At 42.3% G+C, this 72,089-nt stretch overlaps 3 protein-coding genes across 5 annotated transcripts in view; 2 read left to right on the forward strand and 1 right to left on the reverse strand.

The window, feature by feature from the left end:
* The first annotated feature begins 6,008 nt into the window (after positions 1-6,008).
* dnd1 (DND microRNA-mediated repression inhibitor 1) lies at positions 6,009-29,362 on the forward strand. The gene is made up of 5 exons (XM_017722544.2): positions 6,009-6,123; positions 6,497-6,602; positions 18,772-19,233; positions 25,960-26,404; positions 28,797-29,362. Exons 1-5 carry the CDS (start codon positions 6,103-6,105, stop codon positions 28,933-28,935), a joined length of 1,173 nt encoding a protein of 390 aa, XP_017578033.1. The 5' UTR covers positions 6,009-6,102; the 3' UTR covers positions 28,936-29,362.
* A 3,805-nt stretch (positions 29,363-33,167) lies between these two features.
* hars (histidyl-tRNA synthetase) lies at positions 33,168-58,877 on the reverse strand. Of its 2 annotated transcripts, XM_017722548.2 has the most exons (14): positions 58,724-58,844; positions 55,204-55,602; positions 52,700-52,789; positions 52,473-52,592; positions 52,267-52,362; positions 51,508-51,633; positions 50,243-50,350; positions 49,820-49,918; positions 46,413-46,506; positions 38,290-38,417; positions 36,870-37,151; positions 35,682-35,798; positions 34,926-35,072; positions 33,168-33,416 (listed from the first exon to the last, which is right to left on the reverse strand). In XM_017722548.2, the coding sequence occupies exons 2-14, from the start codon at positions 55,312-55,314 to the stop codon at positions 33,357-33,359; spliced, it is 1,578 nt and encodes a 525-aa protein (XP_017578037.1). In that variant the 5' UTR covers positions 55,315-55,602; positions 58,724-58,844; the 3' UTR covers positions 33,168-33,356. The 2 variants fall into 2 exon arrangements, with proteins under 2 accessions (XP_017578037.1, XP_017578038.1); XM_017722549.2 differs by lacking the exon at positions 55,204-55,602 and having other exon boundaries at positions 58,724-58,877.
* Positions 58,878-63,170: 4,293 nt separating this feature from the next.
* The window catches only part of trappc11 (trafficking protein particle complex 11), a 24,973-nt gene continuing 16,054 nt past the window's right edge, over positions 63,171-72,089 (forward strand). Inside the window, exons 1-9 of one of the 2 annotated variants that reach the window (XM_037542857.1) lie at positions 63,171-63,402; positions 65,077-65,309; positions 66,594-66,763; positions 67,488-67,558; positions 67,633-67,747; positions 68,309-68,408; positions 69,596-69,669; positions 70,381-70,477; positions 70,593-70,726. In XM_037542857.1, the coding sequence (XP_037398754.1) occupies positions 65,106-65,309; positions 66,594-66,763; positions 67,488-67,558; positions 67,633-67,747; positions 68,309-68,408; positions 69,596-69,669; positions 70,381-70,477; positions 70,593-70,726 (965 nt within the window). In that variant the 5' untranslated portion in view covers positions 63,171-63,402; positions 65,077-65,105. The remainder of the gene's footprint in view (positions 63,403-65,076; positions 65,310-66,593; positions 66,764-67,487; positions 67,559-67,632; positions 67,748-68,308; positions 68,409-69,595; positions 69,670-70,380; positions 70,478-70,592; positions 70,727-72,089) is intronic. The other variant, XM_037542856.1, reaches the window with a different exon arrangement.

The raw sequence follows: 72,089 nt of genomic DNA on the forward strand, positions 1-72,089 counted from the left end.
CCGATATGTTCAAAAGAAAGTGCTGGCACCTTCATAAACTGTATAAATTACAGCACAGAAAACGAGCCAGGATGTTTTGAACTTAAAGCTCACCAGCCAGAATGTCATTGTGTCCGAATGGCCCTATATACATACCTATGCAACCTACCCGACAGTTCTTCTTCAAATGGTTGTGCAGCAAAAATTTGACCCTGAACTTGCGAAGGAGTACACAGTTTACTATGCAGTGGCCTAGAACGTGTAGGCAACACTCTGTTCAGCACAGAGAGACACCAAGCCTGCAACTGAGAGCCACTGCTTAGTTAGTAATAGTTTACGCTGAGTTTCCTGTTAATTAGAAACAGCTGCAGTACTGAGATATTGACGGTTTTCCATTTTGGGAAAATAAGCCTTTTTACTTTCACTCCACTAGATTTCAAAGTCAAGTATCTGACTTTTTCCTCCACTATATTGCACAAAATCTGTCGTTCCTTTTGGTTTATGTGTGTATAAAAAATGTAACATCAAAACCAAAGAAGCGAGAAGCCAGAGCACCAATCAGGGCACAGCGGTCACTTTGTTCCTGTGTCTGGTGTTGGGTGTCCGTCTGTTGCTGTGTCTGGTGTTGGGTGTCCGTCTGTTCCTGTGTCTGGTGTTGGGTGTCCGTCTGTTGCTGTGTCTGGTGTTGGGTGTCCGTCTGCTGCTGTGTCTGGTGTTGGGTGTCCGTCTGTTGCTGTGTCTGGTGTTGGGTGTCCGTCTGTTGCTGTGTCTGGTGTTGGGTGTCCGTCTGTTCCTGTGTCTGGTGTTGGGTGTCCGTCTGTTGCTGTGTCTGGTGTTGGGTGTCCGTCTGTTCCTGTGTCTGGTGTTGGGTGTCCGTCTGTTGCTGTGTCTGGAGTTGGGTGTCCGTCTGTTCCTGTTTCGCGTTCTCCGTCTGTCTGTTCACTGTCACGATTGGCTCCTCCCACTCCATGTGCGTTTGTTTTGGTTTTGTAACTCCACCCTGACTGTTTTCACCTGACCCTCATTTTCCCGGTGTATTTAAGCCCTGTGTTTGGCCCTTGTGCTCGCCGGTCTTTGTTTGACGTATCGGTCTGTGTTGGATGTTTGTATCTCTATGTTGGTTGTACTCTGGTTTCATGTCTGAAGAAAAGGACCACAATCCATTAAAACAGTCACTTGTGTAGAGATCTTGCCAGTTTTTCTTTTTTTTCCTATAACACTACATTTGGAGTGTGTCTCTGAAAATCCTCTGTTTGGAGGGCCATGTAGCCCTAACACTGCCTCAACCCCCTCTATCTCAACAAAAATCGGGACACCCTACCCCTAGGCTTGAACACGCGAAGTGGGTGGCTAAGGGCTAAGTGGTAGGGGCAAGGGGTGAAATGGGATTGGACCTTGCTGTTAGTTTTTCAGAGCAATCTGCAGAGATATTTAACAAAGCTCCAAAGTTCAGTCTTAGACGTTGGTTGCATTTTCTGCTTCTCATGATCTGATAATCCCAAACATATTTCTCTTTGAATTAAGCAGGCTGTTTTTGTTACTGTGTCTTTAAGATTAATGTATGTAAACATTCTGTTCTCATGGGCTGTTCTGTATTATGCCTTAGTCAAAAAGCAGCCCAGACTGAAACACTGATTAACTTCAGTGTGAAAGGATGGGGCTATAAATAGCCAGATACATGTAAAATGTGTTGGTTTTTGTTACATCACAAAAACAATTAATTAAAAATGAGCTGTTTTTACAGCTTAATTTCCATATATGGAAACTAAGTCTACAGACTAAGTTTTTTCAAAGCAATTTGCAAAAACTTTTACACACTTCCAGAGTTCAGTCAATTCTCGGCTTCTCACGGTCCAAGTGATCATAAACACATTCAGTGATGTGGAGCTCTGGACTCTGGGTGGTCAGTCCATTTAGTTTCCTTTCTCTTCTTTTTTTTCTATTTTCCTTTTCTGAGTAGCTTCTTGACAGCTACACATCCTTTCAGACCCATAGCGCTGAGTTATCTTCTATCAGTGGAAGGATGGACAGAAACACCTGTGGATGTTTTCAGGTCTGAACCAGCTTGATTTTCACCTCTCTCTCTGAGATGAAGCTTTAAGTGCTGTTTATCTGATGAGGGTCACTTGTGGTGGTCTACCACGTCTTGCATGATTGTGCGAGACCAATTTGTTCATTTTTTAAAAAATCATTGTTGAACTCCTGCTTTGGAAACTGTATTTTTTGACTTATTTTCCTTATTTTTAAGGGTCGACTCTGACTTTGCCCTGCGATGGACTGGTGACCTGTCCAGGGTGTATCCTGCCTTCCGCCCGAAGACTGCTGGGATAGGCTCCAGCTCCCCCCCGCGACCCTGACGGAGAAGCGGCTTAGAAAATGGATGGATGGATGGATGGACTCTGACTTTTGCACAGTACCGTATCATGTACCCCCACTCTTTGGCCATGAACTTGTGAAGGGGTACACAGATTACTATTCAGTGGCCTAGAACACTCTGTTCAGCACAGAGAGACACCAAGCCTGCAACTGCAATATGGAGAAGCAGAACAATAGTTTACACTGAGTTTCCAGTTAATTAAAAAGACCTGCAGTACTCAGATCACCTTTAAATTGACTTAATTTATGATCAAAATGGCCATTAAGCAGCCAAGAAACAATTTTCAAAAGATACTTTCAAAAACTACACAGAAGCCTTAACAACTTTGCCTTCAGTACGTCCTCCATTCCAATACGAGGACTTTGGCCCAGTTCCATTTTTTTATTATACCCATAGCCCTTTTTTCTAGTGTCAGCTTGAGCTTGCCCCTTGAAACTAAGTTAGGGGTAGAGCTTGAAATCTTCCTGTATGAAATGAGACAACCCTCAAACAACCAAGTACACTGCTTCACTAACAGGCTGCTAGTGCTGCTCTGTAGACAACCCTGCCAGTCTGCAGTGACAGTAGAGGAGGGTAAAGTTCAACCTCAATGCTGGGCTTTAGTTACATTTAGGCTTAGTTACATATGATTAAAAAAAGGGTTGGGGGGGGGGGGTTGCAGGGGGAGGGGGGGGGGCTATATGACAATTATTTATTATCTCCCGCCCCTAATTCTTCAGTGATATGCTTCTTGCTCAAATTTCCCTGTTCCACCTTAAATGAAACAGCAGTTACATTCTGGTGCTTCAGCCATCAATACAGCTGCACCATTTAAGGTGGAACAGGGGATTTAGCTAGCGAGCTACCAACACATTAGCATACAGCATGCTTTGGCAATTTTGTCAGAAAAATGTACAATTACTGACTGCAGCCCATCTGATTATCATCCACCCATTGGCCCTGTACCACTGATGGACAGGGTGGAGGGGGTTTCCCTGGACAGCGATGTGTTTCCCTCACCACATGATTAAATCCTTCTGAAGCTGAAACAGGCAATTTACTGCAGAAAAAATATATAGAACTGTTTAAAGTCAGAAAACTGTGGTTTAATGTTTTTCCTCCTCCGTACCCATTTACACCTAATGGCATGTTTGCTGATGAGCTGATGAGGTGAATTAGGTGTGCTAAAGCACGAAAAGCACTAGCATGAGCAGTGCAGACAGGGCTCGACAGCAGAACTGGGAAAATCTCGTAAATGTTGTAGAATTTAATCAGAGCTGTTGAGCTCTAGAAAGCTCAGTTGAACCACACAAGCCCCCTGCAGCTTCTTCCACTGAGAACAAAGCCACAGGGAAGGAGGTGACCACCAGGTGACCCCTGTAGGTTAAATAAATGAAATCCACCCACTGTTCATCTCTGCCTGTATTTACCCTGAATGGTACAGAACCCACCAGCTCACACAGTGCAGTCACGGCACTCCACCTTGTGGTGGCTGATAGAAGAATCACAAATCTGTCCATTTTTATTTCATTTGAATTTTTAATGAGATCACATCCATATATGGGTAGCGTTAAGACAAAGGTTAGGGCACTTCAAGCATCTATGCTTTGGAAGACACTCATTATTTCAGGAGGAGCACACACACACACACACACACACACACACACACACACACACACAAACACACACACCAATCAGGAATAACATTATGACCACCTCCTTGTTTCTACGCTCACTGTCCATTTTATCAGCTCCACTTACTCTATAGGAGCACTTTGTAGTTCTACAGTTACAGACTGTAGTCCATCTGTTTCTCTGATACTTTGTTAGCCCCCTTTTACCCTGTTCTTCAGTGGTCAGGACCCCATGGACCCTCACAGAGCAGGTACTATTTGGGTGGTGGATCATTCTCAGCACTGCAGTAACACTGATGTGGTGGTGGTGTGTTTATATGTGTTGCACTGGTCTGAGTGGATCAGACACAGCAGTGCTGCTGGAGTTTCTAAACACTGTCTCTTCTCACTGTCCTGAACAGGGTAACAGGGGGTAACAAAGTATCAGAGAAACAGATGGACTACAGTCTGTAACTGTAGAACTACAAAGTGCTCCTATAGAGTAAGTGGAGCTGATAAAATGGACAATGAGCGTAGAAACAAGGAGGTGGTCATAAAGTTATGCCTGATAGGTGTATATATACATATATGGATATATATACACAGCCTTCGTATTTCCTGGTCTCTACCCAGTTTAATTTTGGAGCATTTATTTTATTTTAAAGGAACATGTCATTGATGCTTATAGAATAGATGTTTAATAAACAATAAGGTAAACACCGTCATTAGTAATTAACTACACTACCAGTAACATATTGGGACACACTTAACTGAATGTGCAGTTTTTCATAATGTTGAAGTCATTGTGATCTAAAAAAATGCTAATTTATTTCTAAAGCAAACGTCCTACAAATAGTGGAGATTTTGTCTAGTTAAATAGATGATATTATATTTCAGTGCTTATGTCAAAGGCTACATTTCTGCTTTTGGAAGCAGCACATCACTCATGTTATTCTTCATATGAAACCAACAAGGAAAAACAACATTAACAGGCTACTGGTGTCTCATGCCCAAGTATGGAAGCCCATCCTGCCAGGTAGAGGAGAATAAATCCAGCTCTAGTGGTTTTTCTCTGCTACTGTTTCTGGCTGCAGCGTTTGAAAATATTAATACAGTACTCAAATATTGACTTTTTTCCTGAGTTATTGACTTTATATCTAAATACAATTAATTATTTTCTCAAAATATTGGTTTATCTCAAAATCCATCCATCCATCCATCCATTTTCCAAGCCGCTTCTCCGTCAGGGTCGCGGGGGGGAGCTGGAGCCTATCCCAGCAGTTTTCGGGCGGAAGGCAGGATACACCCTGGACAGGTCGCCAGTCCATCGCAGGGCGGTTTATCTCAAAATGATGACCAAAATATTGGCTTATTGTGTCAAAATAATTACTTACTATATCAAGACTTACTATTTTATTATAATGAATTACTACCCCAATTCCTTACATTTTCAAATTTAAGAGCTCATAGAATCTCAAAATCCCAAGAAAATAGGCCAAGAAAAGAAGTGAATATATCATCATAAGTCTTAGCAGATGCTGTGAATATTTTGAGAACATAAGTAAATATTTTGAGACGCATAATCCGAATTTAAACCGAGTCCATCATTTAAGAAAACGAGTCATTATAAAATATAAATGCCATTGTAGAATATGAATGTGCTCATATAAATATTTTGAATAAATAAGTCAACATAGACACTAAATGTTACTCTTTTGAGAAGCAAAGTCAATATTTTGAGATAAGTTAAGTCAATCCTCTCAGAAAAGAAGTAATTACTTTGAGATACTGAGTCAATGTTATGAGGAAATAAGTCGTTATTTCGACATGATAAGTCAATATTTTCAGAAAATAAGTCAGTATTTCAAGATACTAAGTCAATATCTTGAGAAAACGTTGTTATTTTGAGATTCTAAGTCAATATTTTGAGAAAACGTCGTTATTTTGAGATTCTAAGTCAATATTTTGAGAAAACGTCGTTATTTTGAGATTCTAAGTCAATATCTTGAGAAAACTCCGGAAGGAGCCGCAGCAGGTTCCAACAGACCACGCCCCCGCCCCACGCCGACCACGCCCACTGGCCCGGCAACATCCGTCAGAGACGCGGAGCGGAGTGAATGACCTGAGCCCGCTGGAGTGGCCGGAGGACGGAAAATGGAGGCAGAGCTGTTACAGGTGAACAGAAAGGCGCTTGTTTATGTGTTTATGGCGATAAACGGCGAGTTTGAGCGCGGACTCGCTGTAAAACAGGCAGGCCAGGAAAGTGCGCAGAACCTCCTGCGCCCCCAAGTTTGAGAAGTGCAGCGTAAATGTGGAGGAAACCCACCTGGGGTTCTCATATAGACTCGCGCCTTAGGTCTGGCCTGCCGAGCTGCTCTCTCTGCAGTGCTCGGGGGCTTTCTAAGTGTCCGTTAACACTCCTCTCAGGTGAGGTCGGAGAACCGGACCATGAGCCGCTTCTCTAGGAGCTGATATGTGAATGGCATCATCTCTGAAGCCGTTTTTATTGGGCTCATTATTACTTCTCCTTATTTTCTTGCCCTTCCAGGTTCTCAACCCGCAGAGTCTGAGAGCTCTGGAGGAGTGGCAGCGCCGAGAGTCCGTCGCCCTAACACAGGTCAACGGCCAGAGGAGATACGGCGGTCCTCCTCCGGGTAAGGTGCCTTTGGTTTGGTGGGCTTGTGCATTAGCGAGCTTTAGAAAGCCGCGCCGACCTTTTCAGTGACCCCAAAGCCATTAGAAGCGCATCACACTGAGGAGAACGGCGTGTGAATAGGGGCTGAGGGGAACTGCTTTCCTGTCTCCTCCTCCTCTAAGACACTGCAGAGGCCTCCAGAACAGCTTTGGCCCATTTACGAACCCGGGGCTGGTGACAGAACCCTCAGTTTTGTCTCCTGTTCTTCGCCTGTGGCTCTAATTCAGAGCAGCTGCCTTCATACCTGCTAGCAGTTATAACCAGGTTGCAGTAGCAGGTCCCGTTAGTTATACCATCAGTTAAAGGGGGATTCCACCGAATTTTACACTTTTGCTGTGCAGTCAAATTCCAGAGATGTGAACTGTCACAGAGGTTTTGTGTGAAATGGTTCACTGTACAGTACAGTGGTTCTGTATAGAACCATAAACACTCAAAAGAACTATTTGCGTGCTTAAAAAGGTTCTTTGCATGGTGATGAAATGGTTCTTGAGATTGGTGGTGAATAATTTGTTTATGGTTCTGTATAGAACCTTTTTGAAAGTGGTTCTGTGTAGCACCAGAAAGGGTTCTGCTGTTGTTAAAATGTCAATCTTGTAACAGAAGAATAATTTTTGGTTCTATATAGAACCATGTACAGCACATTCTCCATCAATCTGAAGAACCATTTCACCATGCAAAGAACTTTTTAAGCGTGCAGTGTTCATGGTTCTATATAGAACTGTTGTCTTTACCAAAGAACCCTTAAAGAATCTATTTATTTATTTATTTTTAAAAATAGTGTAGAGCAGTGGTGCCCAACCCTGGTTCTGGAGGACCCTCTGCCCTGTGAACAGTGTTTCATCTGCTTACAGCACACCTGATACAACTAATCAGCTCATTAACAGGCCCTGCATGACTTATCCTGGGTGGTGGACCAGAAAGGCTCTTACACAGGGCTGCACGGCTCCAGTCCTGGAGGGCCAGTGTCCAGCAGAGTTTGAAGGTTTCCCTACTGAACCACACCCACTAAACCTGCCACTTGGCAGGTGAATGTCATCAGGTGTGTTTGAATAGGTAATTCACCAAACTGTGCCGGACACTGACTTTCCAGGGCTGCGTTTATGCACCCCTGCTCTAAAACGTTCAGCGCTGGGGGTAGGTGCTCCAGGGCTAGGAACCTCTGCTACCTGAATAAAAAACCTGGACTACAACAGATTAAACTTCCCCACTCGGACTTCTTTGAAGTGACAGGAACCAGGGGTCACCAAGTCACTTTGAGAAAATAAGCGTAAATGGTTTGATGCGATATGGTTCACTGTACACTCTTTAGTAAAGGCAGTGGTTCTACTTAGAGAACGTTTTTTTATAGAGCCTTTTTGTAAATGGCACTGAAAAGGGTTCTGCTGTTACGATGTCAAGTTTGTAACAGTAGAAGAAGCCTTTATGGTTCCATTTAGGGTCTATAAAGGAATAAAGCTGCTTGATTAACTGTTCAAAACCTCAAGTGAACAGTGCGCAATGCTGCATTAGATGAACCTGTAGCTGTAGAAAAACTGACTGACTCCGATTTCTTTACAGTGGGACCCCTGGTTCCTGTCACCACCAATATCTACAAAACAAATATAGCCGTTTTATTTACTATCCAAAACCACTGGTGAAACTTCATGAGTCGTCTTAGTTTTTATATGTAACATTTATGTAAAATAAAGGTGTAAAATAGCGATACATCCAAAAAGAATAGGCTCTCTTTGGGGACTACTTTACTTTTTAACAACCTACATGTAGCGCTCTGCCATGAGTGGCTCTTAAAAAGTACTATTTAAGTTCTGAGAATGTTTCAGGCATCATGCAGTCATAATTGTAATCATTTAACAAGCCGTTTGGTTCCTGTCACCACCACTGTGAACTGTTCTGACACAATGTTCTCTAGAAGGAAGCATTTCAGATCAAACCACTCAAAGACTTTTCTAGCTGAATTATTCAGGAATTTCCCTTTTAGAAAAGAGCAGTACAGCATTAAATTTTGGCTAGTTGACTGAAAGAAAGAAATGTCCGCTCAAATAAACTGTCAACTAAAAGCCTTTTCAGTCCTGTTTGTAGTCTAAGGTCCAGTTTTGGTGCACAGTGAAACAGGCCGTGTTCTGAGCTGATCAGTTTATTTAATTTTACAGTTGATTGAATAGGACGCCGTAGACTGATGAGGCTTGATTTTGATCAACGCTCTTGCTCTGAAAAGGTTGATAAATACGAGTTCCGCACAGTTTAGTGTTCTCCCTGCTCCAGCACACCTGTAGCAGTTCATTAGCTACGGCTAATTATGAAGCTGAGTCAGGTGAGCAGAATCAGGGCAGTCGTTAAACTGTGCTTGCAGGGTTTGGGCTCAAGTTTGAGAGTGTTGTTTGTTGTGCATTGGATTTGATATATGTTACTGTCAGCTGCCACGGAAAGAGATTAGCAAAAAACAGTGCTAGATTAGAGAATACAATTCCATAATGTTGCAAGCAGAATGATTTGAAGTAAAGTACATGGGGATTTCAAAAAGCAACATCCAGAAGAATTCCTCAGATTAGTCAGAATTTCTGCATAATCCAGTTTTTGAGATGTAAACAAAGTCATTCAGAGTGGTTTGGTGTGAAATGGTTCATTGTATTGAAACCTGCTGGCTTGGAATTAGTTTCTTAAAGTGGCACAGTGGCACCTTCATGTATTTTCCATCCAGTATTTTTTATGTCTTTAAAAATGAGGTTTTATGCCTACATCTTATCTCAGAAATATTATGAAACAGTGTCTCGGGCACCAATCAATGTATTCATAATACAATGTCTCGTCTAGTCTTTCTGTGAGGCAGCTTTTAGAGGCGTTCAACCAGGGCTGTGCGATCCTGGTCCCAGAGATCTTCTGCCCTGACTAGTTAACATCCAGTACACACTATTCTCTGATATTCAGGAGCTCCTAAAGGCCTTCAATACCTGGATCAGATGTGCTAGATTAGAGTTTGAGCTAAAGCCTGCAGGGTGGTAGTTCTCCAGGACTGGAATTGGGCAACATTGAATTAAAATCTTCCAATGTCTGGTTCCCATCACCGTTTCGTGTGAAACCACCCTGAATGACATTGTTTACATATTGATGGTTTAATCACGTGGAACTTTAGAAAACTTTGATGAAATTCCCTTTTAAGCCAGAAGAAAGACGGGCAGTGATCCATGTTGAAGTTTACCATCTTTACTGAAAATCCTTTGAATATTTCCCATTTCCTTGCATATCTAAAAAGAAGTATAAACAGCTGAAGTGAAACTAACTCTGACTGTATGTTACTGCAGTATGTGCCATGACATCCAATGTCCTCGACCACAAAGAACTGTTGGCCACCCAAAGCAATGAATTCCATTATTTTTTCTTATTTGCCGTTGTGATGTCTTGCCATTTAATAAACTGAGGTTAGAGAGTGTTAGTCAAGTCTAGTTGGTTGAGTCTCAGTGTATCAGTTTTTTTAAGGACTAAGTCTAGAAATGGTGGCCTATTTTTAACCGTAAAGGAGAGATACAGTACACTATCTACAGTATCATCTGATTCAGCATAAACTCAGCTTTCTGCACTGCCAGGCACTGAACAAAAATCTTGAATGTTACAGATAAAAAATAGGCTAATACAAATGTAGGGGAAAAAAAAACATTGTTTTTCACATTTTACTGAAAAAAGCAACAAACAGGACTAAACAATTTGAATCAGTAAGTAAACAATTTTATGAACTTGGTAATGGTCACTTGAAGTCTACTGTGTCCATTTTTCTCAGCATTGTCAGTGGATTGTTTTTGTTCGTGCTCTGACTGGTGATGCGTGTTGCTTTCCACAGAGCCACATCACACTCCTGAGATTTATCAAGTGTCTCCAGCCTCCTCATCACTGCCCTCGAAAAATATTTGTAGGCTTTCATCTCAAAGAAAATCTTGTTTTATAAAGTCTGAAGTCAGCAGGTCTTTCAGAAGTCAAGCCTGAAACCACAAGCATGCAATCTCTGAAGTTTGGGAGGATGCTTGATGTAGGGCTGGGCGATACGACAATATTTATCGTTATTGCGATAAATTATTTCAGAATGTTTTTCTGAGCATCATAGAAGAAGCAAGTACTTAAAATACCTCCTAACTGCATGTTTGACTACAAAGAGAGAACAATCAGCTCTATTTAATTGGATTTAGTGCAGCTCAGTGTGAAATGTTAAATATACGTATCGCTGGTGTCGGAACAAAACCTTGTATCTCAAATGGTAACTTTACAGGAGAAGGAAAAAACATGCTTTACTTTGAATGTAAGTCGGTGGAACCTTTTTTTTTTTTTTTTTTTTTTTTTTTTTTTTCCCCTAATCATTTTTTTCATTATTTTGGTCCCTTCTGTCATGAAATTTACACACAACATAAAGGCCAACATGCATTTTCAAATTATGTCAAAAACTGAAAATTGAAAAATGGAGATACAAGGTTTTGTTCCGGCAGCAGCGATAATTGGATTAATTGTTTTTGACGGTATTTTTTTTAAATGTGGTGCTACTTTGTCTGTTTTAACTTATCAGATGTCAGGAAAAAATAGCATTTTTGCCACATCACTCACCCCTAGCCTGAAACTCCTCCTCCTTTCAGTGTAATATCCTGTAAAGTTCCCGTCTTTACCTTGTTAGTTTTGGCACTCCACCACCTTATATCCTCCCTCTTATCAGCCATATCTACTACCATCATCTACTAGTATACTACCACCATGCGTTAAAGGCATAGTCTATCAAAGTGTACTTTAATGTAATGAGATAATGTAATGATGTCATTTTAATTCATTCGTCATGAAACGGTCACAGAATGTAAAGGGCTGCTACTGTTAAAAATGAAATTGAGAACTGAAAACTGGAAAAAGATTTAGAAGGTTTAGAAGTGACTCTGAATAAGTGGGCCTGTTTAACTGCCAAATGTAAAGGTGCAGTGCTAAAACCTGTAAAGATGGAAAAGTTTTAATACAGTATAAAAAATCAGTTTGAAACGGCTTATCGAATGTATTGCTAATACTCGGTACTTCTAAGTCTCTCTTCTGTCTTTTGTGGAAACCACTGTCTCTGATCTGAACTAGGTATCTGGGTGCATCCAAACAAAGTCAATTGGGCAATGGGGGGTGGGGCTTATGCTATGGATACACCCACTCTCAGCTCTATATGTTACAGCAAAAAGTTATTTAGTTTTCTGTTTAAATTGTTTTGGCATTTTTATCCCAATTCTCATTAACATGATGCACTCGCATATCTGTTTTAATTTCTGTGTCTAATTTTGTTGCTAGTGTAATTAGAACAAATAGGTTTATATTACTTTTAACTGTGGGATATCTTTACTGTTGTCCTTGCAACTACAACAACGTGTTTTGTGGCCCGAGTTAAAGGGAATACCTCAGTGGCTGTCAAGGTATTGAGGTAGTGGGATAAAATTGGAAAATATTATGTGAATTATGGGTTTTAATAATTAGCTTTAAAATATTACTCTGTCAGTGTAGAGATTATGAAAAGAATAGTTAGGGAAGAAAACCCTTGTGCATTTATTAATGTTATTGTGTTGTAATGACAATTTGATCACTTGTACTGGAAAACTTCACTAGAAATTGAGTTAAAATGAAACAAAATAATTATTTATTCAACCAGGCAAGTGTTTGTATAGCCAAAGAATGAAAATGTTGGGTTTAGTCACTTTTATTTTTTTTTTCAAACTGCGCCCCAAGATTTGTCATGTTTGTTAAAATAACCCAAATGAGTTTAGTGTTTGGTTTTGCTAATCCAGTCTTCTTTAAGAATGCCTGGTTATGTTGAACCTGCCTCTCCGAGCTGACCATTTTCTGGGCTGTTGTTGACTATTTTTAGCTAATGCCACGAGCTTTGACACACAACCCTGATTCCTTCTTCCTGAGGCACTTTTCTCCTGTTTGTCACATGCTGTCACAGCTTTCAACAGTATCCCCATTATCTAACAGTCTTTGTGTTCCTGTGATTGACACATCTGCAATTTGTGGACCAACTGTTCAACCCCTTTCACGCTCACTTAGATGCACCATGCTTATCGTTATGTTATCCAGGGTTTCTGTCAAGGAGAAACATGGCCAAGATCATGTGCAGAAATATTACTGAAAACCCTGACCTGTTAAGAGGCTGGAAAGGCAGTTTCTGCTCCGCCATGTTGAACGTTATAAACTTTTGCTATGACATGACGCACATGCGAAGAACATACTTAAACTTTCCAACTGGGATTGTAATCAGATACAAGCATTTATATGGCTATTATTCTTCTATTTAACAGATTATTTACAGGTTACCCACCTCGTTCAATCGGATAGACGTTGTATTCCAAATAGCCTAAATCAGAATAGACTATTCTGACTGAGGTGTTTATATGGACGTGTTCTATTCCAATTGAGCTATTAGGTTGTTAACGAATTATTAGGCTAAATATCGCTAATGTGAAAATGAAGTGGGTTTTTTATTTTCCCTCATCACATTAAGCATGATTCACCATGTTTAACAAAATTCACAATCTTTGATTTAAAGTGTAGTGACTTGCCTGTTTCTAAAAAGTCTTCTGAGGTTTGATTACATTGCCTTGCACCAGCAAGCAGGGAAATAATATAATATCCATCCATCCATCCATCCATCGTCATCCACTTATCCGAGTCCAGATCGTGGGGGCAGCAGCCTAAGCAAAGAGGCCCAGGCCTCCCTTTCCCCTGCCACCTCGTTCAGCTCTTCCGGAGGGATACCGAGGCGTTCCCAAGACAGTTGAGAGATATAATCCCTCCAATGGGTCTGGGGTCTTCCCCGGGGTCTCCTCCCCATCAGACATGTCTGGAACACCTCCCTAGGGAGGCGTCCAGAGGCCATCCTTACCAGATGCCCAAACCACCTCAACTAGCTTCTCTCAACGCGGAGGAGCAACGGCTCTACTCGGAGCGTCTCCCGAATTGCCGAGCTTCTCATCCTAAGGGTGAGCCCGGCGACTTTGCAGAGAAAGCTCATTTCGGCCACTTGTATCAACGATCTTGTTCTTTCGGTCACTACCCAGAGCTTGTGACCATAGGTGAGAGTCGGAACGTAGATTGACCGGTAAATTGACAGCTTCGCCTTTTGGCTCAGCTCTCTCTTCACCATGATGGACCGTTATAGGTTCGGCATTATTGCAGGTGCTGCACCAATCCGCCTGTCAACATCTCGCTCCATCCCGAGATATTTAAACACTCGGGGCAAGAATCCAAGAAATTCTGTCCGTAAAAGTTATAAACAGAATCGGTGACAACAGACAGCCCTGGCAGAGTCCAACCCTCACTGGAAATCTATCTGACTTGGTGCCAGCTATATGAACCAAGCTCCTGCTCCGTTTGTACAGGGACTTAATGGCCTGTAACAACGAGCTCCTCACCCTGTACTCCCGGAGCACTCGCCACAGGATCCCCCGAGGGAGGCGGTTGAATGGGCTGGAGGTTAGGGAACTAGCCTCGTGACTGGAAGGTCGCCGGTTCGATCCCTAGAGCCGACAGTACATGACATGTCCTTGAGCAAGACAACTAGCCCCCAACTGCTCCCCGGGCGCTGAGGATTGGGCTGCCCACCGCTCCGGGCAAGTGTTTCCATTCCAAGATGGCGGCGCGTGCACAACGTGAGGCCCAGCGTCTCTCCGGATTTCGCCTTCTAGTAGTTATCTGTCTACTGGTTTCAACTTTTTTTGCCTCAAACTGCCTAGCATACATTTCCTACAGCCGACAGGCTTTGTTGAACATTGGTTTCACCTGCAACAACAGAGTTTTGAACCATCTAGAACTCCCTCGGGAAATCTCAGCAGTACCGTGGGCAACGCAGCCTGCTCCCCCAACGGAGCGCAGCCGGCGCCGGCGCGCAGAACGCAAACAAAAGCGGGGTAAGCGAGGGGGCTACGTGCTAAGCTAAGGCTAAGCCCCCACCGATCGGCGGTTCCCAGTTTGTTTCTTGCCAACGTCCGGGCTCTAGCGGGCAAAATGGACGAGCTGCGACTATGGACCACTACACAGAGATGGATCAGGGAGTGTAACGTCATGATTGTGATGGAATCGTGGCTGAACAGCGACATTCCCGACACCGCGGTGGAGCTGGACGGACGCAGCATGTTCAGAGCGGACAGAGTGGCTGAGGACTCCGGCAAGAGCAGAGGGGGGGGTCTGTGCATCTATGTAAACAAACTGTGGTGCACTGACTCCACAGAAACTGAACGTCGGTGTTCTTCTAACTTATAATACCTGATGATAAAGTGTCGCCCCTTTCCTATGGCTAGAGAGCATTCAGCCGCTATTATTACTGCTGCCTACGTCCCTCCTGATGCCAATGCTAAACTAGCTATGGAGGAGCTGAGTTTGGCAATCAGTAAACAACAAACTGCGCATCCAGACGGACTTTTTATTGTTGCGGGGGACTTCAATCATTCCAACCTGAAATCTGTACTGCCAAAATTTCATCAGAATGTCTCCTGCCCAACAAGAGGAGACAAAACCCTGGATCATGTCTACACAAATATCGCAGAGGCATACAAGGCTGTACCCCTCCCCCACCTGGGGCAGTCTGATCACCTCTCATTGTTCCTGCTCCCGAAGTATGTGCCACTCATCAAACGTGTGAAAACATCAACAAAGACTGTTAAGGTATGGCCAGAGGGGGCCATCTCTACACTACAGCGTCAGTTTGAAAACACTGACTGGAGTGTGTTCTCCTCTCAAGCCACCACAGAATCTCACACAGATTTGGACACGTACACTTCAGCAGTCATGAGTTACATCAACTCATGCATAGACAACGTCACTTCTGTTAAACAACTGAAAATCTTTCCTAATCAGAAACCCTGGATGAATGCAGAGGTTCGCCTACTGCTGAAATCACGTGATGCTGCTTTCAGATCTGGCGATGCTGAGGCTTACAGCTCAGCCAGGGCAAACCTGAAAAAAGGGATTAAGAAAGCCAAGTACACCTACAAACTGTCTGTTGAGGAGAACTTCCACAACTCTGACCCCCGCCGCATGTGGAAGGGCATTCAGGCAATCACTGGCTACAGGCCTCCATCCCTGACCCCCTCAGCCAGCAGTGCCTCTCTCCCAGATGAGCTTAATCAGTTCTACGCTCGTTTCGACCAGAGGAATGACCAACACAGCACGTGGAGTGGTCTTCCCCACAATGAAAGCCCCCTCACACTTTCCACTGATAATGTACAGTCTGTACTGAGCAAGGTGCATGCACGCAAAGCTGCTGGTCCAGATGGCGTCCCTGGATGTGTCCTCAGAGCGTGCGCTGGACAGTTAGCCAAGGTCTTCACCGATATCTTCAACCTATCACTGGCCCAGGCTGCTGTTCCGGCATGCTGGAAGACATCCACCATCATACCGGTGCCAAAGTGCTCATCTGCTGCATGTCCTAATGACTTCCGCCCAGTCGCACTCACCCCCATTGTGATGAAGTGCTTTGAGAAACTGGTCCTCAACCACCTAAAGACAGTGCTCCCACCATCCCTGGACTCCCACCAGTTTGCATACCGTGCAAACAGGTCGACTGAGGATGCAATTTCCACTGCTCTTCACTCTGCCCTCACCCATCTGGATGAAAGGAACACCTACATCCGCATGCTGTTCATCGACCTCAGCTCTGCTTTTAACACGGTCATCCCAACTAGGCTGGTCACCAAGCTCAGCGACCTGGGAATCAGCACCCCCATGTGTAACTGGGTTTTGGAATTCCTGACAGACCGACCCCAGTCTGTGAGATTGGGCAGTCATATGTCTACCACCATCACCCTGAACACTGGTGTGCCGCAAGGCTGTGTGCTGAGCCCTCTGCTCTTCTCCCTGTTCACCCACGATTGTGTTCCTCTGCACACATCTAACATCTTCATCAAGTTTGCATACGACACCACAGTGGTTGGCCACATCAGGAACAACGATGAATCGGCCTACAGGGGGGAGATCCAGCACCTGACTTCCTGGTGCACCACCAACAACCTCATCCTGAACACAGGCAAAACCAAAGAACTCATCGTGGACTATCGGAAAACCAAGGGCTGCACACACTCTCCTGTCTACATCAACGGAGCAGAGGTAGAACGTGTGTCCAGCTTTAGGTTCCTGGGAATCCACATCTCGGCAGACCTTTCATGGTCCTTCAACACCTCCCATCTCATCAAGAAGGCACAGCAGCGTCTTTACTTCCTGAGGAGACTAAAACAAGACCGGCTGTCTCCTCAGATCCTCACAAATTTTTACAGATGCACCATCGAGAGCATACTGACCAACTGTGTGACCGTATGGTACAGTAGCTCCACTGTGGCGGAAAGGAAATCCCTGCAGAGGATAGTAAGGACTGCTCAGCGCATCACAGGCATGCAGCTCCCTGCCATCAAAGACATTCACCACCAGCGTTGTGTGCGCAGAGCACACAGCATCATTAAGGACCCCTCCCACCCCAACCACAAACTGTTCAACCTACTTCCATCCGGGAGGAGATACAAGAGCATCCGGGCCAGAACCAGTCGGCTCAGGTCCAGCTTCTTTCCCTCCACAATCACTCTGCTGAACTCCACACCTCGCTGATAACACTACCACTCATACTGCACACAGCGGACTATGAACACTGCCTTTCATACTACACTCACCAATCAGAGCTGTTGTTTTATTTTATTTTATTCATCATTATTACCACTGCACAAATGTAACATTCTACTGCCATGTAAATAACACATCGCAACAGTTATTCTATACAGTGTACATCTCCAACATGTTCATGTATATATCTACACATCTATAATCTATTTTTTTTTTGCATATCTATAAGTAATTTATTCTATATACTGTAATGTTGCACTATGCCTATTTATTGCACACTTGCACACTCTCTTTTTGCACTATTTGCTACTATTTGCACTTCTGGTAGATGCTAACTGCATTTCGTTGCCATGTACTTGTACTGAGTAATGACAATAAAGTTGAATCTATCTATCTATTCTCACTGCCCTCTAGTGTGTGTTTGTGTGTGTGTGTGTGCTCACTAGAGTGTATGTGGCGTTTCACTTCACAGATGGGTTAAATGCTGGAGGTGAAATTTCCCTATTGTGGGACCCGCATTGTTCCTTTTGTAGCTGAGATTTGACTATAGGAATAAGTAGTAATATTGTGTTTCACCTCCTCTTTCCCAAGTATCACTGAGAGGAAACACTCATTTAGAGACCCTCTCTGATACCATGTTCCCCTCGCGAATGTGTCATGGTGTAGAAGGTAAGCACAGTGTGGTTTCCAACTTATGTTGACTTTATCAATATATGATTCTTGATGACTTATATTTGGTTATATGGGAATTAAAAGGCAGAAATCAGTACTACACCTGAAACTTGCAATGCTCTGCACCTCCACTCCATTATTTTGGTTGCAACACCTTTTGCACATTTCTAGCACCTGTACTGACATACATGAAATGTAGTGGCTCTTTGTGTCAAATGTTCTTTGATTTATTTATTTAACAGCTGACTTGCTTGAAATATTTCAGTTTGAAATATCCAAATTGTGTATATGGAAGTGCAAAATGTCAATATTGTCGGATGTCATAAATATTAGAGGAATACCACCAATTTTGTCTGAATGCTTGCATAATTATATTAAGATGTAAATAGTCAGAGTGGATTGATGTTTAATGGTCCGTTCTAGAGAAACTTACTGAGTCAGAATTGTTTACAGTGGTGGTGATAGGAACCAAACATCTGAAGAGTTTAGTGTCTCTAAAAGCTCCCTTACAGAAAGTTACCACATGACTGACCTTGTTTTAGCAAAAGTTGTGAGAAGGTTTTAGTCTAAAACGTATTTTTATAATATATTCCTGGTGGAGGGGTACATGCAGGATGCTGTAAGGTAAAATGGTCCCCAAAGAAAACCATCATTAGTATTACATATAAAAACCCAGAAGTCCTGTGTAGATTCACTGGTGGTTTAGGTCTTAAATAGCTATGTTTGTGTTGTAGACGTCGTGACCCCTGGTTCCTATCAGCTGAACTGTCAAGAAATCGGAGTGTCTACAATGAACCTACAATTAACCTAACAATTAATTATCTCCACTTCTGTCTTATCGTCTCTAATGCTAGACTGGAGAGGTCCTGTTCCAGGTGCAGGCTGCGAGGTGTTCATTAATCAGATTCCGCGGGATGTCTTTGAGGACCGTCTGATACCCCTCTTCCAGAGCATTGCACCACTATATGAGTTTCGCCTCATGATGAACTTCAGCGGGCAGAACCGCGGCTTCGCCTATGCCAAGTATGGAGACCCTGCCACTGCAGTAGCCGCCGTCCATGCACTAAACAAATACCCGCTGCAGGAGGGTGTGCGACTGGTTGTTAGGAGGAGCACAGAGAAAAGGCAGCTATGTCTAGGAGATCTGCCCTCAGGCATGGGTCGTGAGGAGCTGCTCATGGTCCTCCGGCTACTCTCGGACGGGGTCGAGGACATCACTATGAAGGCTGTTGGGTCCAGGGGAGAGGATACCTGTGCTCTGGTGCACTACTCCTCTCACTACGCTGCCTCCATGGCTAAGAAGGTGCTGGTGCAAGGTATGATGCATGCTAGGAACAAATAGGCCAAGGTCAGTCAAAATGTACAGAGAATATTCAGACTTCAAGATGGCTGATACCACTGTTTAGCTAAGTTTTCTACTTTCATCCTTATAGCTGACATTGTCATACAGTGTCAGAAACCACCTAATCAAATCTAGTTGAGATTACTTAAAGCTGCACTATGTAAGATTTATTGTTAAACCTGAAAGAAGTCAAGGAGTCTGGTCAGATTTTGCAGGATTTTGTTTTTTCAAACCATGTCATAAGTATTAATGTCAAACACAGACTCAAAGCAAAGTTCCACCTCAGTGTTTTACTGAAGAAGGTATGGTGACAGTAGTATATAATTCACTTACATCCCCAGAAGACATGCGTCACCACATTTTGATTGAATTCTCTTTGTATACTCGCAATCAGATTCATCCGCTTGGGGAAGGGGGATGAAAGACGTTATAAGGTGTTCTTCTGCACGTTGTGCGCAATCACACTTTTCCACCAGAGAGGTCTCCAAATGTCATACTGTAGCTTTAATTTGATACGGTTTCAGGCAAGTATAGTGATTTATTATATGGTGTGGTCTATTATATAAGAGCTTGAGGAGTACATGTTCTTGGTAACACTGGCACTGCCCTCTTAACTCTAAGGTCAGTTCACATACAGAAAACAAAAAATTGCACAGTAACATGACTTGATTTTAACAGATCTTTACTGAAATTTGTTTACGTCACAGATCCTTCTTGTGTATCTTTGGTTACCTATCGATGAATATTTAGAAATTGAGGTCCATTTATGTACTTCAGTGAGCAATCACATTTAACTGAAAAGGAGTAATTTGGAGGTTTAGAGTTACTGAGATGTTAACAGATGGAGGATTTTTCAGTATTTCAGAGTCACAGCGCTCAGCTATCAGAGATGTGCATTCGGAGATTACAGTGGAGCAGTTTGTGTGGTTTGCTAAAGGATTGCGAGGATCTTGTGGGGGAGAGTATTGAAGCCTTATCACATGATTCACTGAACACATTAAGCCTAGGCAGAGCCTCAGTTGCCGGCAGAATCCACATTAACATTAATGCTCTGATTAAGTTACACCAGGCTTAACATATAATGAGGCCTAAAGAAGAATTCCACTGATGTTTCAGAATTTTCTGCATAATTAAGTTATGGAGATGTAAACAGTCATTCAGAGAAGCTAGATGTGAAATGGTGCCTTGTAGGGAGACTTAAGATTTCTTCAGTAATCGTGACTGGAACCAGGGGTCGCGGTATCTACAACACAAATATAGACATTTTATTTACTGTCCAAAACAAACCACTTGTGAGGTTTTTAGACATCATCATGATGATCATTCCGGATACAGCAATGTTACTGTAAAACGTCCTGCATGTACCTCTCTGCCATGAATTAAGTTATTTTAGGCTAAAATCATCATCAAAACTGCCATCAGCCAATGTCTAAGGTGTAATTCATTGAATTTATAAGCATTCCATCTAATAACTTTTGACGAGTTAGCTTTAGAGACATTCAACTCTTTAGATGTCAGGGGCTGTATTACAGAAACATCCTGAAATCTTATCTCATCTGTTTGTCATGGTGACTGTTTCAGTTAGGAGTGAACAGCAGCTCTTACAGAATGACTGTTGTTAAGGTCATAATCTCCAGAAAAGGAAATGTTATTACAGAAACCTAACTAGATCAAATTCCCTAAATACTGTCCTAACTTCAGTTTGCTAGCTTTTGTTTTAACCATCCATTTCTACTGGTAGCTGTTCTGTTGAAAAAAGATTTTTCTAAATTTTGAAAGGTCCTACGTGAAAGTCTTTGTCAGATCGATGATGTGTTAGTTAAGTCTAGGGGACGGGAGTCACAAACATGAGGTAGGTGTGGAAGATGTGGTGGGGGAAAAAGAGAAGTGATTTAAAAAGAGACTAATCTGGAAATCCATCACATACATTCTGTAACATGTATAAGGTAGACAGTGTTCCAATATTAAAACTTCTAGAAACCAGAAAAACCAGGTTGGTGCTTCTCTAGGGAAAACGGTCACGGACGGCACCAGCAAAAAGAAATAAACAAAACCAAACAATCTACCGAACCTAAACAAAAATAACAAATACATATGTGACGCCCGCCCTCTTACCTAGTGAGTTTAACACCGTCAAGTTTAAAGTACAAAAAATGTATTAAGTTATTTTTGTTACGTTTGTATTTGTTTCCATGCTTTGTAACAGGCATGATCAATTAGCAACCCTGGTTGAGTAGTTTAGCATTCCCTAACTTAAGATACAGTAGGATAATTCCTAAATTAAAATTTGATGGGAAATATTTATAAAAATTTTACTTTGCTGAGTTTAAGGCAAAAAAGTGAAGTTTCTGTAATATTACCTCTGGTTTAAGTCACCACAACTGCAAACTTTTCTGACTCTGTGGGTTTCTCTCTAATGGTGCATTTCACATCAGACCTCTCTAAATGACTTTTACATCTTAAAAGCTCATGACAAACAACTTGCATATTGCAGTTATATGACACTTCCAAATCAGTTTCAGATGGAAATGTAATATTAAAAAAAAAGAAACTGTTCATTTAACATTCTTCAAGCTGGAGTTATAACTTTGAGTTTGACCTTGCGCCTGGTTCATCAGCCAGTCTACAGCTGTGCCGAACTCAAATATACATCAGTAGCTCATCTCCAGAGCAGTAAACAAGCCCCGTGTGAAAGGCAGGAGGTTTTCATGGCTGCAGCAGGCTGATGGTTTGTCTTGTTGTGCAGCACTGTGGAGAGCAGGATACCTGCAGAGCACATGTCTTTCAAACGCCATGCTGAGCAGATCCTCCGCTGACGAGCTTAATGCTAATTTATGCTAATCGAATGCAAATAAAGACACAACAGAGGTGGGGAAATAATTAAGGCCTAGCAAAGAGCAATCAAAACCTGAACATGAATCACTGAATAGTATAACAGGATGACAGGAATAATTCAGATTCGTATTGATTTTAATTGGTTTTGCCTGCAATACTTTGATGTATGGCCTCACCCCAGTTTGTAACAGTGGAAATTCAACTTTTTTCCTGGACTTGGTGTCATGACAGATTTCATTACACCCAGGTGAACATGCAGGTGAACACACAACTGTGCCATTTTCAATGTTTTGATTGAAAAATATTTGGCCTCCAGCTGTATGATGAATTACTTGGGATTGTGGAAATCCAGTTTGGTGTGTAAAGTACTGTTTGGACGCATTCACTTTTCCATAGGGAGTTGGAGCGATGTAATTTTCAGGACATCTGAAAAGTTTATAGCTCTATTTAAGCTGGATTAGTTTTATCTGATTTGTGAGACAACTGAAGATAGATTTTTGATATAGGACAAATCTGCAGTGTTTTCACAAGTAATTATTCCATATTCTACAACAGTTGGTCCCGGCCACGCAAGCTGATTGGTTGAGAAGCATTCGAACCATGTTGATATTTCGCCATAACATCGCAGGGTTTTCCACAAACACTATTACCAACAAGCAACAAGTTTGACCGCAGTAGGAGACGCAAGCCATTTGAAAGTTTTTACTTCTTACTTTGCCCCAAACAGAAAATGGACTCTTAAGATCACATTTGACCTACAGCTGATTTGGTCAGACTGAAGATGAGACTACACTAAATTCCCAAATTGTCATCACCGCTGAGCAGCGTTTCAGTCGGCGGCTGTAACAGAAGAACAGCTAAACAACCTGGAATCAGCCAGAAATAAACCCAGTACCAAAACCGCCGAAATAAAAAAACAAAGCTGCTCGGCGTTGATGACCGTTTGGGAATTTAGTGTAAGGAACTGGAGAACAAACTGCAGCGAGTAGGCGGAACTCTTTACTCTGACACAGCAACAAGCTGCTTGTTAAGGAACTGTAATTTGGCGGGAACAGTTGCTGACATAAAACCATATTAAATGATACGTTCACAGCCAAATTTTATTAATTTATGTACTGTTGTATAAAAGCAATAGACCACTCGAGGTTGTGTGTTATCAAGTCAAGAGGCTTTTGTTGTCATTCCGTCTGTGTACGAGTACACAGTGGAGTGAAATTACGTTCCTCCAGGAACATCACGGTGCAACATTGAACGGAATAAGAAGTACATAGTGCAACGTGTAGACGTAAGTGTGCAAAAAAATTAGACTAGAAACAATACAATAAATACGATAAATAAAACGGACAGACACAGTAAACAGACAGGACAGTGCAGTAGCGACACCACACATTTCTGAGCATTGTAACATCACAGCTGTGATGATCTACAGCGACAAAACACTCCCTTTCATGTTCTACTGCATAAGTGACTTATCTTTTATATTTCAACAACCTTGGAGCTAGAAAAAGAGACTTTTGACTTTTTTGGTGCAGTATTTGGCCATTTGAGCACACATTGTTTTATTGTTCAGAGGACCCTGTCAGATAACACTGACCTCAACATGTGTGCAATGACATTTCAAACCAGGCTATTTGGGGGAAAAACACATGTTTTATGCTATACAAATTGGCCAGTCAAATCTGGCACATATTACGTAGCCAAACCTCCTCTGGGGCTTATAACAGATTCAAACAGACCAGAAATCTCAGTCTAAATGACGGTGATGGCTATTGGGATTTACAACCATCAGTAGTAACAGTTGCAGTTTTCAGATCGAGAGCTACAATTTTAATTGTCCAACATTATTCAAAATTAAGTTTTAAGTGAGTACACTAAAAGTAATTACACAGAATCAAGCTTCAAAAAATGTATATGTTTGTGTTCTTGAGCAAGAAAAGGCCTGAATTGAATTCAGAATTGCAGTATTGGTCAGAAAAGCTGATTAGATATTTCCCCAAAACATTCAGCTCTATCCAACAAGCAACATTGATGTATGAAATATAATTTTAAATCGGAATGACATCTCATGAAAGTAAGTCTACTATTAAAATTCAGCTGTTATCTAACAACAACAACAACAGCAGCTACTCCAAATGATGTGCTTTGGGCATTTTTCTGTAGGAAAAAACATCTTAAGTTTGGAACCATTTTGCAGGGGTGCAAGTTTTAAATGCAGGACAGGGAGGGTTCTTACTGCATATATGGCTAATTTTGCCTTAGCATAACCGCTACTGAATTGGCCCTGAAAGGATCGTAGCTACGCTGAAAAATGACAAACAAAAGTTAACCCTGCTATAAATAGTAGCGCATGTTCACCCCTCCTATGCTTTCCTCCAGCAAAGCCGACAGCAAAAGTGCTTGGTTTAGACAGTAAAAGTAGCTGCGTTCTGTCAAAATTGGAATTGTTGGAGATGCTGTGGAGCCCAGTGAATTCAATTAATCCCACATAATGCTATCATTTACAACAGAAGGCTACATTTTGGGGTGTGACCTGCTCTGAGTACTTTCTTGACTAGTGAAGAAAACCACTCCGTCTCACTGGCTCTGACTTGGCAGGAGGTCTGAGAGAAGAGTGCACCCTCTCAGCAGTTGAAACCTTTAAAAACTACCATAATTGGACAGGTGATAAAGTTGGTGTTTGAGACTTTATACAACTTGTAGGTTTTACTCCACTGATGTATGACCTACTTTTAAACGTGCAGGAGTGAAATCTCTGGCGCACATCATTTCAGAGTCCTTTAGAGCTAAAACCTAAAAAAGGAAGAACGAGGATCAGTAGTATCCCTACCTTTTATATTTTGATGGTTTCCCTGCTGACGCACCTGTTCCAGCTAATCAGCTAATCGACAAATCCCTCCTAAGTCAAAGGGAGAGCACTGAAGCAGAAAATATGTATTGCTGTCTTACAGTCCCACTGCACTGCAAGACATTTGAGTTGGTTTTGGACCGACATTGCGTAGTGATGAGCACTCCTGTGTAACGTTAGCTTATATATTCGTTCTCTTGATTTATGAATTCCATTTCCCATAATAGTGTTATTCTGTACAGTGCTCCTGACTTTTCAATGTAGGCCGTAGTGATTATTATAGGAAACACAAAGTTTCCATAGTTTTCTACATGGTGCTCCTGATGTAGTAATGAAGGGAATAGCAATTATGGGACCGTTTCTGTTCCCGGATCGTGATTGCAGTTATAACTCCAATTATTTTCCACAGTGGACCACATGTTTATGTTGCAGCAAGCACACAATGTGAATTTTCATTCCCAAAAGGCTGTAGCAAATGCATACATGTAAAAGAAAGCAGGAGACATTATATATTATGGGTCTTACTAAAACAGAAAAAGTTCTAAACTTTAACTTTTAGAGTTCAGTGGTGAGTGGTGTTTATTTGAGCTTGAACTGTTTATGTTGTCAGTTATATGCTAGTAGTGGGCCAGCTAGGAAGCAAGATAGCTAATCAGCCACTTTAGACTTGTTTGGTTGCTGATGGTGAACAAAAAATTGTTAATTGCCATCATTTATGTGGCAATGAATCAGCTGCAATTTCATGATCGTGACAGGCCTGCCTGTAGTAGTGTTCTAAATAGTGCTCCTTATTTCCAGTGTAGGGAGCAGTGATTAGCATACAATGTATTTGGCCGTATAATGGTATTCATCGTATGCTCCTAATTCTCCAGGTTGGTAGATCTCCAGGACTAGGATTAAGCACCCCTGGATTAGAGGGGCCATTTCAGTCAGAGCGTAGACTGTTCTCAACTGGTGATATTTTTGGACGAGGGTCCATTCCCCTGGATGTCATTTCCTTTTGCTTTCTTTTGTCCTCAGATTTCAAGAAGCAGTTTGGCGTTTCCATCTCTATTCGATGGATAACAGACAGCTCCATATTCAGACAACAGGAGCATCTCGAAGAGATCTCTCTCGCCCCTCCTGGTCTGAAACTTCCAGCCAAGCTTTGTGTCCCACCTCCCCGCTTTCAGATCACCCGACCCTCCCGCCTCCGAAATTACAGAGACCCACTTCCTCCTCTTCCTGCTGCTCCACCTTCTCCATCTCCTCCTCCCACCCAGGGCTTCTCCAGGGCTGTAGGGGGTCCGGCCCACCATGTGGAGAACAGGGTAGTACCCTTTGTCACTAGAAGGCCTGATTTGAGGTCCCATGATTCAGTGGGCCAGCTACGGTGGCTCTGTGAGCTGCACAACCTTGGAGTCCCGCTCTACGATGTGCGCTACCACCACACAAGCCCAGATGGCTTCCTCCACTTCAACTACAGGTAAGGGTGAGCAGTATGGCAGAAAATACACTGCTCCAAAAAATAAAGGGAACACTTAAACAACACAATATACCTCCAAGTAAATCAAACTTCTGTGAAATCAAACTGTCCACTTAGGAAGAAACACTGATAGACAATCAATCTCACAGCTGTTGTGCAAATGGAAAAGACAACAGGTGGAAATTATTGGCAATTAGCAAGACACACTCAATAAAGGAGTGGTTCTGCAGGTGGGGACCACAGACCACTTCTCAGTACCTTTCTGCTTTCTGGCTGATGTTTTGGTCACTTTTGAATGTTTGGTGGTGCTTTCACACTCGTGGTAGCATGAGACGGACTCTACAACCCACACAAGTGGCTCAGGTAGTGCAGCTCATCCAGGATGGCACATCAATGCGAGCTGTGGCAAGAAGGTTCCCTTTATTTTTTTGAGCAGTGTATATTTCATTACTTGAATACATTTTTATGATGCCTGTCATGTAGGAGGTGGTCAATATTATATTTTATCATTATGTTGATTAAATTAGTCTTCAGTGTGCTTTTCTGAGTATGTTGTAGATATCATCAATCAGTACGTCGAGAACTGTTTGTTTCCACAAATACAGTGCTTTGTAAAAGTGTTCAGCCCCTTTACGTCAGATTCATCTGGACTACAAATGACCCACAGATTGTTCCAGCAGGTGTTAATGTAATATTCAGATGTTCAAAGTCAACATACATTATTTGTCAGCAGATGTTTAAAACTGAAAAATGCTGCTTGCATAAGAATTCACCCCCTTCAGACTAGTACTTGGCAGAACCATCATTTGATGCAGTAACAGCTGTGAGTCTGTTTTAAATACGTTTCTAAAGGCGTTGGACATTGTTCAAGAGTTATTTTCACCCGTTGGTTCTGGAAGATTTATTAGGTTGTACAGGTTTGGTGGATAATGCTTGTGGACTGCACATATCAATTAGTGCCACAGGTTCTTGATTGGATTGAGATCTGGACCTTTTTAGAACATTCACCTTTTTTGTAGTTAAACCACTCCTGTGTTGCTTCAGCCAAAAGGTGTAGTCTCCCTCTAGCTTGGGTTCTTTATCGCACTAAAGCAAGTTGTCTTGCACCATCCTTCCCTTCTTCAATTTTAACAAGATGCCCAGTCATCTCTGAGGAAAACCACAGTATCTCCACAGTATGATGCTGCCACCTCCATAATTCACTGAGGGGATGGTGTTTGTCGAGGAATGTTAGGTATGTGACACACTTTGCCTTTTGAATTTTGGCCAAATTTTTGTCTCATCTGACCAAAAAATGTTATCCCATATTTTAGCTGGGTCATTCTTACGCTTTCTGGTAGATGTCCAGCTGGCTTTGATGGGTTTCTTCAGTAATGACTTCTTTTGAGCCACAGTTCCTTACAGACCAGTTGCATGCAGAACTCTTAATATCATTCACTGGTGGACCTCCACTCTAGTGTCAGCCACTAAACTCTGACGTGCCTTCAAAGTGACTCTTGGCTTCTCCGTGGCTGATGAATTTTAATCTGAAGTTTGTTTAAGGGGGCTGAGTACTTACGGAAGGCATTGCATGTGCCTAAAACGTCTCTCAGCCTGCTCAAACCATATGCAGGTCATAATTCAAGTCGTGCTGCCAAATTGATGTGGTTAAGGAGTAGCAGTGTATATAGATCTGCCAACAATTACTCATTTTGCGTAGCAGGTATCTTTGACATTCTGATATCCAAGTACCCTGATGCACTTTGTCACTCTATGCAAAAAGATGGCGAGGCCTGTGTGCTCAATTGTGCATGTGCAGTACTTAAATCTAACAGCAAGAGGCAGCAGCATCTAGCCTTCTGGGGAAAAAAAGAAGAGTTCAACCAATTATAGCGCTGGGTTTGTTCCCCTGAGGATGACGAATGCCTAATGTCATTCATTTGAAGAGACTGCAAATCAATAGTACCAAAAAATGTCCCTCTCGTTCGCAGAGCTGCAGGTAACTTGGTTTATAGCGGTGATAAACAACGTTCTTTGCGAATCCGGGTTTAGATGCTCTGGCTGTGATTAATCTTTGGATGCACGTGAAAACATGGTGTGCATGATGAACAGCCAATCGTGCGAAACACGGAGTTGAGCAGCTTATTTTTCAAATAAGGAGAAAGAAATCGATGCACATATGTAGGAAGAAAAGCATTCCTAATGGCAGAAAAGCTGAGCTATTAGTGCTTATTGTAGTGATACCTGCTTTATATTCCTAACATCTTTCTGGTATGATTTGCCTTGTCACCATCGGTCACCGATTGGTCAGACTGCTCAGCCCTCGTCCAAGAGCTGTTTATGATATTGAATATTCATTATTATTATTAATCTCTAATGATATATCATCTTATTGTTCACTCTTACCTTACAGGATCATTATTCCAAGACTACCTGTACCAATCTTCGGTGCTGTCCAGATTCTGCCTGGCATCAGCACCAACATCATGGAGGACGAGGTCCGCCGGGCTGTTGCTGAGCAGGCTATTAAATTCATGTCTCACCAGCGTTAAAAAAAAAAAGTTGATCTTTTTTCAACAGCTCATGCCTGATGATGTATAATCAGTTTTGCGTTCACTATTGAGATCAGACAGCATGTAGTGTTGAAGCCCTTCAGCTCCGTTTCCAGTGAGCTGGGGTTCACGGCAGGGAGAGACGTTTTGTTTTTTGTTACTTAAACTACCTCAATTATTGTTTTGTTTTTTATCTTTTGATACGCAGTTTTATAATGTTTTAATTATGTATTATATTAATATGTTTTGTGTGTTAGTATCTTGTGGATTGTTTGCACCCTTTTCAAGCCTGATTTTTGCATGTGTTTGTTTTCATACCTGAGTGGATTTGTTTAGTTGTGTTGGTTTCTTTACGTGTTATTTAAAAAAAGAAAAGAATTTTTCAGCCTGTATCTGCACTATTATTAAACGGTTGTTCTTGACTGGGTTCCAGATGTTTTCCAGTTTTCTTTGATGGCTCAAACACATTTTGCAGCTGTTTTAAGCAACATTGCATGGTTGTCAAACCCCACCCCTGGAGATACGTTTGTTTCCTTTCAGTAAACCTGAATCCAGTCATAAGGGTCGTAGATTTAGCTGATGAGAGGAAATAGGGAGTTAACTCTTTCTTAGGTGTGAGTTTAGTCCATTGTGCTGGTGTGCCACAATCAAGCACAGACAATGTGATGTACAAACAGTGCAAACTACACTAACTTTAGCTGTCATGGAGGTCCGTTGTGTTTCAAATGATCATGAAAACATAGCAGACCCTCCATCACCTCCTGCTATCTAGTCCGTTGCATCTGAAGTAGCCAGACATGCGCCTGACGTGGCCGTTATAAAGAATCCTCTTAGCTTTCATCCTGAACCAAAATTGGAGGGTCAGGATATGATTTTGAGTGGATCTTTAACAGAAATGGTTCTTTTTAGGACCATTTCATTCTATATAGAACCATATTGTGAAATGGTTCTTCCTATTGATGGACAATGGGTTACATATGGTTCTATATAGCACCAGAAATGGTTTTGCTATTATTTATGATATCAAGCTTGCAACAATACGAGAATCCTTTTTGGTGCCATAAAGAACCATTTTAAAAAAGGTTCTAGATAAAACCATATACAACACATTCTAAGTCAGTTCGAAGAACCATTTCGCCATGCACAGAACCATTTAAGCTTGGAATGGTTCTATATAGGGGTCTTGGTTCTAAATAGAACGGTTTTTGAGGAGTGTACAGAATCTCATCTCAAGTTAGGAAATACCAAAATACTTGATCAAGGTCCATCAGACAATCAGTTCACAACCAATGATGCACACAAAGCTGAAACATAAACAAGTAATCAAAATAATGTTAAATGTTAAAAAAAGACAAAACCAAAGTGTGATAAACTGGCAGTTTTGATTAGTGACCGAATCCCCTGCTGTTTAACAGGACTCCATGTCCATCTCCCAAAGCTTTAACTGGTTATTCCTCCTTATAACAGCCACACTTGCAATTCTTTCTATTATTCACCAGCATCACTGCCGTGTTTTATTTCATTCTAACACAGAGGTGAGGACATCTCAGCGTTCTTATCTAGAGAATGAACTCTTGTTCTGTAATAGCTTCTGTCCTATATTGTCCCAACTGAAGTGGTTATGGTGACTAAACAGATAAGATCTCAGAGTTAGGATGTTTCTGTGATACAGCCGCTGAGCAACTGCTGGACTTCTGTGTCCTCTCATACCAGCTGAGGAGCACTCGGTCAGCTTCATCAGATGAGGCCACAGTCAGGGCCTTGTGCGCGATGACTAATGACCGTGAAAGACTAGGTTTTTCCAAACTCCAGCAGGGTCTGATGGTCAGAGTGACTAGTATATAAGACTGGTATGAGAAAAATGATAAAGTAGAAGCAGAAATTCCGATTTCCTTTTCTAGCTAAAATGATGCAGCTCTTACATTCGGACGCCTGCACAGGTGGAAGAGAAAATTCAAATAGAACTGCCGAACAAGAAGCTTCAGCCTTGTAGAAATTCAGACATGAACTAATATTATGTAAAATATTTCAGATTAACCTACATTTTTTTAAGTGAAAGCCACTGTTACCCTATAAATTTACTTTTTAATGATTTCACTTGGAAACTTATACTGTGATACTGAAGCAGACATTTTACACCATGATGGTCATTTTTAACCTTTCCACCGACTACTAAGAGAAATCAGGTGTGTTAGCAGTAGGAGAACACTAGACTGTGCTGTGCTGAGGTCTGTAGCTGGGGCTTAGAAGTGACACCTGCTGTTTACACTCACTGCAGGCTTTAGAATATTTTTATAAAACAACCCCATTGACCAGACACAGCTGAATTTTAAGTTGATGAAGTTCAGCTTCCTGAGAGTTCAGTGATGTTATGGGTATGAGCTGATATGTGATCTGTAGCTCCAACAGAGAATATAAAATCTATTAATCTGAAGGAAGAGCTGAATATGGTATGAACAGGTCTGGAGAAGTTTTGGTTCAGCTATTTGACTTGAGTTCTAGCGTTTGTTAGTGATGTTAGATCTAGGGTAAATGAAAATTGTGTAAAATTGACATTTTGTCGAACCTTTGCTTTGATACAGTGCCAATCCTAAGGCTACACCAGTCTCTTGAGAGTCCCGGTCGATCCTAGCACTCTATAAACTTTTCTGTAAACTTTGTACTTCAAATTTGAGCATAACACCGACACGCCAACATCTCAGGATGATGCACTGTATTTCTAAAAGTGTTCGCTCGTCTGCCTTCACATGCATATGAGTTTGAGTGACATCCCAGTCTTAATCCATAGGGTTTAATATGATGTCGGCCCACCCTTTGCAGCTATAACAGCTTCAGCTCTTCTGGGAAAGCTTTCCACAAGAGTTAGGAGTGTGTTTATGGGAATTTCTTCCAGAAGCACATTTGCGAGGTCAGACTGATGTTGGACGAGAAGGTCTGGCTCACAGTCTCCGCTCTAATTCATCCCAAAGGTGTTCTATCGGGTTGAGGTCAGGACTCTGTGGAGGCCAGTCAAGTTCTTCCACATGAAACTTGCTCATCCGTGTCTTTATGGACCTGCTTTGTGCACTGGTGTGCAGTCATGTTGGAAAAGGAAGGGGCCATCGCCAAACTGGTCCCACAAAGTTGGGAGCACGAAATTGTCCAAAATCTCTTGGTTGGCTTTCACTGGAGCTCCTTTCACTGGAACTAAGGGGCCGAGCCCAACTTCTGAAAAACAACCCCACACCATAATCCCCCCTCCACCAAACTTTACACTCGGCACAATGCAGTCAGACAAGTACTGTTCTCCTGGCAACTGCCAAACCCAGACTCGTCTATCGGATTGCCAGACGGAGAAGCGTGTCACTCCAGAGAACACGTCTCCACTGTTCTAGAGTCCAGTGGCGGCACTTTATGCCACTGCATTCGACGGTTTACATTGCGCTTGGTGATGTAAGGCTTGGATGCAGGTGCTCAGCCATGGAAACCCATTCCATGAAGCTCTCTACGCTGTTCTTGAGCTGATCTGAAGGCCACATGAAGTTTGGAGGTCTGTAGTGATTGACTCTGCAGAAAGTTGGTGACCTCTGCGCACTATGCCCCTCAGCATCCACTTACCCCACTCTGTCATTTTACGTGGCCGACCACTTTGTGGCTGAGTCGCTGTCGTTCCCAATCGCTTCCACTTTGTTATAATCCCACTGACAGTTGACTGTGGAATATTTAGTAGTGAGGAAATTTCACGGCTGGACTTGTTGCACAGGTGGCGTCCGATCACGGTACCATGCTGGAGTTCACTGAGCTCCTGAGAGCGACCCATTCTTTCACTAATGTTTGTAGAAGCAGTCTGCAGGCCTAGGAGCTCGGCTTTATACACCTGTAGCTACGGAAGTGATTAGAACACCTGATTTCAATTATTTGGATGGGTGAGTGAATTCTTTTGGAAATATAGTGTATCTGTAGGGTGTCTGTATGACACTGGTTCTGTAGATATGATGGATCACTGGGAAGGTTTGATTGACCAGGAAAAGTCACCAGACATCAATCCTAATTCTCAGTTTACAACAGCAGGTGAAATCCTGAAGCACATATGAACCCTATCTGAAATGTGCACCCAGTTTGTGGAAGAGCAGGCTAAAACAAACAGGAACTCTCTGGAGACTAGGGCTATCCTTACCTGACAGAATTGGTGGTGTTAAGGCATGATCACACAGTCAAGTAATAGAAACGAAACTGTTCACAATGTAACAGAAAACCTGTATAGTCTGTGATGGAACAGCACATTTATTTTAAAGTATCTGACTCAAGTTAATTTTCATACAGGCAGGTGACAGACTGAGAATAGAACAAAAGCTAGAATATTCCTTAGCTGTTTTACATAAGCAATGAGGAAGTCTGAATATAAGGTGTGCTGAAGGATTATTGGTGTACAGTAAACAGGTCTAAGACTCTGAGGTCCTTTTCTTGATCTCTTCAACCAGTTCTGCTCTGGACACGTCCACCTGCGAAGGACAAACATTATAATAGTTACTGTTTCAAATTTTAAAAAAAGCGATGGGGCGTGCATCCTCTAAAGACCTGTAACACCAGGGTCAATGTGACCAAGGCAATAGTAGCATAACAGTAGCAATCATCTAAATCCAAAGGTCTAGACCAGGGCTCTACCCATAAAAGGGGCAAATCTGTGGGCCGGCCGTGTTTTTATTTGTTATATGCCAAAACCAACTAATAGAGAATTAAAATAATCTTGCAGGCCAAATAGGACTGTGTCATGGGCCCAACTTGGCCCACGGGCCTTGTGTTTGACACATGGGGTCTAGACTACACTTTTAGAAATAAAGGTTCTGTGCAGGTACATTTTTCATTCAAGGTACACACCATGTAACATGTACCCTCAAAAGGGTACAACAGTAGTTTTAACGTGCAGTTGTGAGCTTTAAATGTTTTTTCCAAGTGAAAAGCACATATCTGTACCTTTTCATAACCTAATATTTTAAAACAGAACAATAAAATAAGCCTGGTGACAAGACGGGATGTGTGGAGTCAGTACAACTCGGGAAATCTAATTTCAACGAATTATGGTTATGTTCCCTGACTAAAGGTACTGATATATACCCTTGAGGGTACCACCCCAGTTTAGTGCTTTATTTCTGAGTGTGTACAGAAAGCTGTGCTTCGTTAGTGACTGGTCAAAATAAGTCATTGTAATTCAACAGCATGATACAAATTTGTTTATTTCTGCTGCAAACTTGTACAGCTGTGGGGAAATGATGGGTGGAATTCTGAGAGCACATATACTTCAGTAATTACTTCTAATAGATTCCCATAAATTGCAGCTTGTTTGCTGTGAACATCTTACTAACACCGCTGTAATTTCTTAACTCATTCTCCAACACTAGCTGTCAGAGCAAGTCTTCGCTTTTCAAATACTAAACAAAAACAATTTAAATTACACAAAACTTCATGTGGACGCAAATTCCAGTGTTAAACGTCTACAATATCTTTTCCACTGCAGAACAAACATTACCCCAGCCTCTTTCTTGAGTTTCTTTCACCATTTGTTGTTCATCCAATTCAAGAAGTTACAGCAGTGGGTCAGCAGTGGTCTATGCATTCCAGGTGTTCTCTGTACTGCTGACTGCTGCTGCGGTGGATTTTGAATTGCAAGTTGTTTTTTTGACTGTTCTTGGGTTTGAAAATATGCAGTGAATCAGGTGTCAGTGAAGCCAAATCAGTAAATATCTGTGTCATTAAGCCATCACACAGTTTTGCTGTACTGACCATGGCTAGAAAACTATGCTGTGGAAAAATGTTGATTAGAGTTTATAAACTGTATCCAGTTGGAAATACCATTGGAACAGTGACTCACTTTCTTGGCACTACAGTGGAAAAGCGGCTTATGTTTGCACCAACAAAACTCTCAGTGCCCATCACTCATGCAACATCATGAAGCACATCGTTTTGAGCAGAGTAATGTTAAGCTCATGTTTACTCTGTGATGCTTTTCTTACCTCCTCTCGGGTGGCCACGTTGCGCACTTTGACAACTCCGTCTTTGAGCTCCTGCTCCCCCAAAATTGCCACCAGGGGGATGCCAGTCTCCTCACAGTGCTGCAGCTGAGTCAGTAGCTTTGGATTCTTCTTATACAACAATTCAGCCTGCAGCCCCCAAAAGAGAAAATGGTCAAATCAAACACCTCTGACACAACAGAGCAACGGACATGGAGTGCTTCATACAGCCACAATTACATAGGCTGTGCTTGAAATGCACCCTGATTTGCACTATTAAGCACTGACAGAAACATCTGGGTACTGCCACATACCTACACGTGTATTTTAAAAACAAACAAATAAACAATGCCTATTTTTCATGCTTTGGATAAAATAAAAAAAACATACATCATAAAGGATCATTTCTTTACATAAAATAATTCTAGACATTTTTCTGGCTCTTTGATATGCTGAGAGCAAAAAGAGAAAAGAACAACTATAAACATTTGCAAAACTCAATAACACGTAATAAATCAGCTCTGAAGGTTTCATAAATGGGCCCTAATAACTACAACATTTCATTTTCAGGTGAGAGTTTTGAACGGTTCTGAATGTAATGGTCATCTATAGGAAACCCACAACTTTCATTATAGCAAACTAAAGCCAAGGATGTCAGCTGACAGGAGGGAATGTCACAGAGCAGTAACCACAGACAATGATTACATAGTCTGTTGAGCCTGTTAAAACTAAGTCAAAGTGATCTCCACACGCATTCACCTTAATTCCTGCATTCCACAGCTCAGCCGTTAGCCTGAGTCTCTCTTCCAGAAGGTTCTTCTGTGCTGAGGCCACCAGAACTTGAGTTTCTGTGGTGCGCACCTTCTCTGCTGACAGCTTCAAACAGAAAGACCATAATCACAATAAATTCCCACAAATAAACTTTTAAAATAAACTTTCTTGTGGTGTGAAGAACCAAATGCCACTCAGAAGACTGCTCCAATTCCAAGTCTTACCACAGGTGTGGTAAAGGTTGAACAGACAGGTTTCTACTGAATTTGGTAAAAATGAAACTGAACACAGATGTTAGTGGAGAGCATCTGTACCGTAGGGAATGCCTGGGGTCTAATCCACTCACATCAGCACAAAACACACTGACACACCAGCACGTCAGAGCCACTGCAGTGCTGAAAATGATCCATCACCCAAATAGTACCCACTCTGTAGGGTTCTGACCACTGAAGAACAGGGTAAATGAGGCCTATTATACATAAAAGCAGAAGGACCTACAATCTGTAACTGTGGTACTACAAAGTGCTGCACCTATAAGGTAAATGGAGCTGGTAAAATGGACAAAGAGTGTAGATACAAAGTAGGCTAACTTAATGAGGTTTCCAGTCAGTGTATATAGACACACAGGTCTCCACAAAGTCATGTTTGTACATATTGCAATTGGCAAGGATTATAATGTAATAGAAAGTCATATATGCAGTCATATATGCAAGCCACAACTGTTAATTTACTGACATGATGGAACATACCCCCTCTTATATATTCTATATATATATTTTATTTAAATATGTGCATAACTGACACAAAACAACATGTACTTAGACATCTAGCATGTGATTGTAGCACATTAACGGTCACGATTGTCAGTTACCATGAAAAAGTACATAATGAAGGCGAAAAAGAAAAAAAAAGTAATTAGCTAGCTCAATTTGAAGATGTAAACAAGATTTTAAGTGGTTAAAATTATAATTTAGCTTTTTTTTGTACATTTAATGAAATGTCCTAAGGTAACAGCTACTCATTGGCCCACAAACAAATCATGTAAAGAGATCTGTAAGCTATTCAAATGAACAGAACTGTGAAAACAACTGGTTTTGGGAGTGACGATGCAAATAACCTTTAGTTATTTGGTCCTGTTACTGGTGCGTGTTTTCTCCTCACATCTGCGTGGCTCACCTCTGCTTTCTGCTCCATTATAGAGAAGATTCTTTCAATGCCGATGCTGACCCCCACGCAGGGCACTTTCCTGCCCTTGGGGTCGAACATGCCCACAAGGCCATCGTATCGTCCTCCACCGGCCACACTGCCCACACTGACGCCTCCCTCCTCGCCGGACACCGCTCCGTTTTGCTCTGCGGGTGCCGGGGTGGGAGCCTGAAGTGTCTGACACAGCACAGCTTCATAGATCACACCAGTGTAATAATCTAATCCACGTGCCAGACTCAGATCGAACACCACCTACAGAGAGAGGGTTACAAATACAATACGAAGGCTCATGAACGGTTACTTGGAACCAGTGCAACTAACAATTACTTCTATAATCAGACTACTGTTCAATTAATTAATTTATTCATGTATTATTATTATTATTATTATTATTATTATTATTATTATTATCTAATAATATCTGTTTGGAATGCCTGAATGCATCGTGAGCAATATGGAGCACATTTCCTCCACACAACTGTTTTAGGCTACGCTGCTATTTTTTCATAATTGCCATCAACTTTCACTCATTATTCTGGCCCTTTTTGGATCCGGTAAATCCAACACTGTATTACAGAAAATGTTAAGGTCATATGCAGTTAATGCCAGCTACCCATAGCAGAGCGCTGTGGAAGTACAAAACTATTTTGTTTAGACTAAACTGGGTCAACGCTCATTATCCTCTTGCTTCACCACTCATTATTTCAGTGCCTTTAACCATTCTGAGGAACGTTTTTCACAGTAAGGAAGTCCTTTCTCAAACGCTGGTTCAGCCCAAAATTTAGATGACCCCCTTTCCCAAAATGTTCTTGATCAGCCAAGACATGTTTTGTGTCTGAGGTTTCTCCTTCTGTTTTGCAGTGGGGCTACAAGGCTGATACAGCTAACAAAGACTAGAAGCTCATACCCCACTAATTAGCCTAAATCATCAGAAACTTTCCTCAAACTGTGAAGGAATCTCATATGGTCCTGCTTGTGTGCTTAAAGTGAGTCTTAACCAAAAACCAGGCTAACAGACACCTTAAAATTTGAATTTTGTCCATGTTTATAGATAACAGCCTGTCACAGTGTCAGAAACTAAATGTATTTGAGATTTACTTCACAACTCAATAACAGATGAAAAGTGTGGGCTAAGTGATTTAGAGACGCAGTTCAACACGATGCCAACAAATGGCTTTAAATACTTGTCGGCTGCACTACAGAAAACAGCAAACGTCTTGGCTGATCAACATTTGAGGTAAGACGTAAATTATAAATTTGGCTTGTTTCACTGAGCAATCACTTTAGAATGGTTTTCAATGAAGAATTCCCATTTACTGAGTAATTTGTTCCAGGACCAGACTCAGACTGTGTGGAAAACAGGTCATGTGACTGTGGCCTCTGAGCTCACCTTGTCTGTGATCTGGAAGAGCTGCAGATAGCTGAAGAGCTGTTTCATGTCGGTGAGGCCGGCACAGGCCTGCTTGCTCTGCGAAAGCTTCGGGTCATGAAGCAGCCTCTCAGCCAGGTCCATCCCACCTGCAACACACAAGGACCAGTGGTCAAAATTCACGGTAGAGTTTATGAAGACTGTAAGCAACAGCTGTCCCACAGCTGGTCAGCCACCACGAATGTTATATTATAAGGGTGAGAACTGCAACAGGCCTTAAGATATGGTAATCACAATACTGGAGCAATGATATGACTCTACTGTGATATTTAGAAGTTAAACAGTAGTTAATACAATGGCTATATTTGCGCCGTACACATCAAAACGCCTGGTTCCCATCACCACTACTGTGAGTCAGTAAGCTTCTGTACAACGCAGCACTTCACATAAAACCACGGCATTAATCAGAAATTTAGAAAAAAGGGGGAATCCCTGTTTAGTAATTTGAGATAAGTATTGACATTGGGATACTAGGGTTAGTCCTCATCGGCTGCATTAAAACCCAGGTAATATGAAAGATCTTGACAGTTGCATATCATGACCAATTATGTACCGTGTTACAGGCAGTGAGCACTGAAACCATCGGAGTAAGAAAAAAAATATTATTCCTAGTATTAGAAACCTGCAACAATACTCAGTGTGACCAATAAAGAAAATTATTCACATAAATCAGCATATAAATTGCCTCCCTGTTGCCTGTAGTCATATAAGTCAGTCACAGTGAAGGAAGGAGGCAGATGCAAAGCTGCTTTAGGCTAGCTGTACACTGCAGGATTTGTTTAAACATGTAAACAAGCTAATCCGAGAATGAGCTCCTGACCATTTCACAGTACAAGACTCCAGCTAACTAAAAATAAAACACGACTTAAGCTGTGGTTGAAGCGTTATTTCTGGGCTTTTTGACACCACTTCCTTCATCACTAGGCTCCCAACCTTGTAATTACATGAGGCAGTCATTCATGTCACAATATTATTTTTTCCAGACATCCATTCATGTGGCCATGATTGAATACAGTTTTGACATTACCATTCATTACGATTAAAAAATTACTTCTGTGTTTTTTTTCGCACAGGGCCAACAGAATGACATGAGGATTTACTATTAGCTGTTACTGACTGACAGTTCAGTTGTGGTAGGAGGACACCCGACACCACCACCACCCCCCCCCCCCCTGTTGATAGGTGGGATGGTGTAAGGGAGGTGAAACTTGCTATTATCACCTGCCTGCTGGTGCTCAGTGATGAACTGCACTTAATCTCACCGGGGACACAAACCAACAATTGAAAAACAGTTTCATTTTGGATTCACTTAAAACAAAGTTTGATTATTTTATTCTATTTTGAGCAAGCATACAGTACCAGTCAAAAGTTTGGACTACTCATAGAAGGGTTTTCCTTATTTTTACAATCTTCCACATTTTAGCACAACAGTGACAGCATCAAACCAATGAAAACACACACAAAAAAGTTGAAAAAATATTTTGGAAATAATTTCACGCATAAGCTTCAACTTGGACAGGTCTGAATTTAAGCATAAGCCTTTAGATCAAAATGTATCTCATTATTTGTCTATCATTATCTTTTGACTGGTACAGTCAAAGGCAATATGATCATATTTCAATGTCCCCAGTTCAATGACCTCTTTTTTTGATAAGTAAAATTAGCAGAAAAGAGGATGTGTGCAATGTGGGCAATTTCTATTCAAATTCAACATATTGGAAAACACAAAATATGGCACATTTATAACTTTTTATTTATGTTCAGTAAATACACAGTAATTGTGCTGTAAAATGTGCTGAATTAAGTTCTCTATACAGAATGTATTATTTTATTTCATTTAGAATGTGGTTGGTTAGTGTAGTGGTTAACACCTCTGCCTTCTATGCTGTAAACTGGGGTTCAATCCCCCACCAGGGCAAGCACCCTACACTATACCAATAAGGGTCCTTGGGCAAGACTCCTAACACCACCTTGGCCTACCTGTGTAAAATGATCAAATTGTAAGTCGCTCTGGATAAGAGCATCAGCAAAATGCCATAAATGTAAATGTAAATGTAGAAAAATCAGCAACACATGTCACTTGGCTGGGGTGCTCAACCATGTGCATGCAACTATAGACTCCTACAAAACCAGGTATGTTCACACATCCTCGCTTTCCCTTTTCTGATCCAAGGGGAAAATGAAGAGGTTAATGTATAAATACATACAATGGAAACACAAGCTGAAAAAGTAAACATTCAAGTAGACAGCAGTTTCAAAGCCCTTCCCACAGCTTATCACACCTGTCAGGACTGTGGGGGGTGGAGGATGGGAGGTTGGTCAGGCCACAAACACACACAGCTGTCTCACAGGTCAACTATAGGTAACTGTAGTTGTGCTTTTGCTCACTTGCTCACTCCTGAGTCTTTAAACACAGTTCAGAAAGCATGTTTGAATCAGTCATGCTCCCTTTATCAATCACGAAACCTTTCAGCAAGTAATCAAACAAAAGCAGTGAAAGAAAGGTGTACTTTCTGAAGTAAATAAATAAATAAATGAGTAGTATTGATAAAGGCAGTATACTTGCACAAATAAGATAAATAATGAAATGAGAAACAGCGACTGAGACAAAACTGTAAACCAAGGTCGAGACATAACATCAAGTAAAAAGAGCGAGATTTGAAAACAAAGCTGAACAAAGCTGATTATTCACGACTTCATAGAACAGCGCAGCCCCCATGCTGGTTGGAAAGGCTTATTTGTGAGCATGAAGTGGTTCTTTACTTCGAAGTAATGAAGTGTGAGAATGCCTGCAAATTGCATTTCCTATATTCAGTGAAAAACATCCCAGACTACAGCCTTGATTGACCCGACAGCTCCGACTGAGCCTCTGAGGAGCCATTTTACCCAGATCTTAAAAATTTGTTTGGCGCGGCAAACCAAAGCCAAAATCAGAACGAAGATCTGTAGTAAGCACTCAGATTTAGAACTGGGCCACAGACTCTCAGCTGCTAGAGATGAGGCTCAAAGCATAGAAGAGATGTGCACACAGAGCTCAAAGCACAGAGATCAGTAAACTAGTGAAGATCAATAAACAAAACCCTCACACACACACACACGCGCGCACGCGCACACGCACATGCACACGCTTTCAACAAGTTAACCATTTCAGCACAGCACCTGATTCCTCAGCTAGGATGCTCAAATACAGCAACAGTTCATGAACAGAAATCACACAATTTTACCCCATCAACTATATCTGAGGTACAGGATACAGCAAAAACACTGTGAATAAGAGTTTTTTTGTCAGGCAAATCACTTTTATGTAACACCAAGTGGACAGAAGTGGAAAGTCATGGTTTCTTTAGCATATGTGAACACGCCAAATGAAGTCAGACCCCTCTAAACAGCCCCAGTCCGCTTTAGCTTTGCGGTGAAGACCTCGAGGCTCACTGTACACACCGCAAGTCTTCAGCACTTCAGCATGTAAAACAGACCAAGGGTCATTTATAAGGTTCTACTCAAGATACAGTCTGTCTGTGATCTGAGACAGACAACAGTGCTGACATAGTAAAGTGATAAGATACCGTGTTAAAGGCTCAAGCTGGGCAATTTTCAGCTGCTTTCACTCTGAGCGCTGAATGAATGAAAATTCGCCGGGTGGAGTTCAGTGAAGAGCACAGCCGAAAATGGAGAACACTACAGCAGACCCGCAGCAGAGCACAGCCGAGAACACTACAGCAGACCCGCAGGGCAATTTTTCCAATTTTGCGTGATGCATTTCAGCCAATAGTTTTCAGGCGGGTCTGGCGGTGGTTCTCGTCACCTGGTGGGAAGTGGGAAGTGGTTTGTGGCCCACTTGGTGAGCGCTGTTCACATCGTGAGTGCTGTGAAAGGGGTTGGAGTTTTAATGGAGTTGTGGTGTGAAGAAGTTTGAGATCTCAAAGGACCAGAAAGAAAACTGACAGTGTTTTCACATACAGTTTGTTTTAGAACAACATGGAACCTTGAAGGGAACCAACTGCAAATGAGCTCAGTTCATTGTGTGCTCACAATGTAAGTGAACTCTGAAGAGGACTCCGTTTTCATTCTGGTCCTGCGAGATCTCAGACCACTTGTTCAAGAGTTCGGTTAGTTTTTGGGGCCGTTTAGAGGGGTCCGAGTTCGTTTGGCATGTTCACATATGCAAAAGAAACCATGACTTAGCTCAGAGTCCACTTTAGACGCTAAAACAGCCCAAGTGTGAAAACGCCTTTTGTCCTTTTTAGGACACTTACACTTACATTGTGAACACCAAAAGAACCGAGGCCATTTGCTGTTGGTTCTCTTCCAGGTTCACTTTAACAGAACTCGGTTTGGTTCTTTTAAAATGAACTATGTGAAAACACCAAGATTGGAGACAAACAATGATCCATTTTGATTAAGTTAGCAAGCTAGCCCAAATAGCCGATTCACCAAAGGTAAACCACAGCCCATGATGAACCAATAGGGATGAGTCAGAATGTTTAAATATTTCAGTCAGGAAAAAATAAATAAATAAATAAATAAAGAAAGAATTTTCTGTATGCAAATTAGCTTGTCTCAAATGATAAGAATAATGAGATGTCTGAACTCCTCAAATGGGCAGTTTTCAAACACATTTTTATCTATAAAGGCCCATCTTTCAAAATGGCAAAGATGGGAAGATAAATATACAGAAAGGGCTTGGTTGCCATGGTGACTTAATTGTACTGAGGTGGCTATCAGCTGCATTGTTGGGGCTAAATTGTATTTTTCATATTACAAACTGAAGCCCATGGACTTGTTTAAGCCCACTGTCCCAACAATTTAAATCTACTGTCCTACTAAGCGCTGACATTTAACAATGAACATCAATGAGACCAGTTTCATCTGTAGTACAGCTGTATACTACAAACTACAGAGCATGACAGAGAATTTAAATGCTTTTGTAAGTGTTCAGCTCACCTGGGCACTGCCAGAGGGTCTCTGATGACAAGTAGCAAATAGTACAAAGCGAGGTTAAAGCACATAGTAAAGGTTGTAAAAAAGTGCAGATAAACGTCAAACTTAAGCTCATTTTACACTCTTCTTAAACTTTCATCATAATTTGTCATGTTTATTAAATTTCGTATCAGCTTACTCTTCACAAACGCTGTTTACCATCTAATACAGTCTTCTGACTGACAGCATATAATGCTACCTTTTTATGTGTTTACAGCAAGTGGAAATATGTAAAAGACTGTGCTTAGACACTAATCACGGGTGCTATATAGACACCGCTAATCACGGGTGCTATATAGACACCGCTAATCCCGGGTGCTATATAGACACCGCTAATCCCGGGGGCTATATAGACACCGCTAATCCCGGGTGCTATATAGACACCGCTAATCCCGGGTGCTATATAGACACCGCTAATCCCGGGTGCTATATAGACACCGCTAATCAGGGGGGCTATATAGACACCGCTAATCCCGGGTGCTATATAGACACCGCTAATCCCGGGTGCTATATAGACACCGCTAATCCCGGGTGCTATATAGACACCGCTAATCCCGGGTGCTATATAGACACCGCTAATCCCGGGTGCTATATAGACACCGCTAATCCCGGGTGCTATATAGACACCGCTAATCAGGGGGGCTATATAGACACCGCTAATCCCGGGTGCTATATAGACACCGCTAATCCCGGGTGCTATATAGACACCGCTAATCCCGGGGGCTATATAGACACCGCTAATCACGGGTGCTATATAGACACCGCTAATCACGGGTGCTATATAGACACCGCTAATCCCGGGTGCTATATAGACACCGCTAATCCCGGGTGCTATATAGACACCGCTAATCCCGGGTGCTATATAGACACCGCTAATCCCGGGTGCTATATAGACACCGCTAATCCCGGGTGCTATATAGACACCGCTAATCCCGGGTGCTATATAGACACCGCTAATCCCGGGGGCTATATAGACACCGCTAATCACGGGTGCTATATAGACACCGCTAATCACGGGTGCTATATAGACACCGCTAATCACGGGTGCTATATAGACACCGCTAATCACGGGTGCTATATAGACACCGCTAATCCCGGGGGCTATATAGACACCGCTAATCCCGGGGGCTATATAGACACCGCTAATCCCGGGGGCTATATAGACACCGCTAATCCCGGGTGCTACATAGACACCGCTAATCCCGGGTGCTACATAGACACCGCTAATCACGGGGGCTATATAGACACCGCTAATCACGCGTGCTATATAGACACCGCTAATCAGGGGGGCTATATAGACACCGCTAATCAGGGGGGCTATATAGACACCGCTAATCACGGGTGCTATATAGACACCGCTAATCCCGGTGCTATATAGACACCGCTAATCAGGGGGGCTATATAGACACCGCTAATCACGGGTGCTATATAGACACCGCTAATCCCGGTGCTATATAGACACCGCTAATCCCGGTGCTATATAGACACCGCTAATCAGGGGTGCTATATAGACACCGCTAATCACGGGGGCTATATAGACACCGCTAATCCCGGTGCTATATAGACACCGCTAATCAGGGGGGCTATATAGACACCGCTAATCACGGGTGCTATATAGACACCGCTAATCACGGGTGCTATATAGACACCGCTAATCCCGGTGCTATATAGACACCGCTAATCCCGGTGCTATATAGACACCGCTAATCAGGGGTGCTATATAGACACCGCTAATCACGGGTGCTATATAGACACCGCTAATCCCGGTGCTATATAGACACCGCTAATCAGGGGGGCTATATAGACACCGCTAATCAGGGGGGCTATATAGACACCGCTAATCAGGGGGGCTATATAGACACCGCTAATCCCGGTGCTATATAGACACCGCTAATCAGGGGTGCTATATAGACACCGCTAATCACGGGTGCTATATAGACACCGCTAATCCCGGTGCTATATAGACACCGCTAATCAGGGGGGCTATATAGACACCGCTAATCAGGGGGGCTATATAGACACCGCTAATCAGGGGGGCTATATAGACACCGCTAATCACGGGGGCTATATAGACACCGCTAATCACGGGTGCTATATAGACACCGCTAATCAGGGGTGCTATATAGACACCGCTAATCAGGGGGGCTATATAGACACCGCTAATCAGGGGGGCTATATAGACACCGCTAATCACGGGGGCTATATAGACACTGCTAATCAGGGGGGCTATATAGACACCGCTAATCACGGGGGCTATATAGACACCGCTAATCACGGGGGCTATATAGACACCGCTAATCAGGGGTGCTATATAGACACCGCTAATCACGGGTGCTATATAGACACCGCTAATCAGGGGGGCTATATAGACACCGCTAATCAGGGGGGCTATATAGACACCGCTAATCAGGGGTGCTATATGAAGCTTTCCCCCTTAGAGGTCAAGGCACCAAAAACAACAGCACTACTTGTCAAGGTTGTGAATTTGCGTATCATAGGTTGAACATTCCCACACAACCCTGTATTCACTTCTGAAGTTACCACTCACTGACATGAGTTCTGTTGAAATGAATATATTTCAGGAAAGCTCCAGCTCAGGAAAGGACTGATAAATAACTGATCGACTGCATCAGATGTGTTATTTGACACTGATCTTTCGAACCTCTGTAGTAGAGCAGGAAAACACTCAACTGTGCAGTGATGTGGTCCAGCTTACATACATACATACATACATAAATACACCTTAGATGACTGATTTAAAGAGGCTGTTCACGAAGCCAAGTAAACATGAGTTTGAAAGAGGGGGTTTGGATGGGGACACTGTGCTCTGAAGAAATCCCATCAATCCTATAAAGCCCAGAGTAGAGGCAGAGGAGGAGTGTAGGAGGAGCTTAAAGGGGGGGAGAGAGAGGGGGGGGGGGGCAGAAGGGGAGCAAGAGCAAGAGAGAAATAGGGTGAGAGAGATGGAGAGAAAGTAGACATACAGATAATGTGGGAGAGAGAGAGAGAGAGAGAGAGAGAGAGAGAGAGAGAGAGAGAGAGAGAGAGAGAGAGAGAGAGAGAGAGAGAGAGAGAGAAAGAAAGAGCGAGAGAGCCACACTCACCCTGCATGCTGACGTACTCTCCAATCTGATCAGCCGCTTCCTCAGTAAGGCCTTTTTCTTTCACCATCTCATTCTTCACATCCTCCCACAACATCTGCACACACACACACACAATCACAGGTCAAGATTACATGCTGTATGTTGGCAAAAGTACTTTTTGATTATGATTTTTTGATTAATTATGATTTTTGGCTACACGAGATATTTTAGCTTCAGTCCTCAAGAGCCAAAACACTGCAGAGTTTTCTCACCCAAACACACTTGACTCAGGTAATGAAAGGCTTGTTAATTATCAGGCACTTAGGATCAGGTGCATTCCAGGAAAACAACAAGCTGTGTGGAACTGCACTCCCATAGGACTGGAATCAGTCTAAAACAACTCTGATTCTCTTAGTAACTGTCGGGACCAAAGGCTGTCCCCTTCAACCCCAAGCCTCCAACATAATATTATAAACAAAAACAAATATTTTAATACCAGCTAAACACTTTCATTAATAACTGTTTTAAGTCTAAGTCAAGTCAAAAGTTAAGGCAAAAGTTGATCAGACGCCGAGTTTGTGGAATAGGAAATGGGCTTCTTCTTTATTTCTGCATCAGGTGGAAGAGGATCTCGAGGGACCCAACTGTGCAAATACAATGTTCCAAATAACAGTTTATATACCATTTATCTGGGGTAATTTGAAATCCCCCACCTTCTCAAATTTTGATATTAGCTCATTCTCTAATAGGTGCACCTCTTCGTCCACCAATTTGGCCATTGCATGATGACCCCACTCCTAAAAACTGGTTTCAACACTTTTTACCAGCCTGCTTTACCTTTCAAGGTCAACTTGACCTTCTCTTCACTGGGTCAGTAGGTACACACAGGCCTCTCTGTGAACCCAGGAGCTCATCCAGTGTCTAGAGTCTCTTATGCAGACTAAGGCCTACTCTTTGTGAAAGAATTAATATTCTCTGTTAGACAATACTACCTATTTGGTTATTGATTACATCTAATCAATTGATTACTGATTGAGGGAATATTTATTCAAAGTCTCAATCATAATTGTTTTTGAGGTCCTGGTGACTTTTTAGCTTGTTACCTCATGCTGCTGGTCACGTTAAGCATGACTCATCCTAGACTATTTAAAAGACAATATTCTTGTTGTCCCATAATTTTTTGCCCAATCCCGTTTCACCTCTTGCCCCTCCCAGAAACACACTCCAGAGTATTATATTAAAAAAAAAAAAAAAAAAAAAAAAAACCCCACAAGATGCACAAGCGACCAAAGAAAGCCACAAATGTGAGTATTTTCTCTGTAAAAATTCTGTTAACCATCATATTATCGTTATCATATTTCGTCATATTACGGTCCAAGAATAAGAAAATCTGGCTAATCTCAGTAGCTAGCTAAATTTCCCTGTTCCATCTTAAATGGTGCAGCAGTTACATTCTGGCACCTCAGGCATCAGAATTTCTGCACCATTTAAAGTGAAACGTGAAAATTTGAACAAGAAGCTGGTGACTAGCTGACTTCAGCTTCCTTTTATCAAAAAAAAAAAATGACAGGTGAGTGATACTAAAAAACTGTCGCACCCACCCCTTTAAAGGCACATGATGCCCTAAATGTAACAAAAGCCCAGCAGCAAGGTTGCTGAGCTTTCCCCTCCTCTGCCATCACTGCAGAATGGCAGGATCGCCTACAGAGCAGCACTAGTAGCCTGTTAATGAAGCAATGTTCCCATTTCATAGGGGAAGATTTTAACCACTCAGTTCCTGAACACTCAAAAACAAGGGGTGAGGGCAAATATAAGAAATGGGATCGGGCCTTTAAATGAAGTGTAGCTTCATTCACTTTTAAAATGTAACTTTGGCACATTTTAACTGGAAAACTATTTGCAAGTTATATTTCAGGGAGGAAGGCAACACATTTTAGGGCTGCAAAACAACAAACATTGAGATCTTTGATTTAATTGTGCAAATGAATCATCTAACAATCATTTAGTCTGCTTAAACGTGGCCTGTAAATGTGAAGAGATGTGACAATAAAACATTTGGCAAAGATATGACACACTGAGCTACTGATCACCAAGAGCTAAATTTCCACCGTTGAACAACAAAACACGGCACTTTGTTTCAGCCCATCATTTTGAGCTACATTACGTAACAACACCTAAAAATGAAAGTGATCTAATAATAGGCAAGATAGCATACAGATTAACATTATAGCTCCTTAGGCTGCAGCATAATTGAACCAGTTTAACATTTAAACATTTACTAGGCAAGCTACGTGTGAACAGGTTTCCAGGACGAGCGGGAGGCTTTTTTTCTCAGGTGAAATCTATGTTTAAAAAAGTAAGTTGTATTTAAGCTAGCTGTCCGTAAGATAAGATAAGATAAGATGCGTTTGTCATTGCACAGTGCACAACGAAATTGAGCAGCAAGCCAACGGCACTTCCTACATACAAAACAATTAAACATAAGGCTAAAATATTAGACCAAGTAGTGGCAGGACGAGCTGCCAAATGTTCAATAGTTTTTGAAGTAGCTGTTAAATACTTCTAACAAACAGAAACTAATATGGTTTCGAATATTACAGCGACTAATGTTAGTACCGTAACATGTTGAGCCTCAGTGATGACTGTCAGGGTAACATTAGCTCACTTCAAATCACTTGCAGTATGAACTGGGCGCTCTCAAGTAGTCTGCTCAGAACACTGGCATGGAGGAAAAGCTAACTTTTACTACAAGGCTGAAGCTGGCCTCCTATTCCTCAGCATCCTATTCAATTTTTTCGCTCCACCTTAAAAATGGACCAATTACGAAGATGTACAGAGAACTTCAGCTTTCTTCATTGACTCTCCGCTCTCTGGCTTCAGAATCAACATCAGCATGTTTTCCAGCGGCTGAAGGTAACACTGGTGTGTATTTGATATGTTACACATAGGTATGACACTCAGTGAACTGCTGCCCTCTTCAGGTTAAGTCGTTAATTTCCTCTAGGGGGTGCACAACTCATGGAGGGCTGGTGTCCAGTACAGTTTGGTAGCTTCCCTACTCAAACACACCCACCAGACCTAGCAATTGACAAATGAGTTAAATTTTGTTTGTGCAGGGGGGGGGGAAATAAAATAAAATAATCACTAAACTGTGCAAGACAGTGCAAGACTGGAGGGCACTCCTACTTTAGGTTAAACATCACTTTGAAAATGTGAACGAAAAAACTGATGATGCAAATTTGCCAATTTGTTTGTCAAAATTATATAAAAGAACAGAATAATTTACATGTAAAGCTTATCATGTGCTAATCTGAACATTGAGGCAGCAGGGAGTAATAGTACCCAATATCAATTCTGTTACTAGAGAAATGATAGTTCTGGTGAATTCAGGTCTAATTTGCACATCACTACGCACTCTGGCCCCTCACCTTGTCCAGTTTATCCACAGTTGAGCAGATGGTGCGGAACTTCTCGTCTGGAACTCCGCACACCGCAAACATCCCATCCAGGATACGTCTGTCATTCACCTGAAATGCCATGGCAACAAGACAAATCCGAATGCATGTTTTCTCTCTAATGCAGCTGTAATAAATAAAATTTACACACACATTTGTCCTTTGCCCCTGGAGTAGTTATGTTGATACTAGTTGATGTTGAGAGAGACATGTTTAGGTATGCAGTTTGCGAAGCACTAATTGATATAAGAATATCGCTTGTTAGCCACATTAGCCTTATAGCTCAGGTACAAATTTAAAGATGCAAACTTCAGACATTAAACATGTCTTGGTGGATCAAATACATTTGGGGTAAAGGGGAAACACCATTCTTTTAAGTTACCCATGGCTGCTGACCTTGATGTGGAAATCTCCCAAGTCCAGTTCACTCAGGATCTCATAAACAATTTTCAGACACTCTGCATCAGGGATCATCGGGTCATACTGACCTGCAATGTCAAAATCCTGCAGCAGGAGAGGGTCATAAAACACAACCGTTAGAACTTAAATATAATTATTCTCACAAAGATTTCTATTCATAAATATATGCGAAGCCCGCGCTGGTAAGAGAATCCTCTTATCAGGATAATAGAGGGGTGAGGGGTGGGGGACTGCCTTTTATTTGACAACAGTGAAGATGAATGTTTGCTTCACCATCCGTTTCAATGTTAGGAGCTGTCTAAAACTTAAATAAACGACAGTTTTTTAGATTAATTTTTTTACCATCGCTTAGGACTGTTGCCATAGTAACTTAGTTAACCGTCACTAGGCACTCATGTAGGCTTGTCACAACTATTACATAATTTCCTGATTGCAATCCAAGCTGACCAGAGTACCCCCCCCCCCCCCCCCCCCCCCCCCCCGTTATTATGTTTCCCAATCATGTGCTTATGTTCCTTCAAACTGAATGTGAATTAGGCGTAATTTTTATCAGTTGTGTTGAGACAAATATGTATATGTACTTAAAAACCAATCAGAAAATGCATTTACTGAAGTCATGGGTCTCACAAAAACAGCACAATTTCTTCTTCTGACTTCTGAGTGGTGCTGTAACGCCTTCAGAGAGTAATGGCAAGTCCTGTTTGTTTATTTAAGCTCAAGCTGTCTGTTTGCTGAGAACTACTGAGTATTGACAGCTGGAATGCCAGATAACTATCAGCCTGTTTGGCCACTTTAGGCATTTACTTTCATACAGTTCACCCAAAAAGACACTTAGAATTGTTGATCAATTACTTACATGGGAATTAATAAACTTCAGGATCATGATAGGCCTACACATGAGTATTTATAACAAGGCAGGCAGAACACCGAGTTGGTAACCTTGACAACTTCAGTTAGGACCTTATAGAACAGCAGTTCTTACATTCATAATCTTAACTATTGACTCTAGATAAGAAAACAGCATTACCGAAACATCCTAACTAGACATAATGTCCTAAATTCTGTCCTAACTTTAAGACACGATCTCCAGCGTCCCTTTTATTACACTTGTGTTAATGCTGATGAAAACTTAATGTCATGTCTTAAATCTAATACGACCCCACGTTTTGAAATTAATATGGCTGTGAGACGGAACTGAAATCAGGGGTATGCTGTAGATGTCAGATAACGATGGTACTCACACACTGGTAAAACTCTCGGTAGCGGCCTCGGGTCATGGCAGGGTTGTCTCTGCGGTACACTTTAGCGATGTGGTAACGTTTGATATTTGTAATTTTGTTCATGGCCAAGTAACGGGCGAAGGGAACCTGAACAGGGATAAGATAAGGAACCACAACGGCAGTGGCAGGCAAAAAAAAAAAAAAAACACAAACATAACCACAACATAAAGGCCCTGCATATGACAAGCAGCATGGAATCCACATTTCAACTGAGTCAGCAGAAAGTTTCCAGAAATCTCTCAGTCATCTGTCAGTCATTAATGCAGAATGTGTTGTAGAGCTGATTTTTTTTCCCCCAACAATAGACATTTTTATATGGACATGTACATGTAGATATTTTACCTTGGATAGTCTAGTCGCTCTCTGTAATTTGACTACTCTTTATTGGCTGCACGAATGCTTCTTTGATTATTAATTGCGTTGCCTATTTACAGTCATTAAACTTACCATTATTGAGGGATTTTGTTTTTCTGTAAACCATACTGCCTAGACGACTAAACACTGGAATGATTTGTTCCATATTACGAACTAATATGATTACTGCAACAAAAAACACGCTTCTGACCAAAATCTAAGTAGTATAAAACAACTCATGGTTCAGTAACTAACTGACACATTAGAACACACAGTAGCTTCCTCAACAAAGTCCCACATAGAACACATGCCATCATTTATCAATACAATAGGAATACTAATATTTGTCTACATTGTGCAGGATACAGTTAGGTCATATCTCAAAGACAGCAGCTCGCCTCCCTGGTCCTTCAGATCATAGATGAGTTTGGAGTCCTCTCCATACTTTCCTGTCAACGTTTCCTATAAAAAGAGAGAAACAAAAACAAGCACGAACTCAAACCATCACCTAATAAGATCACAGAAATCCTCATGATAACAGATATTGTTGGTGGAATGGAGGAGAAGCATACTTTGAGCTCAAAGACTGGGGTGTCGATGGTTTCAGCACCATGGCGTTTAAAGCAGCTGACTATGGTGTTGAAGACTTTCTCCCTGATAGCCATCTGTTTGGGGTTGTAGTCCCTGGTCCCCTACATACACACATACAAAAACATTAGAAGCAAAAAAAAAGCATCCTGTATGTCTTCAGTCATGTAAAACTGCATGCATACTTGCACCTCATATCTACTAGTCCTACCTTGGCGGTTTTGAGAACAAATGTTTGTTTGCCATCATCGCCCCCAAGCTGTGCCTTCAGCTCCAAAAGTTTAGCAACTTCCTCATCAATCTGGAAAATTGAAAGCAATCATAAGACAAACTTGGACTTGTGGAACAAGAAACACTGCATGGATCATTAAAGTATACATATTTAGACCAATCAGACCAGAAGTATAGAGATCAGAAGTATAGAGATCAGAAGTATAGAGAGTCTGCAAATAACAACTATACAACCTGCACAGTAACAAGCAGCTGATAGGCTGACATACAATGTCATTTTCTTATTTTATTTATTTTAACAACTATTGATTATTCCTCCTGATCTGTCTTAAGTGGGTTGTTTTTTCTTTTGCCAACACTGGAAGAAACGAATGAAAAAGCTACTTAAGGAGGATAAAGGCATATTAGAGCAAGTTGGCAGGAAATTCTGAAGTTAAAGTGGAATTTCACTGATTTTTCAAAACGTCTGCATAATTCAGGGAAATCTAGAAAAAATGTATTTTACCTTACAATGCTCTGCGTGTACCCCTCAGCCATGAGTGGGTTAATAAACAGATTAACAAGACATTTCAGGCCAAAATTTCTATTGCTCAATCAAACAACTCAGCTGAGCCAGTGCAATACAAAGTAAAGTCTCTAAGTTCAGAGCCACTTACACTAACTTCATACTAACACTGTTTGCTATCCGGTGTCGACCAGAGGAGGATGGGTTCCCCTTCTGAGTCTTGATTCCTCTCAAGATTTCTTCCTCATGCTCTTATGGGGTGTTTCCTTGTCACCGTCGCCATTGGCGACGCTCATGGGCCCGTTTTTTTTATTTTCTGTAAAGCTGATTGTTCTATAAAGCTGCTTTGTGACAACAACACACTACACAAATAAACTTTGCTTGCTACTTAAAGTGAAGAACATGTGAACGACCATGTTCCTCACAGCTCCACAAGATGTAAAGAACGACCAAAACTTGTTCCATAATGCTGCAAACACACACCCACCTCTACTTTTTAAAATGTAGTATTTATCCATCCCACTTTCAATGTTAGCAAGACATTACTGGGGGAAAATGCTAAATAGTGCTAAATGCTAAAGATCACAGGAATTGTTTTATAACTACAGTTGAGAAGAAAAAAAATCCATCAGAAATAACAGCCTCCACCTTCAACTGAACCCTGTCCAGGGCACAGAACCCTGTTATTTGGGTAGCCATGTGGAAAATAACTACAGTAAACTATATTTGGGGAAGGATTTTTTTCCCCTTTTGTTTTACTTTTCATTTTTTAAATTTTCACAAAGAATTTACAAGCATTTTCATTCATAACTTTGCAATAGCTTCTAACATCGAAGCAGATGTGGAAGCAAAGAAAGTGAGAGCGTGCGAGTTAAGCCTTTACATTTGTCAAATTAAAAGTGCAGTTCAGTAAATTTCTGGTTGTAGATCGTCATCAGTAATCTGGCCTTCCGTGTTACAGTCGTGTGTTAAAGTTTTAACAAAGTTTTAACAAAGGTTACATTCTATATTTTTCTTTTTGTCACCCATGTCATGGTCATTTCAGCAAATAACCTCTTATTCTGCAGGGTATATTTAGTTTTTTCCATCTGAATTTAGAGCAGATCATAAGCCAAATTATTCAGTAACTGCATGAAATGAATGCAATTTTTTATTTTATTAATTTTTTTGGAATAGTTCACCTCAAATTAACAGAACATGTGTTTTATGACCTACACATATTACTGTGTGCTTACAATTTACTGCTGAAAGCCAAAAATCTTAGATGCTTTTTGTATTATTCTAGAAAAATCACTTTTACAGAGCAGATCACTGAAGAGACACCATCTGTTTATAGTTTATAGCCCAGATTTGTGGAAAAATGGGTCAACTTTTAAGAACAGAGTTCAGCTTCTTCGGTTATATGGGTTTAAAATTACAGTACCCATCTATTTGACTGGAAATAAGACAGTTACAGCTCTCGAATGACACCCACCTTTTGAATGTAGCTTATGAAATATAAAAGTTATGAAGAACATGACCAAGTGCGTTTCGGGAACCACTGGTGGTTCCAAGGAATTTGAGAGGATAACAGTAATCATGTAGAAGTGTCTTCTCTGACAAGGACTCAACAAAACATGCAAGTTGAAAAAAAATCTTTTCATAAGGCTGATACAACAGCACACCAAGGCCCATCCTAACCGCACCCTCGAGCATGTTCAACCAGCTCAGCTCAACAGCCATGTTTCTAGAACACTCATCTATGTTTGGTATAATAAATGTGGTATAAACATACAATCACGTCACCAATTACACTCACATGAAAGACTACAAATGTCTTCCTATAGTTTCCATGAAATTCTCTGGTTTTTACCTCAATAACTCAGTTAACCATCACCAGGCAAAGGCCTAGTCAAGTGTGCCATAAGACACGGCTCTGACAGGAACTAAAGCAGCATGGTCTGTATGAGTGTGTGAAACTAGTGGCAGAAGACTCCTACCTGAGATACAGTCATTCCAGAAACGCAGCGCAGAGAGCGGAGAGATGAAGCAGCACGTCGTCCCATCAGTCCAGCACAGAGGTGCACACAGGTCAGCCCCAATGTGGCCATATTTCAGTCAACAAGTGCAGCACACAGTTCACAACCACAGTGGCACAGTTCACATCAGCACAGGCCAAGAACACAGTGTCAGTTCACAGCAGAGGTCCAATTCCAGTCCAACACATGTAGAGCAAGAGTCCAACAGCGAAATCACAGCAGGTCCAAGATCAAACCAGAGGAAGACGATGATGATGACGGTGGTGATGACGATGACGATGATGGCAACCACAGGTACGGCGGCAGTATCCGCAGCAACAAGCAGGAAGAACAGGAGAAAAGTGGTGAGCAACCCTATCACTAGGGGGCCGCGGCCCACAAGGGAGGCATCACAGCAACAAAGGAAGCAAAACATGAGAGGAACGTGTCAAAAAATCAACTGGACACTACAGCTTCTATTCTGACATCATGAGAATGACCACACATCTCCTCTCAGATCATGCTGATTTAAAGAGAGGCATTCTACTGAAAGTGAAAAGTCAAAATTAAAACCCTGCAATATGGGATTGATTGGATGCGTCTCAGGAACATCATGAAAATACTAACACAATCTTGCACTTTTATGATGGCAAAGACCAAGAAATAGTCAGCATTTCCTAAACAGCTCTTTCCATAAATAAATATACATTAACTTAAGAACCACACTACAGTCTGTTACTGATCAGCCTGATCTCCCAGCACACTACACACTGAGCTCCACCAGCTCAGAGGACTGTATGCTGTGCACTTCATCTCTGACTGAGCCTTATTTGTAGTATATTTATATATTTATACTGTAACTGTTTATTTAAGAGGTTACCTGAACATTATGCTGCTACTCTCTACCTGCACTGTACACTTTATATACTGATCACTGTTTACATCTCTTTTTGCACCACTAGTAAATTTACTGTACTCTCCTGTAATTCACTGTATATCTGATACACTCGAATATCTGACTATGCACATACTGTCTATACGTCCAATACACCTGTTATAACCTTTGCCTATGCACATTATGTCAACGTTCGATACTGACTCTGCACATTTTGTCTGTCTTTTCACTGCACTGGAGAAGTAGCCCGATAGCGTTTCGTTATACTGGACTACCCTGTATTGTATAATGACAATAAAGTTGAATTGAATTTATGCCATAAAAGGCTCATTATAGTGATGCAGTTTTGTTGCCACTGCTGCTCCACACATTTTACAGAACACTCTGTGAGTGAGAACAGTCATCACGACTGAAGTATTTTTACAGGCTAGCAGTCAAATCAAGTTGTGCCATGTAGATTTACGGTTGTCATTATGTGTAAAGTCATTTCAACTGTTCTGTCACTGCAGCTCTTAAGAGCGTGTTTATCGTGAGAACTCGCATCGCCATAACACTACAAATACACTTTAGCATGCAACCCTAGCCTACATGTAACACAGCAGGGCTAGAAGATAAAACACGGAGCAAACAGTGAACGACAGCAGACTAGGGGTCAGACATACAGACCACTGTAAAACACGGGTCGGGTTATTCCCACGTTACGAACACAGAGCAATGGGCACATTATAAGACATGACAAAAGCACCTGTGATCAGCAAGAACAATCTGAAATCAGGGGCATTAATAGGGACTGTGTCTTGATGCCTTGCTGCGGGTGCTGTCTCATAAGTCAGTGCCTTAAAAGGCAGTGCTGTCCACTGGGTCAGTGCTGGTGTGTTCTGCTATTTTTGTTCTAACCTCATCAGTGCAGACAGTATTTTGGGATATAAGAGGCAGTGAAGGACACAAAACCGGCTGGACGGAGGAACCTATGCAGAAACATTAGGTCCGGGCCTGACCGGGTGCCTCCCTGCCTCAGAATGCTGTGGGAGTTGGCAGCGTTTGTCACGTTTCAGACACAGACAGGGTGTTTTCCCCCATTGCTGCAGTAACAGCATCTACTCTTCTATGTAAGCTTTACACCACATGCTGCATTCAGCTACAACAGCAGCAGTGATGCTGGATGATCAGCTCCCCTCCGAAAGGTACCGGATGGAGCGGCATCACTTCAGACCACACAGGTCCACTGCTCCAGAGTGTAATGCGGGGGCTTTATAACCTCCGCATGACTATCAAGGGTAACTAAACTGGGAAGTCCACTGAACTTATTTTTAGATTTCTGTGTAATTCACTGGTTGTGATATAAACAGAGTGACTCAGATTGTTTGATGTGAATTTCTCTATAGTGGCGACAGGCGTCACGTCTACAACACAAATACAGCCGTTTTATTTACTGTCCAAATCCGCCAGTGAACCCACACGTCACAGCGTATTAACACCTGTTTAGTGTAATAACCTTCTGTAAGGAGCTTTCAGGGCCTTTAAACTCTTCAGACATCTGGTTCCTATCGCCACCACTGTGAATAACGCTGACTCTGATTTCTCCAGAGTATCTCACACCAATGTGTGAGATATTCAGCCTCAGAATGACTTTGTTGATGTGCCAACCACTTCATTACACAGAAAAGTGGTGGAGTTCCCTGTAAAAGGGGAAAGTACTTCACCATGAACTGACCTGGGCTTCCTAAATGTATTCAGGGCCTGGATAAATGAGCCTAGCTATTCCAGAGGGTGCCACAGTCACTTCAGCTGTAAAAATTCGACGAAACGTGCCGTTTTATACAGAGCCCTGCTGGTGACATCCTGTATTAATAAAAATAATGCGTGGCCACGCATTAAGATCACGTTCCCACACATTATTAAGTCATGGGCAAGACTTAATCATCTCATTTTCCACGCCTTACTTTCATTAATACAGGATGTCACCAGCAGGGCTCTGTATAAAACGGCACGTTTCGTCGAATTTTTACAGCTGAAGTGACTGTACGGAGCGCTCTGTGGAATAGCGCTAGTAAGCCGTGATCTCGTTCCCATGCCTAAGTTGTGGCCACGTATTAGGATCTCGTTCCCATGTGTTAATAAGTCATGGTCATGTCACAGTCATTTTCACTTTCGCTTTCACACCTGAAAATCGGCAGCGACCTACAGCCCCTCGGGAGGCGGCGGCCCCGACACGCCCGGCAGCAAAGACCAGCCTAATCAACTCAGCACGTGTTTAATCTGCCTGTCTGTCTGCCTGTCTGCCTGCCTGTCTGTCTGTCTGTCTGCCTGCCTGTGAGGGACTGTCAGCGCCACAGATGTTGCGTCAGCCTCCTCGGGCCGTGTGGTCCAGGCCGCAGACGGACCGGCCCCCCGCTCTGCTCTCGGACAGCGCGGCGCTGCGAGCTTCCCGCCGGTCTTACGGCGCGCTTGGAGCGCTGAGCGGTGGTCACTGCTCCATAAGGCAGACCGACCGACCGGCAGACCGACTGACCGACCGGCGGCGGCGCGTTATCGAGCTCAGACACAGCCCGACCACCAGCCTCGACACAAAGCTGAACGCCTCACCGCACACTCGCTCACACTGACCTGTTCTTTGCTGGCTTTGTCCGCCTTGAGCCTCCTGACCACCTCTCCCTGCGCTTTCACGGCCTCCTGAATCCGCGCTTTATCCGCCATGGTTCCGCTGCCAGTACAGCGCAGGACTCGTCGCACACTAAACACGTCAGAAGCGCGCGCTGCACGCGAGCTTTGTCCGCACCACCCACCTGCTGCGCGGTGTTAGCGGAGTGATTTGTTTATTGATTGATTTATTGATTGATTAATTGTACAAAGAACATGCACACATTCAACAAAGGCGCATTTTAAAAGAGTACAGCAAGTGAAGGAAAAGAAAAAGGGACGGGTGCAACCAGAGAAGAGCAGAAGAACCAGAGAGGAGAGGAGAGGAGACTAGAGAGGAGAGGAGAGGAGAGGAGACCAGAGCAGAGAGGAGACCAGAGAGGAGAGGAGACTAGAGAGGAGAGGAGAGACCAGAGCAGAGAGGAGACCAGAGAGGAGAGGAGACTAGAGAGGAGAGGAGAGGAGACCAGAGCAGAGAGGAGACCAGAGAGGAGAGGAGACTAGAGAGGAGAGGAGAGACCAGAGCAGAGAGGAGAGGAGAGGAGAGGAGACCAGAGCAGAGAGGAGACCAGAGAGGAGAGGAGACTAGAGAGGAGAGGAGACCAGAGCAGAGAGGAGAGAGGAGAGGAGAGGAGACTAGAGAGGAGAGGGGAGACCAGAGCAGAGAGGAGACCAGAGAGGAGAGGAGACTAGAGAGGAGAGGAGAGGAGACCAGAGCAGAGAGGAGACCAGAGAGGAGAGGAGACTAGAGAGGAGAGGAGACCAGAGCAGAGAGGAGAGGAGACTAGAGAGGAGAGGAGAGGAGACCAGAGCAGAGAGGAGAGGAGACTAGAGAGGAGAGGAGACCAGAGCAGAGAGGAGGAGAGGAGAGGAGACCAGAGCAGAGAGGAGAAGAGAGGAGACCAGAGAGGAGAGGAGACCAGAGCAGAGAGGAGACCAGAGAGGAGAGGAGAGACCAGAGCAGAGAGGAGACTAGAGAGGAGAGGAGAGACCAGAGCAGAGAGGAGACCAGAGAGGAGAGGAGACTAGAGAGGAGAGGAGAGACCAGAGCAGAGAGGAGACCAGAGCAGAGAGGAGACTAGAGAGGAGAGGAGAGACCAGAGCAGAGAGGAGACCAGAGAGGAGAGGAGACTAGAGAGGAGAGGAGAGGAGACCAGAGCAGAGAGGAGAGAGGAGAGGAGAGACCAGAGAGGAGAGGAGACTAGAGCAGAGAGGAGAGAGGAGAGGAGAGGAGACTAGAGAGGAGAGGAGACCAGAGCAGAGAGGAGGAGAGGAGAGGAGACCAGAGAGGAGAGGAGACCAGAGCAGAGAGGAGACCAGAGAGGAGAGTAGACTAGAGAGGAGAGGAGAGGAGAGGAGACCAGAGCAGAGAGGAGGAGAGGAGAGGAGACCAGAGAGGAGAGGAGACCAGAGCAGAGAGGAGACTAGAGAGGAGAGGAGAGACCAGAGCAGAGAGGAGACCAGAGAGGAGAGGAGACTAGAGAGGAGAGGAGACCAGAGCAGAGAGGAGAGGAGAGGAGACCAGAGCAGAGAGGAGGAGAGGAGAGGAGACCAGAGCAGAGAGGAGACTAGAGAGGAGAGGAGAGGAAGTGAGGAGACCAGAACAGAGGAGAGGAAGTGAGGAGACCAGAGCAGAGAGGAGAGAGGAGAGGAGACCAGAGCAGAGAGGAGGAGAGGAGAGGAGACCAGAGCGGAGAGGAGACTAGAGAGGAGAGGAGAGGCAGTGAGGAGACCAGAACAGAGGAGAGGAAGTGAGGAGACCAGAGCAGAGAGGACAGGAAGTGAGGAGAGGAGACCAGAGCAGAGAGGAGAGGAAGTGAGGAGACAAGAGCAGAGAGGAGAGGAAGTGAGGAGACAAGAGCAGAGAGGAGAGGAAGTGAGGAGACAAGAGCAGAGAGGAGACCAGAGCATAGAGCTGGGCTTTAGATTCTAAACCATAGTCTTCAGCTGAAGAGCAGAGTTGGTGGGCTTTGTGGATGAAGAATTCTCCCAGGATGATAACAGCGTCTGAGAAAGGCATCACTGTGATCGTCCATAATAATTATGTCTTTGTCAGAGAATATTTGGAGAAAAGGAACCTTGGAAAGTGACCAGTCAAAGACATCAGACCACAAAGTGTTAACACACACGCAATGAAAACATGAACGCTCAGTTGTTCCCACATCATCATAAAAGACACGTTTATCCGTTTCAGTACCAAATCTCTGCTGAATAAAGTGACTGGAGGGGCAGATTCCACTCAGAGTTTTAAACTGGGCCTCTTTGGCTTTTGGAAATTTGAGGTATCTGGTTTGCAGCTTATAAATTGATTGTGGTGGGTAAAATTGATGAATGGAGTTTCTGCACTGTTAGAAATAAAGGCACCATACGGGATTCGTTCATCAAGGTACAAACAATGTAAGTGCACCCTCAAAGGTGCAACAGTGGTTTTAAGGTCCAACTGTGCACCTTACATGAGTTTTTCCTAGTGGAAAAGTAGATATTTGTATCTTTTTATGAACTAATGTTTTAAAACCGAGCAATAAAATAAAAGCCTGGAGGTGAGGCGGGGTGCGTGGAGTCAGTACAGCTTAGAAAATATAATTTCAGTGGATTATGGTTCAGTTATGTTCCCTGACTGAAGGTACTGAGATGTACCCCTGAGGTACCACCACAGTGACAAGAGGGGTACTGCCCCAGTGACAGTGTGGTACCTTTTTTCTGAGAGTGGGTGTAGTCTACCTTTTTCTTCCATATATAATCAAAGTTTATAATCTGATTAACTTTTTTAACAGCTGTGTTTGGGATGGCTAAAGAGCAGGCTGGATAAATACATCTAGATATCGATTCCACTCTAGTTAGAAAGGTTCTACTAAACAGACTAATGTCCCCTAACAACTGCAAACTGGGTCTGGATTGACATTTCTCAGAAACCTTCCACACGTTCTGGTTTTCACTGTCATCCGGATCTTTAGGAACAAGGATACCCAAATGTTTGATAGAGTTTCTGATATGATGTTATGAAATGAGTAGGATGGATTGACGTCATTTCACACTTATTCAAATTTCATTTAAGACCTGAGGCTTTCGAAAAACTAGTGTTAGCGGAGATTTGCTACAGCCCAGGGGGTCTCAGTCTCCTTCAGAGGCTTAAGGAGGACTTAGATGTCGACTGGTGGATGTTCTGTGCTCTCTCTCGTTTTAGAACTGCCCTCCCTCTCGTGGCTTTTGGAAAGACATCTGCTCTGTTTTTATACAGAAAACACTACGGAGCCCCGCTGGTGACGTCCTGTACAACTAAAAGATAATGCATGGCCACGACTTAGTAAGGCATGGAAACTAGATGATAAAGTGGTGGCCATGACTTAGTAAGGCACAGGAATGAGATCCTAATGCGTGGCCACGACTTAGTAAGGCATGGAAACTAGATGATAAAGTTGTGGCCACGACTTATTAAGGCATAGGAAAGAGATCCTAATGCGTGGCCATGACTTAGTAAGCCGCGATCTCATTCACATGCCTTACTAAGTCATGGCCACAACTTAATCATCTATTTCCCATGCCTTACTAAGTCGTGGCCACACATTAGGATCTAGTTCCCATGCGTTAATAAGCCGTGGCCACGCATTCTTTTTTATTTATACAGGACGTCACCAGCGGGGCTCCGTAAAAACAGGAACGTCTCCTGATTGATGCTCCATAAATGTGGGTCTTGAACTGCTCCTGCTTTTCTCCTTTTCTATTTCTGTCTTTCTTTATACACTCGTCCGTGTCACACTTCTTTTGCCTGTAATTATTTTGTCCTTTATATTAATATCTAATATAAATCACATGTAGTCACACCAGTTACCAGTTACCTCCCCTATTTACACTATGAGTGTTAAATGGGCTTTTATATCCTTTATATGAGCGCTGCAGTTACAGGTCCTGCATGTTTTTACAAAAAAACTAACAAAAGGAACAACTCCTCAACATACTACAGGGGAAGTCCATCAGTTTTTCAGAATTTCTGTATTACCTTATATATACCTATATATATTACCTTATATATTACCTATATATGTAACCACTGTCTCAGGGATCAGGCGAAGTATCTGTTGCCGTTTAACGTGGTAATTTATGTGATTTGGCTGTAAGAGGCGTTAAACTCTTCCTATCACTACCACTGTGGTCAATTCTGACTTGGTAAGAACGGAGCACTTCACGCGAGACCCCCCGGAATGACTTTGTTCACACCTTAATCGTTTAAACTGTAGTCATTTTGGAAAATCCAAACCAGTGAAATTCCCGAATAAGCCAGGACGTTGAAGACGCCCTGCAGAAAGAGAGAGCAGGAATCGGCGTTTACCCTGTTTGTCCAGCAGGGGGTAGTGAACGGTCTGTTCCTAGAGCAGCACAACGCCGCCGATGAATAGCCGGAGTGTGATGGGTGTGTGTGAGCTGGCCGCCCTCGGAGATAAACACGGATATTAATGAAGATTCGTCCTTAATTAGTTTAGTGTTCGCTGCGGTCAAGCCCAGCAGACACGGTAACCCTCCCCCGGCCGACCGCCGTCTCCCCGCGGCGCGGTAGGTGAGGGGACGCCGCTGGGAGCGTCGCAGTTCCTTGGCGCTGAGCTTTCGCCGCCCTGCGTCGACTCGGTGTGTGTAGCCAGGGTTTTTGTGGGGTAAGCTGGCTTTAAAGCTGTCGGCGTCGTGGTTAAATGTTGATGATTCCTCCCTGGTCGCTTTGCTTTGCTGGGTTAAAAAGCTCCGCTGTTCCTGCCGTGTGCAGTTTAACTGCCCGGGCGAGTTGACAGTTGGCTAGTTCTGCACAGCTAACAGCGAAGGCCATCTTAATGCTCCTGTTTACTGTGCCTGTCAGTGAAAAGCGTGGATAACGGTGAAAGAAGAGGCGCTTAACTTTATTATTTTACCAAAGAAAGGAGGTTAACACCATTTGTGGTGTGAATTGTGCATGTATGCTAAGATACGTTTAGCCAGCCCTTTCAGTTTCAGTTCCCAAAGCGTTTTATCGGGGACTACTTTGCCGTATAACACCCTCCGTGTAGCTGTCTCTCCACCATGAGTGGATTTAAAAGTACAAGGGAAAAGTTTATCTCAAACTGTCATGGCAGTGTCTTGGGCAGCAGGCAGTTTATTCAGAGCCATTTCGTGTAGTGATTGTTCGTGGTGTAGCTCGTTTGTAGAGGCTTGGCACTTTTCAGACGTCTGGTTCCTATCACCACCACTGGGAACAGTTCTGACTTGGCCTTGACCAGTTTCTCTAGAGAAGCGCACTTATTTCACATTAAACCACTCGGAATGACTTTGCTGTATACATCCTACTGAGAAATGTGGCAGAATCAGTGCCATTTGCCTTTACGTTTAAGAGTGTTTTAGTTACTGTAAGCAGTACAAGTTAGGCTGATGCTGTGAACCGACACATTTTAACCCTTTATAAAGTGATTTTATAAAATTGTATAGAAATCGTTTTTTTGCAGGCGCAAAGGCTCACAGAAGAAATGTTTCTCAATTCATATTGACAAGACTTGGTTAGTCAGCCGTCCAGTGGAGTGTGGGCTGTTGTATAGTACCCATTATTACTGAAGGATATTTATTGTGGAGAATGAAATCTTGGTCATGAGCTTTGGGTAATGACCGAGAGAACGAGATCGCGAATACAAGCGGCCGAAATGAGTTTCCTCCGCAGGGTGTCTGGACTGTCCCTTAGAGATAGGCTGAGAAGTTCGGTCATCCGGGAGGGACTCGGAGTAGAGCCGTTGCTTCTTCACGTCGAGAGGAGCCAGTTGAGGTGGTTCGGGCATCTGGTTAGGATGCCTCCTGGACGCCTCCCTCGGGAGGTGTCACAGGCAAGTCCACCCGGGAGGAGACCCCGGGGAAGACCCAGGACACACTGGCGTGACTATATCGCCCAGTTGGCCTGGGAGCGCCTCGGAATCCCTCCCAGGGAGCTAGTGGAAGTGGCTGGGGAAAGGGAGGTCTGGGCCTCATTACTTAGGATGCTGCCCCCGCAACCCGAACCCCGGAAAAGTGGAAAATGATGGATGGATGGAAATCCTCCAGGACTACCAACATGTATATTATGTAAACTACTAGGTGTCCCACTTTGCTTTCTCTGAATACACATAAGAAGCAAACTCAGGCCCTCCAGCAAAAGGAACCATAGCATTTCTCTCTGATAAGACTAAGAGGACGGGGGCCTTAGGGACTGAGTTTTAGAGAAAAACACGAAGGACTCTCTTCCTTAATATGTTACGTGTTTAAGTCGGAAGCAAAGAGTGTGGGTTGTTGGTAGGTTGTCATGTCATGAATTGTTTTCAATGTAATTCTTTTTCCAGTTCTAGACTGAAACGACGTTTTAGGCAAGATGAGTCCGACTCAGTGGGATCTCCCTCCAGAGCTGTGCTGCAGGCCCATGGCCTTTGTGGCTCTCACTGGCCTGGATGTGGTCTACAACGCAGTGCACAGAGCCATATGGGATGCTTTCTGTGCCAACAGGAGGGCAGACAGGGTGCCCATTTCCTTCAAAGTCCTACCAGGAGACCATGAGTACCCAAAGTGCAGAACTAAGGTAAGAGCGACGGTTCAGTCTACAAGAGGTCAACTTCTTTTTGACAAAACATGAATACTGTCCACACTTTTTAAAAAGCAGTTTTTGGCCCTCCTACTTACAGAATTAGCAGGAATTCTTGCTTGGTCAGCAAACCTTAAGCTTAGTGTAGTCTAACCCTGGATTTTCTGTTTCACGATAGCGGATCACTCAGGGATAGCGGGAATTTTTGACCATTCTTCCAGAAGTGCTTTTGTGAGGTCAGACACTGATGTTGGACGAAACGGCCTGGCTCGCAGTCTCCGCTCTAATTCTCGGCCATGGAAACTAATTCCATGAAGCTCTCTGCGCTGTTCTTGAGCTAATCTGAAGGCCACATGAAGTTTGGAGGTCTGTAGTGGTTGACTCTGCAGAAAGTTGGTGACCTCTGCGCTCTATACGCCTCAGAATTCACTGAGCTCCCGAGAGCGACCCATTCTTTCAATAATGTTTGTAGAAGCCGTCTGCAGGCCTAGGTGCTTGGTTTTATACACCTGTGGCCATGGAAATGATTGTACACCTGAATTCAGTTATTTGGATGGGTGACTAAATACTTTTAGAAATATAGTGTAGTTCGTAGTGCCAATGATTTTATTCATTTTCACTTTTTCACCTGTAAGCAGTGTCTTCATCTTGGCTCATTCTGTTTATGGGCCTGCTCTCATTTTGTCTTTGAGGTGTTCTGTTTGTTGCACGGAAATTATAGGTTGAAGAAAATGATATATGTAACAATGAACAGTGAAAATAAAAAATTTGCCAGTATTTCTTGGTTTTAGTTTGGCTTGGTTACTAGTGGTGAAATAGACCTTAGTTTGAATTTTGTTTAATGTTTTGGCGCGAACATATGCCTGCACCTTTATTTTGTTATTGCTGTGATTTCTCTCTTGCATTTAATAAGAACAAGGAAAAAAAAACCCAGAACGCCTGTAACTAATGGATCTCCGTCCGTTTTAGGTTATGCCGTTCCATACTCCAACCTAGGCTGTTGGATATTTTGTTTTTGCACGTTGGTTGAACCATTTTACATCTGACCATAGGACTTTTATCTTCAATATGTCGTTTTCCTGTCCAACATGTTGTTGCTGTTGGTCTAAAGACTCTCAGTGTTATTTATTTATGTATGTATTTATTTATTTATTTATTCCTTTTTAAATTTTTTACATGCTTACCAAAATCCACCAGGGTCACAAAACATTGCTAATTTGCTAACAGTGGTTCTCACTAGTGACTTTGCTGTAGGTCATGAGTGCTCTCATGTTCTTCCAGAGAACCTCCTATGAGTGGTACATTCCCAAAGGCATCCTAAAGACAGGCTGGATGAATAAACATCTGAACTTGGTGCCTGCTCTGGTGGTGCTGTTCTATGAGCTGGACTGGGACGATGCCCAGTGGAAGGAGAAGCAGTCGGAGTGTGCCACCAAAGTGGAGATAGTCAGGTAGCTATGACTGATGTTTCCCAGATCCCTTTACCTCATATGAGCTGTCTCTGAAGTTTACCTCAAACCAGAGCAGTCTCCAAATTGGGTCTGTTCGTTTGATTTCTATGACGTGCAGTATGTTTGCATTTTACACATGAAAGCAATGACAGTATTTATATTGTGATGAAATATGCCACAATATACTTTTCACGTCATATAATAGCCATTTGTATGTTAAGAATAACTACATGTGTTATATAAAGACAGATTTAGGCTAATTAGAGAGCCTGTAAACAACAACAATCCATGTATAGTAACTTTATAAACTGCATAGTAACAAGTAGCTGCTTAGATGTAGGCTTGTTATGTTATTTATCATTATTGCCTCCTGGACCACCTTCTAGCTTTGTTATGGTCACAGAATTAAAAACATAGGTTAGTTATTAAGCCTTATTATAATGTGATATGACTTTTAGTGCTGAAATAAAAAAAAAGTTAACACAGGCTTTTCAGGGAACACACACACACACACACACACACATATATATATGTATATATATATATATATGTGTGTGTGTGTGTGTGTGTGTGTGTGTATATATATATATATGTATGTATGTGTGTGTGTGTGTGTGTCTGTGTATATGTATGTATCTGAAATGCTTATAAAAAATATGAAATGATGCTTTGTAGACTAATAACTGGTTTTGTGATGTGTAACATCTTATTGGATTTTGCACAGAACAAGTCTGCAAGGAAGAAACACCAAGGTTGCTGTTGTTTTAATCCAGAAGAAGACCCCCCTCCCCCCAGGTAAGGATAAATACTCCCAGTGAGTTATTATGTAAATGATGAGCAGTTGTCACAGCGTGTTTGTGCACTGACAGGTGAGGATGTGGTGGCGTCGGAGAGGGCTGCCGCTCTGTGTAGTGCCTGTGATCTCTCTGGGAAATCCTTGTTTGTCCTCCCCCATACGGATCATCTTGTAGGATACATCATCAGGTCAGATCTCAGCCACCCTCCTCACTGCACACACAAGGAATCACCTTGCTTCTCTGGAGCTTGTTTTGATACACCCTAACACTTTAAACTTACTATGTAGGACAGTAGTTCAGTGGAAATCACAATTACAATTTTTCTCCTTTCCCTTGACCTAAATGTGGTCAGTCAACCAAAATTGGTTTTGTCCTGGAGCTGTAAGGCGTATCTAGCTAAGAAATAATGGAAGCTTCTACTGCACCAGCTAGCACTGTGCAAACTCCATACCTCTGACGTTGCATGCTGGCCTTAAACTGTGTTTTTTAATATTATTTTTAATATTATTAAGTAGTTCTAAATATGTTTGTTTTGTGCTTTTTGACACTAGATAGGTGTTATCTGTAAAAAAAAAAAGAACGGAATGTCAATGTCAGAAACTACATAGGTTTATTTGAGGTTGTTGGCCTGACTGATTAATTAAATCTTAAATTACTGAGAATATTTCAGGCACTGAATGTTCACCAGGACATGTAGGCTGATTCTCTCTCTCATTCTCTCTCTCTCATTCTCTGTCTCTCTCTGTAGGTTGGAGAATGCATTTTATGAGCATGCTCAAACTTATTACTATAATGAGATAAGGAGAGTGAAATCTCACAAAGAGTTCCTGAATAAAACTACACATCAGGTAATACTGTGTTTATAGCTCTTATAGCCATTGCAGACGGTAAACTTAGTTTATCTAGCACAGTAGTTCTCCCTTTGTAGATAGTGAGTTCCACTGCACTTGCATTTTAATATTCCGGCATAGAACAAGTAATTATGGAACATGAGACAGAGAGAAACTTTGTAAATCCCAGGAAATGTTTTGGGTATACAATCTAAATGAAGTCTCTCCAGGGAGACTCAACCTTGAAGTAGGTTGTACAGTTTTCTTTTGAAAGCACTGAGTTATCTTGTTCTTGTGAATTAGCACCCCTGAGCCACAAGGGGGCCCTGTAAGTGTATATGTAATACAGTTTGTGTCAGTCATGTTGGCAGAGAAGTGTATTAGGAGAATGTCACTGATGGCCTGTTTTAATTTTCTTTTTTTGTTTACATGTTATTTTATCTACTTTACTGTAGTAGCCTACTTACATAAATATAATGGTTCTTCAAGGTTCTTTGGTAAAGAAAAAGGTTCTATATAGATGGAGAATGTGCTGTTGATGGTTCTGTATTGCACCAAAAGTGGTTCTTAAATTATGATGTTAGGCTTGTTTCAATAGGAGAGCCCTTTCTGGTGCTATGTAAAATAACTTCATCAATCTGAAGAACGCTTTCATGATGCAGAGAGCCCTTTAATCATGCAAGGGGTCCTCTGAGTATTCGTGGCTCTAAATAGAACCATTTTGTTCACTAAAGGAACCTTGAACCATCATTTTTAAGAGGGTATTCAGTAGTTGTTAGTATATTCTGTCCCCCATTTATATCGTTAGTTCTTGATGTAGCGTGTTTACATTGTCTTTATTACACCTTTTCCTGATCGATATTGCATGAATATTGTTTTTTTATATTTTTCCGTACAACATAATATGCCTGGCAAGATGGGGACTCCCTGTTAGGATCTTGCTTAGGGCCCCTAAGTGTACAGAAATGCCTTTTATTACTGAATCGTCCTCCCATTCGGAGGAACGGAAGCATGTTCCAAAACGAGTCTGCTAAATAAAGACAGAAATACTAGTCATAACGCCGCTCACATTGACAGTGAAGTTATAACATGTACTTCTGTGGTAAAGATGGTGTTGCGCCAGTAAGTTAAGTGTGGTAAATGTGTTCATTATGACGTTGTGATTGCACAAAGTGTCTGAGGATTTTTGTCTGATTGTGCTTCAGCTGCTGTTCGTCAGACATCAGTTTAAGACTGGTTTCTTCAGCGAGCTCAAGCAGGACACACAGAATGCCCTCAAGTACGTTTCTGCAGTTTTCTTTTTAATCCATCTTTAGTTAACTACACTCATGGAAATCAGACACTAGATATCGTTTATTTGATTTCCAGTTAAAACAGCCACTGAATAAAAGTTCAGTAGCTGGAAAAAAACAGAAAACATAATTAACAGGAAATTACACAGAAGGACAAAGCCCTGCTGGTGACATATGAATCAAAATACTGCATGGGAATGAGATAATTAAGTGGTGGCCACCACTTAGTAAGGCATGGGAACAAGATCATGCCTTACTAAGTCATGGCCACGCATTAGGGTCTTGTTCCCACAGCTTACCAAGTCGTAGCCATGGCTTGATTATCTTGTTTCCATGCCTTAATAAGCTGTGGCTATGCATTATTTTTTATTTATACATGATGTCACCAGCGGGGCTCTGTAGCCTCAACAACTAAATATATCTGTATTTACTGTGAACCCTCTGTTGCCTTTATTATTAGCTTCCATTCTTTTCAGCAGACTTGCTTTCACTTTGTCAAAGAAATCTACAGTGATATTTTTCCACACCTCCACAGTTCAGTCTTGGAACCTGGCTGCTTTTTTCTGCCTCTTATGATCAAAGCAATCCGACACCCATTCAATGATGTTGAGGTCTGGTTCCAGCTTGTGCTGAAAGTGACACCTTTTGCCCCCTTTGTAAATTTTATTATTTATTTTTCTTCAAATCCTTCTGCACAGACACTATAGGACTGCCTACAGTCTGGTCCATGAGCTCCGAGCCCATGAAACCAACATGCTTGAGATCAAGACTTTGGCGGGGTTTATCAACTACAAGGTGTGTGTTTGCACTTTAATATATTGTTGTTCTTGTGACTTGCCCCCGCACCACACAGGAAGGTCATGCTTCCTGTTTCAAACCTCACTCTCAGAGTCTCTCACTCCACTCTCAGATCTGCAGGCTGTGCTTCCAGCACAACACCCCTCTGGATGCTATTGCCCAGTTCAGGAAGCACATCGATCTGTGTAAGAAGAAGATTGGCAGTGCCGAGTTGGCCTTTGAGCACACCGCCTGGATGTCGAAACAGTAGGAGCGACTTTGTTAACATGTTTATTTTATTGGTGATGTTTATTTTGATAAACCTTTAGGATGTGTATGTGGCCCCACACTTCACTCTTATTTCTAGCAAAATGTTAGTATTTGCTGAATAATGAGTCTTAAGGTTAATAACTAAACGATAACCTAGGATTCAAGAGGCTCATGAGGACATGAATCGGCAAGAGCAATTATGCATCCTATATTTCTGTAGAGGTAAAGTTCATAGAAATTTAATACTAGTAGAAATTTAATATTAGTAGAAATCAATACTGATATATTGATATAATTTCGATTTCAATCAATATAAGTACTGTGTCAAAACCTCACTGGACCTATGGAGCCGAAAATAAAGTAAATAAGTGTCTACCTATAAACACACTGAAGTATTGCCATATGCAAAAGTTTAAGCAAGTTTAACTTATTGGGGGGAACATTTCCAGAAAATGGGGCCTGTGCAAAAGTTCTAGCATGTTTTATATTTTTTATTTTTTCCCAATATTTTTAAACACAAGTAAACAGAAATTGTGCACTAACATTTGCAGTTCACTCAGAAAATCATCACAACGTGTCATTTGATGGGAGTGTTCAAACTTTTGCATGTGGCTTTTTATAGAAGTGAAAAGTAAATGATGTACCAAATATATTAATGCCGTTCTTTGTTGGTGTGTGATTCAGTGACTAATCAGCTCGCCCACCGCACAAATACAAATTAGCGTCGTTGTGGGCAGGACTTTTTTTCAGCAATATGAATTTGGTTGGATGATTCAGTAGAATTTGATGGTAAATGTGTGGAAACTGATTGTCAGGAGAAAAAAGAAAAATTCTGCTGGTCTCTGAAGTACGACTGATTACAAGTTATTCAATTTAAAGCATCGGGAAAAACAGAAACCCTATATTACACAGAAACCGCTACAGCTAAATAGATAAATTTTTTAGCCTTTAGTGTGTCCACTCTTTCACTTTGAGTTTTGCAGTGAGATCTGCTGGGATATTTTTCCCACACCTTGGCATCTTCTACACAGTTCAGTCTTGGAAGTCAGTTGCATTTCCTGCTTCAAGTAATGCCAGACACATTAAATGATGTTAAGGTCTGGACTCTTGGATGAACAGTCCATTGTTTCACTATCAGTCTTACTTATAACATTGGAAGGTTTTGTTGAAGTTGCTTTTACTCAGTCACAGTGAATAGGCATGACCTTGCAAACTGTGTAGTGTTTCCGTTAGACTCTGTTCGGTATCACAGCTGTGAATTTTGTGTCTGTCAGTCTTTGTGTAGCATTTTCATTGCTCAACTGGCTGTGTGTTTCCATTTCACCCACAACCTTAAATTCTCTCTCTCTCTCTCTCTCTC

The sequence above is a fragment of the Pygocentrus nattereri genome, chromosome 11 (genome assembly GCF_015220715.1).
Source record: "Pygocentrus nattereri isolate fPygNat1 chromosome 11, fPygNat1.pri, whole genome shotgun sequence".
Lineage (NCBI taxonomy): Eukaryota > Metazoa > Chordata > Actinopteri > Characiformes > Serrasalmidae > Pygocentrus > Pygocentrus nattereri.

What these genes read in the sequence shown, in the direction of transcription:
- dnd1 (XM_017722544.2), top strand. Translation starts at nt 6,103, where the DNA reads ATGGAGGCAGAGCTGTTACAG. An exon ending in ATACGGCGGTCCTCCTCCGG is followed by an intron (nt 6,603 to 18,771) that starts GTAAGGTGCCTT and finishes CTCTAATGCTAG; the next exon opens with ACTGGAGAGGTCCTGTTCCA. An exon ending in TAAGAAGGTGCTGGTGCAAG is followed by an intron (nt 19,234 to 25,959) that starts GTATGATGCATG and finishes TTTTGTCCTCAG; the next exon opens with ATTTCAAGAAGCAGTTTGGC.
- hars (XM_017722548.2), bottom strand. Translation starts at nt 55,314, where the DNA reads ATGGCCACATTGGGGCTGACCTGTGTGCACCTCTGTGCTGGACTGATG. An exon ending in TTGTTCTCAAAACCGCCAAG is followed by an intron (nt 52,593 to 52,699) that starts GTAGGACTAGTA and finishes GTGTGTATGTAG; the next exon opens with GGGACCAGGGACTACAACCC. An exon ending in TCTTCCAGATCACAGACAAG is followed by an intron (nt 37,152 to 38,289) that starts GTGAGCTCAGAG and finishes CTCTCTCTGTAG; the next exon opens with GTGGTGTTCGATCTGAGTCT.